Genomic DNA, 72,089 nt, shown 5'->3' on the forward strand with positions numbered 1-72,089 from the left:
AAGTCTATTTTTAGCTTACGTTAGCAGCTTACGTAAAAATCTTAAAGTAAACATTAATAATTATAATTTGTGTTTTAACAGTATGACAAGGCAGTTAACTTGTGTAACTTTTACCTTTATTTTAAATGTTGCGTAAATTTTTGTATTTTGGTTTGTGAAAAATGTTTTCAGATTGTCCAATTTTTCATTGGCGTGGAAAACTTAGTAACAAAGTGTATTATCTAAGAGGTTCTAGCTTGAACGTCAAAATGTTTATAATTGAAGTGAGCACAGTTTATAGAAATTTCAAAAACTGCTGAAAAAATAATAAACTTATCATTATAAATTATCTAAACGAACTTAATAGTAAGCAAAAAAGCATAGGTTTTGTCAAATTTTTAATGTTAAGAATGCTTAACAGATAAAACATAAAACTCGTTATAAGATCTTTACAAATAGACAATTTGAGTTTGATTTACAAAAATAAGTTTGTTAAGTTTACTTTACGGAGTTGTTATTGTTTCAATGATCTAATACTTTTTTTAAATGATATAGTGTTTAGAACTCTTATACATTATTAAATATTGCTACATGACAAAAATTTTATGATTGACTTTACACAAATTTATATGAAAAACCATATATTTGTACGGTTTTTATACATGTAGAAAGAGTATTATGTTTTGTTGGAACAAATAAATTGTAAATATAAGATACAGAAAAAAAGCTAAATACAACTTTAAATTAACGTTTCTTTTCAAACACTCTTTTAAACAGTAAAGGTTATTTTAAGTAAATCGTTTGGAAAATAAGTTTAAAAAAGTGTTTTTTGCTTGGAGAATATAAAGACACATTTTAGATTTGTGCTTGAAATTTATACAAACATCTAAATACTCATAAAATGTTGGTTTTATTAAACGATAAAAAATCAATAAATACTACACTCTTTTGAGATATATTTTTGAAAAGTTTAATTATTATACACTTGCTAAAAATTTTAGCTATGCACTTTTTGTATATAAATCATTTGAAACTTTTTTTATTACTTTTCAAAGCAGTTTGATTACTAAAAAATGTTCCATATTTGAAACAGGTTACTTTATTTATAATCATAAACTAATTCTAGATAAATCAGTTTATCATATAACAAAACTTTTAAATGTTTTTGTAATTTTTTTATTAAATTATAATCTAAAACAAAAAGTGTGCATAGTGAAATTCAACTATTAAGTCAGCATTGCGAATAAAACCAGATAAAAATGAAATGGGTCTATAATTTTCTGATTTTAATCCTGATTTAAAAATTGTTATTACTTTTGCAAGTTTTAGGCTACTTAGATAAAACCCCTTCATAAAATGCTCGGTTAATTAATTTGCCTAGTATTGGAGGTTTTTTTATTACTTAAGGATCTTTACAAATACACTATCCTCATCACTGGCTTTGTTTGGATCTAAACTCTTAATAATATAAATACTTCAGTTTCTGTAGCATCAAACCAAAAAAAAAAACTATTACTAAAATTTCTCAGATTGTCAGTAAAACCTTGGGGGTTACCTTTTTTTGTTGATCTTTGCTTTCCAATGTTAGAAAATAAATGTTATGTTTGTTTACTATATCTATTGGTTTTGTATAAGATTTTCGATCCACATTTAGTCTATGTGGAAAATTGTTGTCTTTATTAAGTCTATTAGTGATTTTATTAATTACTTTCCAAATTTTAGATGTATTTTTGTAATAATTTTCTAGAAAGTTTTCATAGTATGCTTTTTTACAATATGTTATTATTTTTTTAAGTTTATTTCTATATCTTTTTGTATTCTTGTAGTTTAACTAGGTTTTAAAGGTTGTTGTATAGTATATTTATATGAACTTCAGTACTTCTTTTGTTATCCAGGGTTTAGATTTTATTTTGCTTTGGAGATTTTTTAGTTGGAACATTTTAGTCAGTAAAATCTTTAATGTTGTCTACTAAGTAATTAAATTTAGTCTTTAATTTTTTGATATAATAGTTTTGACTGTTTCATGTTTGTTGATAACTTGAGTAACTAAGTTATAAGTTTATTTGTGTTAATTCTTGAAAAGTTTTGATGTACTTATTCTTCAGGCCATTTAATTATATTCCAACTTTTCATTTGTAAAGTGGTCTGAAAATTCCACGAAGACGATTTTGCACGAGAGTAAAATAAACAGAAAAAAAAAAGATATTTTAATAAAAATATAAGTTGTTGACCGTGGGTTAGGGGTAACAGTGATGATTTTTTTTTTTATTAATGAAAATATTCCGTGCAACTGTGTCCCCTTTAAATTAAATCTAATTTTCATCTTATCAACAACTTCTTATATGAATGAGCTGTTTAAAGTTTTGTAACGATTTTATTGTCTTACGATTGCTTATTTATCGTTTTTAATAAATAGTTTTAAAAGACATATCTTTTTAAAAGCTCAAAAAACAAAAAGTATTTATAAGTAAACCATTTTGCAAATATACAAGTTATAATCATTTTTGTCTGCAAAGTAAAACCTTTCAAAGAACAAACACATGAAACATGGTGAAACATGGTGCAGGAACTGCAGGTGCACCTTCTTTATAAAGTTCAACATTTCTATTTTCCTTTACAAAATTTGTAAGGTGGTAAATGGCAACAACACACATTCTAATTACGCTGAACATGGCTGGCTGTTTCTCTCAACTTGATTTAATGATATCGCTGTTACGCACAATCGTGGTAGATGTGAGTCAGAAATCAATGTACGGCATGTTTTTGCTACAAGCTGCTTGATTAACTGTTGAGCAAATACAAACTTCCTGTTTGCTTCATGTATACAAATATGCAGCAGTTCCTAAAGAATTACGGACAATAGGTTAATATAAAACAAGTTCTGAGCTACTTATTTATTTAGTAAACACAGCTCAATTAAACTACTACAGCTATTTTAATTACGTTTTAAATTTATCAATGTATAACATAAAAAAGTATTTCAAAATATTAAAGAATTTTTTTCTGTAGGCTTATATTTTATTCTAACTACTTTTTATTTAACATGGCTGAATATCTAAAGTTTAATAAGTTTAATTTTGCTAAAAGTAACATGATCATCAAAACTTATACTTTACATTTGCCTAAGCAAACAAAATTTACTTTTTTTGCACTTTTAGTTGCAGCATATGACATTCAGCTTGGATTAGATTAATTTTCTATCTTTAACACTTTTAGTAGTTATTTTGATTTTTTTTGGTTTGTTTTTTTGTTGTTTTTACATTTTTTTATCAACACTGTTACCCCTTACCCTTGGTCGGTAAACGATTCTTGGATTGGATTGGGTGGGAATTGTGCGAAAGGATCTCATTTTATTTGCCTTATTGTTTAATTAAGGAATAAATAAGGAAAAAATAGCAAAGTTCTTGTACAATCGGATCTTAATAAAATAAGTGTTTGTTTACTTTTAAAAGTCAAACATCACTTTAAAATAAGAACTTTTTAAAATATTATAGCTTGTTCATAATAGATGTTAATCAACAACATCAATAATTTTTTTTCGAAGGCTTATGAGCTTATTATATGTTTGTTTATAAGTGTTATAAACAAACAAAACTTTGTAGAAAATGTACTAAACAGTGATGATATTTAGGTTTTTTAAGTTGTAGATAAAATAATTACCGTAAAAATAGAAAACTAAAAATTGAGAATCTAAACTTTTTTCTTTATAAGCTTTATTATTTAACTAGATTAACCGTAAAAAGGTTTTATAAAAAATACTCTTCTTTATTTATATTAACATTTTTGTTCTACCACCTTCTTAAAGAAGGTCTTGAGATTGACGAAGGAAATTGAGTCTTAAAGAAGGAAATTGAGTCTTGTCAAGTTTGCAATTGGTGTATTTTGAAAAGGCCGTACTCTTAAAAAAAAAAAGCACTTGATACGCACAAAACAAAAATTAAACAAGTACATCAATCATTCAAATAAATAAAGATTTACAATAAAATTTCGAAGTTTACTTACCATTCTTACCTCTCAGAAAACGAACGGCCAATAAGCGAAATTATTTTGTTTTAATAAATTTGATTACTTTAAAAGTTTAATGGTTTATTTAAAAACGGAAGTAAAATAAAAATTTTAAAAAAAGTTTGGTTTCTATAACTAAAATTTAAAGTTCAGTTTTAGAAGGAAATGTTTGATTTTAAAAATATAAACCCTTAAGGTTTAAAAATTATAAGCAGCTTATAACATTAAAAAGGTTGAAATATTTTTCAACTTATACTAGGTTTAATAAAAGCTCACGTTAAAAACTTATAGTGAAACTTGCTAAATATTTTATTTTAAAAGTACTTGAACTCCTGTAGCGTTAATTTCAACAAGCGTCTTTACTCACTCAAAGCAGTTTCAATATTTTAAAACATAAGTTTAATGAAAACCCATGCAATTGAACTATAACAATTATAAAATAAAGTAAAGATAAACCATAAGTGCTGAAACTTTTACCTTCATAAATTATTTGCTAACTAATATATGATAACTGAAAGGTTTTTTCGTGCACTAGGTCTTAGAACCAAACATCTTGAACGCTTTTGTTTGTTGTTCTATAAAAAATATATACATATTTACTTAAGATTTTTACGATTTTAATTTTTATTAACATCAAAATTCATTACCTAAATAAATAAGTTTTCAACTTTAAATTTAGGTTTTTTTTTACAGCAAGCTAAAACTTTCAGAGTTTTATTTTAAAAACATTAGTCTTGATGCGCAACCAGCATTACGACTCAAACTGATGTTTTCCGTAGCAGAAGGTGACAAAGTGCGATGCTGAGATGGAATGCGCAAAACGATAGGAAATAATGAGCTCCTATAACCAATATAACCAATGCTGACGACTTCAAAATATTGAAGAGCATGGTGGACATGTTCAACCCAGAGTGCAAACTTCACTACGGCGGTTTGTACCACACAGGGCTCGATGTAAACGTGTGCGAAAAACAACCCGCTTGTTCACAAACAACGTGGATGGAAACTGAACACGGCAAGTTGGACAAGCGGGTGGGCAGCAAAACCAAAGACGTAAAAATGCCTATGTTTGCTCCGTTTTCAGAAATAATGTAAACCCTAAGCGTTTTACCAACAAAAGATTCATCTGTGTAAAAGCAAAAATTTACAACATTTAGCGCTAAAAGTTTGATAAAAGAATGATAAGATTGTGTCGGCGCATCAAAGCACCAGTTTGTTGTTTTTGATTGGCTCGATGATGATTGCTTTAACTGTTTATGTGGTGGTGTTAGCATTGGGAAATAAAAATGTAGTTGTAATGCTGAAGTTTTAAAGCTTCAAAATGAAAACATAAAGCTAAAAACAGAAAATAGGAGTCTTTTGGAAGAAAACATGTTATTTCTCCACAACACTTCTGCAAAATTTAAATTTTAAGTTTTGAAACGGTTTCAAAAGTTCATTGTTGAAAACTTTTTCACTTCAATTAATAAACTATCTTAACAATTAATTTGGTTATTATATTATCATTTGTTAACTTAATAAAATCTTTTATACATAAATAGCACACCAACTTATAAAACTTATTTTTTTTTTAACTAAGAACTTAATATAATTTTTGATAAGAACTTATTTGTCCGAGGTTTGTGAGTACCACGTTTCTATAAAACAAAACTTAATAAACTTGTTCCAAATATACTTCAGCTATCTTTTATACTATTTGTAAAACTATAATATTAAGCTTAGTACTTATGAAACAAAACATGAAAAATAAAAGGTTACGTTTAAAAGAACATTAAGAATTTTTGATTTGAAAGATGGCTTAAAATTGTTTAGGTTTTCGAATATCAAAAACTTTAAATAAGTTTCAATATTGTATTTTAACTAAACTATCACACATCATTAAACTTTCACATATCTTATCATATGGCATGTTCACAACTTTCAGAGGCGACAACGAACATAAATTATAAGCTGTTTAATTTTGTCATGCAGTTTGTTTAACTTTTGAAATGTTCACATTTAATTACAACTAAACTAAAATATATTATTTGTTTTACCAAAAACTATGCTTATTACAACTATAACTTTAACTAGCTTAAATTTTTTTTAATAAATATAGTTTATTTCTTTTTCATAATTTTCATCAATTAGTAGTCTAAATGCGTAAATTAAGCAAAATTAGTTGATTACAGCAGTTAAAAGAAATGTTAACAGTATGTATTAGTTGTATTGAGTATAAAACATATTGTTAAATAATCTCAATATTGTAGCAAATAAATTAGTATTCAAACCTGATAATCTTTTCACTTATAACACTTTTACAAGAATACGAAGAAGACATATTGTAGTATAGGTGCTTTAATATTAATATTTAACTATATTTCAATAATGTTTGGTACATATAATGCTACTAATAGTTTGCCCGAACTATAACAAGTTCATATTGATATTATTTTTTTAAGAAAGTTATCTTTTTATTTTGTTCAAATGAATTTTGGTTCAGCAAATTGCTTAAGACTGATACTGGTGTTTAAGGATGTTATAAACTAAATAGTAATAATGTAAACATATAAATGTAAGCTTAACTAGAAAAATTAAAAGTTAGTTTTTTTCAACAAGCTTTAATACGATAATCTAAGATAAAAACCGTTAAGTATTGTTGTAGAATTTAACAATAAACTATGAAATCCTTGATTTTTTTGTAATTAAGTTTAAGGGATAAAAAAGTATTTATTTTAAACTTATCACACTGTCTGTTTGCAATGACAATATAATACCAACAACTAGCCTATAAGTTAAGCAATCCCAATAATGGTTTAGCTTTAAAAGGATTGTTCTTATTAAGTAAGCAGTTTATGAGTTACATTTGAGTCAAAAAACTTAATATTTTTGGTTGAGATATAAATACGAATTAAAAATATCATTTTTTTATATAGGTGTTGGTTTATAGAGGTTTAGCAATCTCGATAGCTTTATTTAATTAGAAAAAAAAAGCTACACTAGTTTCAGTGCATAGCAACTCACTGAGCTAAAATTAATTTATACCAGGTAAAAAATAACTTTTACACAATAATAACATTAGTATGAACATAAGTTAATAAATTACAGCACTGTATACAATGTTAAATGTATCAAACATTATGTTTCAGTTTGACACTAATAATTAAAAACATGAAATCATGCCAGTCCGCATTCATACGCGAAGTTGCAATCAATCATGTGAAATGGTTTTTTGTTCGTTCTTAACTACTTAATTGTGATCAGTAGCTTCTGGTTTGAAAAATTATTAACTTGAACTTTAGAACACTGACACAAATAAACAATATATTTTAGAAAATTAAAAATAGTAGAAAATTTAAAATAATAAAAGTTTGATATTTTACAGTTATAGTTTTTATTATACTTCACACGCTCGCTTTTTTTTGTCACGGAAACTTGGTAGTGAATAGAACACTTAACTATTATATAAATAAGCTTATTTTATTCCAGTACATTGACCATATTTCTAAATTTAAACAAATAACTTTATTATAAATTATAGTGTAAATTAACGTAGACAACGAAAATATCTACTCTAATACAAACTAAATTTTAATTTTTAAGAGTGGTACTAATGGCTAGCTATGAAGAAAAATTAAAAATGTTTTGAGTTTTACCTTAGTTTTAAATAGTACAAGCAAGCATTAAATAGATTTTTTTTAATTTAATAATAGTTCTACGTACTAAGCTATTATGACTTCATATATTTACAAAATTTTGTCACATCATCTAAATTTATTTTTCTATAACAATTTTCTAACTAATTGACGCTTAAACAAGATTTTGAAAGAAAAAGTTTTTTGTGAAACTAAACTAAAACCGCTTTATACTCCTTGTAAACCATCATCAAATAGACTTTTCTGACACGATTGCATAAAAATAGCCTTCTTCTGCAATCTCATTGTCAGTAGTCAGCTTGCCACCAACTTTAAAGCCTTCCTTGTAAAATTCCACACTGTGTTCCGCGCTGTTTAAGTTTTTCATTTCGAACAGCTTCATTTGCAAGGCAGCCATTGTCACGGGTTTGGGAAGATGTATTTGAAGAATACCATCTGAACGTTTGTCATCATCTGAATCATCAGAGTCATCGGAGTCTTTATAAGTAAATGAGTACACATAAATTCTGTATAACTCCATATTTAACTTTATATAGCTGTAATTAATAAATTTTTACGGAAAAACTAATTTAATTAATATATATCACAAGTTTAGTTACACTTTACTTATTTTATGCCATGGTTTGTTTGATTGCTTTACCACTAAATATTTATTTATTTCAATTTGAATTTTTTTTGTTTACAAACAATCAAGGCTTTTATATTTATTGTATGTTGTTGAGTTACGTAATTATAATTTAAAATAAAAGCACTGAGAACAAAGTATTTAAGCTACTTAGTAACTAATTCTACTCTTCTTTATTGCTACAAGAGCTGAAACCTTATTTAACCTGCTATAATCTAAATATTCATAGTAAAAAAAGGTAATTCTTTGTAAGCTGTATAAATAAATTATTTTTTGTTGGTTTATCACATTATTATTATTATTATTAAAATTATTTAAATTATTAGTATTATCATAGTTGTTGTTTATTATACAATGTTGAACTCAGGCATCAAGAATTCAGCAGCTTAAAAAGAAGACAATGAAAAATATACAATAACTACAACAACTTAATTTAAAGATATTTCAAAGTATACTTAAAACAAAAAAAAAACATAACTATTTTAAATTTATAAATCAAACTTGTTAAGTACTTTATACATAGATTAAATTTTAGAATACAAAACGATTTAATGTTACCCAAAAAGTATTTTTTTTATAATCAACTTTTAATGGTAATAAGAACACTTTAACAATAATGAAAATAATATAGCTAAAAGTCTTTGAGTTAGCTATTTTAGATAACTCAAGTTATGAAGCTCCTACTTAGCAGGATTTTCCAGAAAATTTTTGGGAGCCATATAACATTAATAAAGAGCAACTATAAAATAAAAAAAACCCAGGTGTTGTAATCAATGTCGATTTCAACGTACCTATAGATCATATATCTTCTGGTTCATGGTCATTAATAGAATTATAGAACTTAAATACACTATTCAGTTAGATGGTAACCCAAGACATGAGATAAGTTATTTTGATGATATATGTCACAGTCTTAAAATGTTTGACCAACAAGTAAAGTATGTACCAGTTTTTCATTTCAGTCTGGCCACATAGGGACATAAGAAGTTACTATACAGCAGTTGAACATGAAAAGAGAGACTAACAAAGTCTAATAGATTATCTTTCAAACAGAGATAGTCATCTAGGAAGAGTTTTTTTTTGCCTAAATCTGATTTTAATTCTTTAAATGGCCAAAGTTTAGAACTTAAAGTTAAAAGATGGGAAGCTGAAATGAGAGACAGTGAAACTCTAAATAAATTTTTTACACATACCTTGCTCTGACCACTTGAAGGGAAAAATAAAATTAATTCTCAGTATAGATATTAATAGTTTTAAACACCGCTGCAGAGATATTTGTGATGCAAATCAACAGCACACAAAGAAAACAGCTAGAAATATGAGCTGTATTGGTTTCAGATATAATAAAACAAGATCCTTACCAAACGAATTTTATAAGAATCAAAAACATATTGGTCAAAACCTAAATATTTTTCAACATGAAAACTATAAAAAAACAGTTAAACATTGTTCGGTGGTATTCGCAAAAACTCCTTCAGTTAGTTCAAACGTTACAAAGATTTAAACCTGAAGCTCCCAGAAAAATTATAGCATATGTAGTAACAGGCCGAGTGGTTCGGTTTAATGTTCACAAAGGATATGGGTTTATTCATCGTGATGATAAGGACATAGATATATTTGTTCATCACACTAGCATTACAAACAACAACCATAATAAGTTGTTAAGGTCACTTTGGCAAAGTGAGGTTGTAAAATTTTAAGGTGTAATGAGTATAAAAATATGCCTTAAGCCGCGAACGTAACACGTACTAACAAAAAACCCGTTAAAGGTTACAAATATGCCCAAGATAGGTGGCCAAGCTACAACCAGAGGTTTAACAGGCAGCAGAGGCCTCAACAACAATTTTGTTTGGTCAATGACTATTCTAAATTAAGAGCCAAACAGCAGAGAGAAAAGCAAAACAGTTGTAAGATAAAACACAACCACCACTCGGCTCATCTTTACCCATCAGGTTAAAAAAACTAGTGTTAGAAAATTTGCAAAAGAAAACAGCCATATTTATTCTTCAAACAAGACAACAAAAACTCGTTCAACTGGCTATCAATTTATTAGCAATAAAACAGAAGAGGTTGAGCCTCAAAGAAAAATTTTGAAATTGCATTTAGAACAAGATGAATTGATAAAAGAAGGTCTAATAATTGAACGAAGTGTTGAGAGTATTAAGTCTAAGATTGAGGAATTAAAAAATAAAGTTCTAGAAAGGCCAATGTAAAATAACAGTGTTATAGAGTTTAGTTAGGCATGACAGTTGAGTAGTGTTTCTGTATAACTAAACAATTTCTTTTTTTTTGGGGAAATATTTTGATCTTAAAATCAGTTAATACTATTTGCCAAAGATTTTTTTTCTGAGTTAAATATTTTGATAAAAATTTATGTTTTTCTATAAAAAGTAATATGATTTTAATTAACTAGATAACTATACATATTTATATATATATATGTAAAATATACAATTAAAACCTTATATATTTATATATAAAATAATTGAAAATATTTGAAAATTTGAAAACCGTATACTTTATTATTGTTTCATTTTATTTTTTATGAAAATACTATTATGTTAACACCAATCTTTTACCAATTTGTCTAAAAGTGTTTTTCACAATTGACTATTCTGAGATAAATTTCTCCATGATTCTGATAAATAGTATAAAATAAGTTATTGATAGTTATTTAAAGAGTTATAATTTTTTTTCTGATTAGTATTTTAGTTAAATATAGTTTTGAAATTAGTTTCAACTTATATATGTTTTACATAGGTTTTTATTCATTTATTTTTTGTTGTTTACCAATTAGATTTAGGTAAAACAACACATTTAAATTCTGCCAGCAAGAGGGAAGCAAAGGGTAGAGTAAAGATCCTCTTCCAAAAAGGGAAAGAATAAGAAGTGTAATAAATGTTGCTAACTCCTTGCATAGTTAATTGTTGAACGCTGAATATTAAGAGAATATTTAAAGCTTGCTGTAGTTACTTACAGATGACCATATATGGAACTCTTGAAGCACCCTAATGAGCCAATGAGAATGGCTTTTTAATAATGCAAGATTGCATAAGAAACAATAAAAAAATAAACATTTTGATGTTTTGCAGTTACTGTGTATTTTTGTGCAGCTGTGTGATTAGGGTTGCCACTTGTATTTTCAAAAATGTTTCCAGATTTTCCAAATTTCTTCCAGGTTTTTAAAAGTACACACGTTTGGGTCTATTTTCAGTTTTAAGTTAATTTTTAGATACGAAACTGTGTTAAATAGTATAAAAACATTGAAATGATAATGCAAAGTTACTTTTAATGTGTTTTTTAATGAAACATTTTTTAATAATGACAAAAATTCTTATTTTTATGATAGATTTTTTGTGTTAAATTAAAATCTTACTACTGAAGATGTTAAAATTATTAAAAATTCCAGGTTTTTTGATCGAAATTCCAGGTTTTTACCGGTTAATTTTGCTTAATTGTGAATTCCAGGTTTTTCCAGGTAAAGTGGCAGCCCTATGTGATAGACTTCCTTAAAGAATTCTTAATTTACTTGTGTTCGTTTATTGTAAGTATTTTTTAGATATTAACTTAATATTTAAACTGGTGTTTAATTGCTTAAATATTTTAGCTAGATTTACATGTTTAATAGTTTATAGCTTATTAAAAGTTTGTAATTAATTTTTAGTAGTAATTTTTAGTTTTTTTGAAATAGATTTAAACAGTTGTCAGTTCTTTAAGTGTTTTATAATTTACTGCACTAAAACTTGGTTTATTATTAAGTTGCACTTTTACGAAGTGATTTAAAAAAGTTTAAAAACTAATTAGTATTTTTGAACCAAAGTGCTTGTACTTCTTTGTCTTTCTTTTGTATAATAGATACGTCACCCAAACCGTCTTGTTTTAATTATATAAAGTAGTCTTAAATACAATTTGATTTTTACTAGATTACATTTAAATAAGGTAGGATTTAGTTATAATGAGTAGTACCAATAAATTAAGTGTACCACAATCCACACTTTATAGTTTTGCTAACAACTAAAAGAAAAGTGTATATAGGTTTCCTATGATATAAAAATTAAAATAAAGAGTACAAAACGATTGTAAAGATTAGAAACCTTAATTATTTCATATAATTAGTAATATAATTTACACAATTTTTTATTTATTTATTTTTTGTGATATAAAATATTTCGATAGTAACAATTCCCACCGCGCACAATTCCTTACCAAATAAACCCGATCAATTCTCACTCAAATCATTTCCTACCCATTCAATTCCAACCTGAATAGAATTTTAACCCAATCTTTCCCACCCAAATCAATTCCCACTTGATCAATTCCCACCAGATCAATTCCCAACTAGCTAGCCGATTAGTTCCTACCTGAAACAGTTCCTAATAAGTTATTGAATTTGAATAATTTTTTGCCGTAGAAGGTAAAAAATTTTATATGAAAACAACCCACATTAAGTTTATTCTTGAAAGATTCAAAAGTTCTAATACGAAAGAAACTCACATAGAAACTGTTTTTTTTTTTATAAAGCAAATAAAAAATAAATCTAGTGATGTAAAGCATAATTCTAAAATTAAAGTTTTAGGAAATAAAATTATTTTTATCACTAGTTTTATCCTGTTTATATTCTAATGTACGTTTTTTTATTAATAAGGTAATTTTAAATAATTACAGCTCGCGAGCAGCAGAAAATTTGCCTGTTACTTGTAAAAGTAAAACTATTTGGCACGATGACTTTTTTGCACGGAACATCACTTTTGCATGCACGCCGATAAAATGGTTTTTGTTAGTACATAATCTGTAACATAAGACAACGGAAAACTAAAATTTTAGAACACACTTTACAAAGACAGAAAATAAAGTTTTGAAAGTTAATTAGTAAAAATTTATTTTAGAAACAAAAGAAAACTAAAAAGCTAAATAAAACTACTTTTAAAAGATTCATACCAGGGACAAAACTTAAACAGTAAAATATTCAATTTATTGAAAAACTAAGATTTTAAAAATACTAAAACTGTAAGTAATTTGTTCTAGTTTATTTTTAATTCTAGTTCATTAATTAACAACTACCCTTTTTATTATAACTTTTTTATCTATTTTAGTTTATTATTACAAGTTTATTTTCTATATGATAGACCTAGGCATCAAAACTTAGGCCACTTAAACTGAAATACACATAACAAAAAAAAAGCGCAATAAGTTCATTTTGCGTAAAACAAAGATAAAAAAATAATTTGATATAAAATTTATAGATTAATATAAAAAGCAAAATTTTTAATAACAAACTTATACTTATTTATGTTTTGATGCAGAACGATAAACAAACACCAAAATTGTTTTATCTAAATGCATTGAGTAACAACAAAAATAAAAACCTAAAGCTCGAATCACATTAACAACAGACTGACCAGATAAATAATCATTAAACACATTAAAAAAGACTCAGCATTAATAGAGTAAAGGGCACTGCTAATAAAATTGAACTATAAACTAAGAAAATCTTAAATTAAATCAACGGTTGATATAAGTTACTTGTTTCTTTTAGCAAGCATGTTGTTTAAATCAACCTTTTTTAATTTTAATCAAAAATCTTCAATTATTTTGAAATTATCTACAGTAACCTCTCGCTTATTTACGCACATTGTGTCCACAGAAAAGATACGTAAAGATACGAGAGATCGTAAAGATACGAGAGGTACCAAATATACTATAATGGCTGTTTTTTGATATTGCTTCTAGTTAAAAGCAGACTGGGGACTTCCTAACTTTTAACAATTTGTTTACTTTATTTATGAATATAAAAACAAAAGATGAAACTATACATATATTAAAAAAAAGGATGTAAATTTATATAAAATTATTATGCTAATTAAATTTATTAATTTTAATAATAAGTAGATTTTATCTTTATTTATATGTGACATATTTGATACTTAATGTTTATATTCTATTCTACTTAGCAATTTCAATTTATAATTAAGCATTTGCTTACAATTAAGAAATGATGAAGTGTCTATGTTAAAATTTATTTCTATAGCCTTTTACAAAATTGTGCATTTAGTGCTGTAATGGATGTCTTCTTTTCAACAAAATCTATAAGATATTAAAAAAATGTTTAGTAAAAATTGTTTATGTTACTACAACTTTTTTTAAATTGTCCTTTGCCCACATAGTATTAAAGTTGTCTTGCATTGTATCAAAGATATATTAATGGATTTTTTGAGTAGGAATGAAATTTCATTCCATAAAAATTTGAATTTTTTTTTTTTTTTATTTAAAGGTAAAAAAGGAGGAGTGTTAAGACAGCTATAAAAGTCAAAGCAATAGAGTTCAGTAGGCTCCTTGTGGAAAGCACAAACTAAAAATTTAAAAATACTAATTTCACTTAATAATATACAATAAACCTAATTTTTGCAATATTAAAAAAGTTTAAATTTTTGAATTTTCTAGAATTCTACAATGCTTAACTAAGCGAGAGTGCGTAACGTCACCAGTGCGTAAAGATTCGAGAGGTTACTGTAATTCATTTGGAAGTTTGTTCCATATTTCAACTGACCGCTAAAAAATAGAATTATGCCAAGCCTCGTTATTGAAATGATGTTTGCTTGTAATTTTTTTGCTATTTTTTCTCAGTAAGTAATTAGTTCTATAAGGTTCAAAAATTGATTGTATATTAGTTATAGTTACACCACTATTTAATTTTTCAAAAATAAATGGGGTCAAATACCTTTTAAATTTTATAAATTAACTTTGTAATTTTTGGAATTTAAATACTGTTTAGAATTGAAAAAAAAATTCTAAAGAATTACTTGATACTAATTTTAGCATCAAGAGAATATAAGTAAAAAAACAGCCCTAATAGATTTATATTTCTGTTTAAAAATTAACGAAATTCAGCTTATTTTTATCAAAAGTATTCAAAATAGATTTACTTTGAAAATAAAAAAAATACTTATTTAGTATTAATTTTAAGTTTCCTTAATTTTGTATCATAAATATGATTAAAATGAATCGTAGTACGTTGTTATATTGTTCTAGGTAAAACTTGAAATAAAAACTTTACTTTAAAGTTTCATTAAAAATCATTACATACTATTCTGAACTAATTTAATTTAAAATCAAGTTTTTGTTAAGTTTATGAAAATAAACTTCTATATATAGCTTATTTAGTTATTAATTTAGATTATAAAAATCAGAAGCGCGCAAAAGTGAAGCTCCTTCAAAATTGATCTATTGTTTAAAATTTATGCAGTGCATGAATAATTCTGTGAAAATATAACGCCGTGAAAAAGTGACTATTTGCAAAAATGTCGCCAGGCAAAAGTTTCGACAAGCAAAAATGCCGTTGTTCAAAAATCACGCAGTGCACAAATGTCCCTGTGTGCAAAAGTGACACTCCTACATAAGAGTCACCGTACAAAATTGTCCACAAAAGTGACGCCGTTTAAAAGTGTCCCTCGTGCAAAAGTGAACTGATTTGGTTGGGAGTTGATCAAGTTGAAATTGATTTGGGCGGGTATTAATCTGGTGGAAATTTATTCAAGTGGGAATTGATTGAGTGGGAATTGACTCGGATAGAAATTAATCCGGGTGAGAATTGAGCGGGTGGGAATTGATCTGGTGAGATTTGATTTAGGTGGGAATTGTTCGGGTGGGAATTGTGCACGGGTGGGAACTGAACTGTTTCCAAAATTTATTATGTATTTAGCAACGTTTACATTTTTTACTACTGAAAAAATAAAAAACAGTTAAATACGTAACTGTGTTCAAATAAAGTTAGGAACAAACCGGGTAAGTGCTAAGTATTTACGTAAAAAAATCAAAGTATTACTCAATATTATCTGCTCAATTATTTGTTAAAGAACATTACATTTATCAAGAAAAGTATTTGTATACTAAAATGGTTTAATAAAAAATTGAATAGACAAAGCGTCTTTTGCATGAGTGGATAGTTTTGCACAGCAACTCTTTTGCACGCAGGGTCACTCTTGTGCACAGCTTGAATTTTGCACTAAGTATGCTTGCACTTAAAGAAGTACGCACACGCGTTAAGTACGAAAGTACATAATCTGTTTTTCTTATTTCGATATTTAGTGCGTAACTAACGAAGGTGCGTACTTAATGTGGATGCGCACTTAACGCGGTTGCATACCTCTTTAGGTGTGTACGTTGTGCAATAGTGTCCCATCGTTCTAAAGTGACGCTTCGTTCAAAAGTGATGCTCGTGAAAAAGCGACTTGATCTCAAAATATTTATCTTACAAATTTACATACACATAAACTGTCTCATTCTGGTTCAAGCTTCAAAATGAGCAGTAGGTTACAGCCAACACCAAATACACATGTGCAACTTCAAAACAAAGAACAGAGGTCTTTAAGGTCTGAAAAATGAACAGTGGTCCAGTGCTGATTAAAAATGAATCATTGGCATACTTTTCTGACAAAGTGATCAGCAGTACTGATCAAAGTACTGACTTGAACCCATGTTAAGTTTATGAACATCATCGAAGTTAACAACCTCAAAGAATCCCTGATATAAAATTACAAGTGATTTAAAGGGTTATTGTAAGGGAAGGTCACCAAGAGTTTTGCCTGCCAGATAAAAATGTGTCTCTCGAGAAAGGAAGCACAAACTTATCAATCTAACAAAGAGGTCTTGTAGTGCAGGCTTGAGGATTTTAAATCGTCTTTTTTAATCGACGTTACGAATGTAGCTAGCTCAACTGATACTTTGTATAAAGAATTTTTTACATGCACAAGCTAGCTAGTCAAATTTTGTTTATTGCTTGTATAAGAATTTAGTAAAACAAAAAATATGGATAAAAGTGTTTTTATATGGAGTATTATTAGTTCGGCTTTTTAACACCACACATATAATAAATATTTTGGTAACGATCAATTTAAAATACATATTTGCAACTAATTTATTTATCTAAACGACCAGTTTATAAGTGTGATGAAAAGCCAAATTGTAGGTGTAATAAACAAAGCATACTTATTTGTTTAAACTTTACGTCAATACTATTCACATGACACCTGACTTGGTTTAAATCAGTTTATTTAAATGAGACTTTTATGCAGCTGCTAACAAAAACGCACATGTGTAGTTAATGTTAGATTACAGAATTCTTAGATCTTGTTTTCATGAAAAATTGGCCAGGTTTACTAAACAAATCTTCGTTATCTGTAGTATTTTTTAAAATAGTTAATTACATCAAAGCAAATGTGTAATGAAAAACGCACATGTGTAGTTAATGTTAGATTACAGAATTCTTAGATCTTGTTTTCATGAAAAATTGGCCAGGTTTACTAAACAAATCTTCGTTATCTGTAGTATTTTTTAAAATAGTTAATTACATCAAAGCAAATGTGTAATGAAAAAAGCATAAATGATAAGCAGTTTACTCTCAAACAAAAAAGATCATTTGTAAATAAAAAAAGAACTTGTTCCGTTTCATTGCTTAAAAGAAGATAGCAGACAAAAATTATTTGTTTGGTTGACCAATCTGACCCGCGGGCTGCATTTTGTCTACCCCAGCCTTAAATCATAGCTGTTTAGTCTTTACTAGTGCTATTCATTTCATCAAGATAGTTTAGCTTCATTAATACTGACAATGTCATCTAACTCTTGTAAAGATGTAGTTTAAGAATAACAAAAATGGTAAAATCTAAGATAAAGAGTATTTCTTATAAGAACTTATGTAACTAAGTATGTTTGACAAAGTGAGCAATTTCTAATTAAAAGAGTAAACTTTACTTTTAATTTTAACTGACAAATGTGGAAAACTATTGAAATATAGTTAAAAATAAAAAAAAAACACATGATTAAGTTTGAAGTTACTGAAGTTTAAAGTGCAGAATATAAAACAAAAAAAAACTGTTTGAAAGCTTTTTCTACAAATATACCACTAAATGTATTTAAACAGTGTATTCTTTTTCATAAAACAATTATAACAGTTTAATAATTTATGAAAACCTATACACAGTTTTTCAGGAGTTTGGAATCAATATCAGATTACAAAACAAGGTAGAACAGATTTGAGTATTCATTTATAAGGAGTTTTGAAACTCTCATGTAAATTTTAACTAGATAGTAGCTTGTTTTGATAAAAATTAAGAGATATATAAGTTAAAACAAAAGCATATATCTTAGATTATAAAAGTAAATGGTGTTTTGTCCTGGAAATGACGTTAAACTGTTCTGGTGTGTGACTCATTAACCGAAAAGTTTTTTGTACACCAGGTCCTTGAACCAAACTTTTTCTGGATTTTTTTTGTGTGACTAACAATACTATAACCTTAAAATAAACTATTGAGATAGCTGGTAAACAAATTAAAACGTCTGAAATATCATTTGTTTAAGTTTATTTATAACTCTTTAAGTTATTATTTATCATCTAGAAAACAACAAAACAAAGTCTTATCAAAATTACTTAAACTAACTAAACTATTTCAAACTTTATAAAATAAAAAAATAAGCAAAATAAAAGCTAAACTGTTTCTACTCACAAGAATGATAAAAAAAACTATATATGTTTAAAGCTAGAACAATTTGAACTAATAACTACTATTTGGTTTGTTCAAGCCTACCATGATAACAGTATTTTCAGATACTGAAATAATTTTCCCTATTTCGTTACCGAAAACATCTGAAACTAGCTATTCGACATCCATTGTTATGGTCAGGCATGGTAAAATTCAAAAACCACTAATTACAGCTGTTTTATTGCTATAGTAACTAGAAAGCTAAAGTATAAAAATATAGCTTTTTTTTTCTCATATTTTACATTGGATACAATTTCATAAGTTAAACTTTATTACTTTTGTTATAAACTTACCATAATTTTAAATTACATAATTTTCAATTTACAATGTCCCAAAATAATTTTAACACATTGATTGTAAAACTAAAACAGTTTATAATAATATTTTTACATATTACCTTAACATTTTTTCAATAACAAAAATGAAGTAAATTATTTTTAGCTTAAAGTTTTAAAAAAAGAATAGAAAAACTTTTAAATGTAATATATTTTTCTCATGTAACTTAATCTTTTATTCAACATTGTTATTTATTAACTATGGTTTTTTTTTGTTTAAGTTTTTTATAAAGTTAAATACACAAATTCTTCAAGGTAAATTAAACTTAAATGTTTTAATATCTTTATTAATCAATAAAAGTTAGAGACAACATTTTAAATAAATACTTTAATGTCTTATTTACAGTATACAAAAAGAGTGTTGTTTTAAGCATGCTTTGTCCACAAATGAGAGTTGTAAATTATAGTCTGAATTTTTATAAAGAAATAACTATATAGTATTAATTTGTGGCTTAATATTAATCAAACTTTTATATGAGGAAACTGAAAAGATTTAAGCTTAAATTAATTTTGATATCTTCAGAATAAGAAAACCTATTTTAAGACTAGAAATTAACTATTACAAGTATTTTTAAAAGTTTACTTACACTTGAGATTAAAAAATCCTACTGTCGGGGATTTTTTGATAGTTATATATCTAATTTGCGACGCTTGTTACCATGTCTGGTTATGGTAACAGGAATATAAGCTCTGACTAGATACTAAATTGCTTTTGAAAGCTGGTAGAAAATGACACTACGCGGTACAAATTGAATAGCTTAAATATTTACTAGAAAAATAAATTACCGTTAACTTTACTAATCTACGAACATTTGTGGCAGTTGCGTAGCTTTCGCTTGTTTCTGTTTAAGTTTCATGTTTCGAAATTCTAGTTTCTACTGTTTCTTGTATAATGCTTATTTAATGGTGTATTATTACGTAATATAATATTATTTTAGTAAATAAATTTTTTGTAATCGACTTAAAAATTGAAAGCGGTAAGTATTAAGTAGACTTAAAACAAATGCAAATTCAAGACACTTTTGTAAACGCGATAAAAACTTGTTATCAAGTTCTGTGACTAACACTTTAAAGTTTATATGGTAAATTAAAAGTATAAATCAGATTTTGATATTTTGTTTTTGAAAAGAAAAGCAGTCGACCTTTTTTTTATGATAATGTTTAATTGTTATTTTATTGTCGTCAAAAATCTTCTGATTAACTGTTATAATTTGATTTACGTTGTTAAAATAGAACATAAGTTATGAATCAGCCAAATATAGGCAAGTTCAAATTTTGTTATTAAAGAAACATATTGTTATCATATATACTTATAAGGTAAAAGATAGGTGATGTTTTTTTGTTAGAATTTTAACAAAAGAATTCAAATTACAGAAGCTTTTTAAACCTAACAAAAGAAATAAAAATTGTAATGTACTTAAGGCTATATCTAGTAACGTTTAATTTTTATCGAAAAGTTAGTTTATAGTTAGTTTATATTTACAAGTACGTAGTGTAATTAGCCTTGCAAGAAGATTATATAATAATGTGTTTAAGTAAGAAGTTATCTCTGCAGGTTTTATTAGTGTATTTAAAAATTAAAATAGTCAAATTTAAAACCGATTTAATTTTATGAAACAAAAGTATAAAGTTTTTATTTTTTCATTGTAATGGTTAATCAAAAAACAAAATTTATCGAAAGTTAAGATATGTATGTATAAAAGAATCAATACCAATCGTTTATTTTATATTCTAAAAGTGATCTTACTTTAAAAATGTGCTTATTGTATATATCTTTTGAAACAGTTAAGCTAAATTTATATACTTATAATGTTAAGATGAGAATAAATAAATTAGAATTGAACAAAATTAAATATCAGAGAAAATGAGTTTAATTTTTTTTTTTTAATGATACGTTATTAGTCTTAGAAACGAATAAATATTAGAAAACTTACTTATTCAATTAAACTTAATTAGACGTTTTTTTTAAGCTTGTATATACTTAATTATATGAATAGAGAACAAACAAAAAACCACAGAATTAAATTTCAAATTACACTCAATTCCAACTCATCAGTTTTGTACTATAAATTTGTGAGTGCGAGTTAGATTACTTATATTTTAGTTATTCGGATATCGTTATGATGCTGATTTGTTTTTAGATTAATATTTTTGTTATTTTGTAGTTAGTTAGGCTTGTTTTGAATTTCTAAAAGCACAATGATGTTAAGATGTTTTTATTACCATCGTAAAACACGTTCTAAAAATAGGTAGTCTTAATACAAGATATTCAAAACTGTATAGTGTTTTAAAAGAGTAATTTACAGAGTTTGTATTTCTTACATGAAAGTATGGAATTCACAAGGAAAAATTCAATTAAATTTGCAATGGCTCTCTGGATGTAAGTACTAACTATTTAAATTATTGTAATTCAATCCGTTTCATGTAACACTAAACAAATATATTGCATTATTAAAGTTGTAAAAACAAAAAGTTACGATTTTGTATGTTTAAAGTATTTAAAAATTGTATAATTAAGAAATATAAACTGTAACTAATACTTTTACAGGGTGGCTTTCAACGCTTATAGTAAGTATTTTGTTCTTCAACAATGCTGTTTGTTTTATTATTAATGCTTCTACAAATTAGACCATAGTTATGGTTGTATTGTGTTAAACACACATAATAAACTAAATATAAAATTAGTTCTAAATCTTCAACTCTATACACATAATTACCGACATACTTTACTTAGTTGATAAAACTACGCATAGCAATAACAGTAAATACTAAAAGATAATTTTTCAAGTAAAAAACTATTCAAGATAAATAAACTTCACAAAATAAAATTTATTATAGTGATATGGAGTGGCTTCAAAAAATCTTCAGCTGAAAAAAATGAAAAAAAGACTGGTTCTGAAGTTGGTTAGAAATTTTGTCATTTGTTATAATATTTGTAAGTAATTTTTGTCAAAAAGTTCTGCAGTTGGTTAGTTATTTTGTTAATTGACTCTATAATTTGTAAGTAAGTTGTCGACAAGTTCTGTTGTTGGTTAATAATTCTGTCAATTGATTCTTGATTTATAACTAAGTTTGTCGATAAATTCTCCGATTTGCTAATAATTTTGTCAATAGATTCTTGATTTGTATGTAAGTTTGTCAATAAATTCTGTGATTGATTAATATTTTTGTCGATTAATTGTGTAATTGGATAGTAATTTTATCAACTAATTGTGTGATTTGCTAGTAATTTTTTCAATTAATAGTTATTGGTTTGCATTCTTGTCCATTGATGTTGTGATGGGTTAGTAATTATATCAACTAATAAATTCTATCAACTTCTTTTATATAAACGAAACAGAAATAAGTATTTTCAACGGATAAACTATTTACAGCAAGAACTTTTCCGATGTTATGTTTAATATAACTCAAAAGTTTCTAAGTCTAACCTTTTAAAATAATTTTGATAGTTATAAATAAGTAATATGTATTAAAAAAAACTAAAGCATTAAGACATAGTTCATACTAAATGATATCAAATATTTCACAAGTAAAAACAAAAACTTATAAAATGTAAAACAATGCTTCAAGCCGCTTTTCAAAGTTATTTCAATGTTGTGTGAACAAGCCTAACCATTTATCAATAGTTATTGTTAGTTCTACGTGTAAGCATCGGTTAGTGTCGTTTTAAATTTACTGGCAATCATTGGCAACTTTTTACGGTTAGCGGAATGTTTAAAAGTATATAAAAATAAACCTTAATTTGATATAATTTAAAACTAGTTAAGTTGGAAGAGTGTTCTAAAAATACCACGCATTGGGTTCAAACTTCAAACAAAGTCTTATGTTGAAAATAATAAGTTTAACAATTTTATAATATTATAACAAGTTTATTTTTACTTTTTAAAGTGAAGCGTTGCTCCAATGCTCCGACCTATGCGACGCCCCTGCGTCAAACTATTTAAAAAATTTGAGTGGAAGTTAGCTTGTTGTGTTTATTAAAAACAGTTTAAAGCCATCAACAGGCGTTGTAGTTGGCGCTGTTATTGACAAGACTTTAAATTTCATTCAAGTGGTCCATGATTCGGTGAGCGAGTGGTTTTTTCGTACACCAGATCCTAGTTACAAAGTTTTTTTTTCATAAAATGAACATTGTTGTTGTACAAATAATACACACTTAATTTTTTAGTTAGCTTCAAGTACAAACTAAAAAACTTATACTTATAAACGTTTTATTAGAAAATAGCTGTTATATTGAGCACATATGCAAAGCTTTTGCTTTCTTTAAACAGTGATTTTAGTTTATAATTTTTGTTTTGTGTAATTAAATTTAATTTAATCTAAGAGAAACTTATTTTGAAATTAATAACACATATTAAAAGTTCTACACACGTTTATCACAATAAACTAAGTAAAAACGTTAAATTAAGTGAAATTAGTATTTATTTTTTGTGCTTTAAAAAATTGACTGGAATATTTATTTCTTTATAATTATATTTATTATTCAGATGGAAAGAAGGAACCATCGATTATGGAAAAAGTTGTAGCTTTTCTCATTGGCTTTATGATGGTTTTATACGTCGGTATTAGCTTGTACACTTACATCTTGGTGATAAAAAAGTAAGTTTTTATTTTCTAATCATTTTAAATCTATTCGCACATCAACAATTATTTTCTTGATTGTTTAAAAATATTTAGAAAACAAACTCGTTTTTCTTTTATTTATTGGTAAAGCTGAAAAACTATCGATTTTAAGTCAGATTAAAATAAGGCTTTTTAAAAGCAGAAAAAAAAAACTTGTTTTTCGTTTATAGTTTGAATTAAGTTGCTAAAGCTTGAATTTTCTTATTTTAGAAAGCAAACTAAACAAAAAAAAGTTGAAAGACAAGTATATAATAAACATTTTAAGCAAATAAAACCGTGAAGTAAAAATTGATTAGGTGTTTTTTTTTAAATTTAAAAGCTGAAATAATTTATTCTCAAACTAATTTTAGAATGACATGTTTCATTTTTTTTACCAAAAAAAAGAGTTTATTTACTAAATTTTAACCTGAAATATTTAAAAGGATCTTCTTATAACTTTACTTTTAAAAAACAATTTAACAATTTATATTTCAAAGATATTATTAGTTATTCTTGAAAGTTTTCAACACCATTTATTTTATAATTAAAATTAATTTATAATAACTCTTGTGCAATTAATACTTGCTTTATTTATTTTAGTAATAATTTTAGCTGGATTTGTGGTAAAACAAGTGAAAGCAGTAAGAAAAACGACCATGCAAAAGTTGAACCAAAAAAAGATAAATAGTTTAAAGATATTTTTCATGGTTTTTGCGTTACACTTGTATATTTTATCTTAGTTTGTCATTGTGTGGGTCATACTCGATACCTTATTAGCATAGCAATTGTAAGCGTTTTAAATAAAAACTTGAGTTATTTCAATAAAGTTGCTATAATCACCGGTTGAATATTTTTTTGTAATTTCTAAAGAGTAATAGAAGCTCGTGTAACTTTAATAAGTTAAATTTTAAAAGTTAAGTAGAAGAAGGCTAATAAAATTTCAACTAAATATATGAATTATGAACGTTTATAAAATAAATTTAATTACTTAGTTTGTATTTAATAACTAACTAGTAGCTAGCTCAATAACAGACTTTATTTTTTTATAAAACTTATGTTAAACGTAAGTTAATTATGTAACTTTTTTTTTTAATTAGATTTAGTTAGCTATTACAGTTTAAATATCTTTAACTAAGGTAGAAAACTGTCATCATTGATTTTAAAAATATCTTTTTTTTTTAAATTTGACCTGCAATGAAAGTCTGCCTTTTAAAAGTTTTTAACTGAGACCATAAAAATAATAAATTTGCCAAACAAAAGTTTTGTTGTTAGTTAAAAAATGCTATTGATATTTCTTCGGAATTGGTTGTAGAATATAGATAATACATTTAAAAAAATAAAAATTTAGTATTTTAAGTATGAAGAAGTGAAAATTACAAACTATTTAATTTTTGGTTACAACATAATACTTTAAATCTATAAAAACAAAAGTTTTTATTTATAAGTTACAACTAAACTTTTAATTTTTTTATTTGTAACTGATAGAGCTTTATTATTGCCTAACTTATTATTTTATAAATGCATTTTTACAGACTGAAACAATAACAAACTCGGCCCGATGAAGATTTTTTGCAACAGCTTGAGTTGCGAGTAATTTTCTTAAAAAATTAAGCCCAGCTTTACTTTCTTTTTATCAGTATGAATACTGAACAGTAAAAAATGAAAACAAAAATAATTTCCACAATTACTTTAAAAAGTTAATAGTGTTAATAAAATAAGTAATTTTATAAACAGAGAGTTTTAAATAATTTGGTGTTATAAAATAAAATAAATTATGAGTACTGAAATGCAACTGGACTTTAAAAAAATTGTCAAGCAGCTTGAATATTATTTCAGTGATTTTAATATGGTTAAAGATACATTTATGAAGGTTTAAATAGTATACTTATTAAGATTTATAGTAAAATCTTTTTAGCTAACAAACTTTATTTCTTATGCATTTTGTATGTGCATATTTTAAAGCACTGTATTGAGTTCTTATTCTAATATACTGATCATGTCATTTATTCATTAAGATTTTATTTACTAAAATCTTAATTATAAATGCATTTAATTGAAATATACTCCTGCACTCAGTCTACTTAACATTTTTATTTAACTTTGACATTTTTTTGGACACTTAGAGTAGTTGTTATATGTTTTCTTAAAACTGATCATGTGGTCTTCACTAATAATCTTTATCAGCTGTAACCTTTAAACTGTATGTAAAAAGTTATCTTTCTAACCTAAAACTTGTTTTAAGAATACTATCAATAATCAATTATAAACGGTCAAAATAGTTAAATCCTGTTAGAGTGTAATTTAAACTAATAAAAGTTGTTTGGAATAAAAAGTTGTTTGGATAAAACTGAATGGTAATAGTAAACAAGGTTGCCACTCTTTGAGTGACCAAAAACTGTTATAACAGGGTTGCAAAATACCTGGAATTTGATAATTTAGCAAAAAAACCTGGAATTTTTTCAGTTTCAAAAAAAAAAATGTAAACACCCTGAATTTTGAACAGAAACCACTAAAAACTGGAACTTATGAAAATTTTTACATATAAAGTGATGAAATGTTGATGAAACTCAAAAATTGTATATATTAAAAGAAACTATAATAATTTTTTTTCATAAAAATAAACATTTAAAGTAGCTTAACAATATATTTTCAGTGTTTTTTTACTATTTATAACAGTTTTACCTTAAATTTAATTTTTACTTGAAATGGACAGAAAACCTTATTTTTTTAAAACCTGGAAGAATTTTAGTAAACTTGAAAAAAAAAGTTCAAAAAAAAAAAATTAAGCAGTTCTGATTCTGAGTAACCTTAAACTTTCCTGAGTCAATTTTCCTTAAAAAACATTTTAACTTTTTAAAATTGATAAAAATCAAGTTCTTCAACAAAATTGGTTATAAAATAACAAATTATTAAAACTAAATCTCATTCAAAATCTATAACAAAACTTACCTGAATTCAAACTATTCTAGACTTTTTCAAAACTAAAGTATCCTTAATTTTTTTATAACAAACAAAACTATCCTGAGTCAGCCTGAAATAATTTTTTTTTAATATTCCAAATTATCCTGAGATTTTTAAAAACTTAAATTATGACTCTTCTGAGTGTGAAGCAACCCTGAATAGTTGTATCATACAACAAATTTAATCAATAAAATGATGTTAGTCATGAATTACAATGTACTTGAAATTAAACAAAGTACCAATATTGTAATAGTGATGTTAATAAAACATTAATAAAGTAAATGTCATAATTTTGTAATGACTATAAGAATAATAATTTTAAGTTTAAATTAAAAGAGTTGTCAAATGCAAATATTTTGCTTAAAAATATGTTTCAAGTTACACTAAACTTTTTCTTCCAAATTAACATAATTTCAATGAAAAGTGTTATTTAAATTATATTACTATATAATTTTATTATATTTTCATTTTGACTAAACAAAAAAAAAAGAAAATAACTAAATGCTAAAATTTAATATACTTGGTTTTGGTCATATTACATAACCTATAATTAAGTATATTTTGGTATCATAATCAGATTTTGACCTTACCATAAAAAACTAAAGTTCTTGCTCAGGAAAATGTATTCTACCATTGATCAAGATTAAAAGCAAGAAAAAAAAACTTGAAAAAACATACTTTTGCTCAAGTACTGCTTCAAAAGCATTATTTAGTAGCCATTATACCTGGAATATTCTGAATAAAAAAATATTGGCCAGAAAATATCAGGAATTTGATATTGTTTGCGTTTGGTACTAGAGTTTGGTACAAAAGTCATCTAAAAGTATGGAGTTTAAAAAATTTTTATATTAGAAAAAATATAATTTGGATAATATATATTAACTAACATTGTTTTTTTTTATTCAGTGAATTTTTAAATATAAAACATATTTTAAGTAGCATTACAGTATCTTTTCTGTTATTTGCACTTTTGAAAGCATCTTCTGACTTAAGTTAGTTTTAAACCAAAATTAGTTCTTTAAAAAGTCTATAAAAAAACCTTTAAGCATTTTGTTAAAACATAATTGCCATCCTGATTATTGAATGCCAAAAGAAATTTTCTAACTAGTTTCAGGCACATTTGCCTGAATTAAGGCAAAATTAATTTTAAGAATAACCAAGAGCTAAGTATTTGCTGAAAGTATAATATATATTGTTTCTGTATAAGCAGTACTCTGCTATTGAACAAATAAACACTTTCTCCTATAATACCTCTATTTTATCCTTAGTATTAGGGGTTTAAGAAAGATCATCAACAAAGAAAAGTTAAGATCACTACGTACTTTACCACTCGCAAACTTTGCTGGTTTGTTCTGGGGATGGCTGACCAGCAATTCTCAAATTCTCTGTGTACAAGGTGGTAGTTTGCAGACACATCTATTGTAGTCCATAATATTTTTTACTAGGTCTGCAAGCACAATTAAAGAACTGAAATGTTGGCACTGATAAGCTTGCTAAAAATACTACCAGGACAAATGGTAATCTTTTATCTACAAAAGATTTAAGGAAAGATAAAAGTAGATAATGAAACCAGAATGAATCATGTATATTATTGATTTATTTATCATTTTGTTTCATCACTGTGTTTGTCTTTGTTTTTAGTGTTCTATATGTTGTACATGAAAAAGTTTTGAAAACTGCTATAACCCAACTTTGACTGATAGCAGGTCTTTTATGATTGGAAGATGAAACAATATAACTTTTCAATTAGAATGGCAAGTTTTATTTGTGAAAAAAAAAAATCAAATATCCAGTAAGTAAGACACATTATGGTTGCCACACTCAAACTAACTCAGGCTAGTTTGAAAACCTAAAAGTTATCAAGCCTGTTTTATTTTTTTGATATTTTGAAATTTCAGGTAAAATTGTGTTTTTTTTTGAGAAACTCAAGCTAGTTTTTTAGGTTTTAAATTAGTTTTAGCTGGTTTAGGATAAATATTTTGATATTTTACAGCAAACTTATGGTCTACTTTTTTGTTTTAGTTAATTTTACAGTGTTCATTTTGAATTTTTGATAAAACTATCTGTCTTGTTGCTAGTTTTATTAAACATAAGAAATATATCCTTCATAGCTTTCTGTAAACAAAAAGTGTGATAGCATTTTATATCTATAGTCTATAGTCATACTGTTAGTGATTTAAGATAAAGATAAGCTTTAAATGTATGAAACAATCCTTCCATAGAATCAAACCACTAAGGTTAACCCTGAAGTTAATACATTAGATGACATGATCAGTTTGTTATGAATATACAAGAATAAGAACTTTATATGTAAAATTAAAACAATTTTCAAGGATATAACAACATGCTGAAAAGAACGCAGGAATCTGTTTTAATATATAACCTTAAATTTTTATTGATTTATGTTAGTAGTATACATAGAAGAATTCAGATTTTTATACACTCTATACCAAAAAATAATATTTTTTTATGTCTATGATAACGTAAAAGTTATATTTTAAGTTTTGTTTGTATGTTAAATTAATTTTTTACATTAGATAGTTTAACAAAGTTTAATTAAGTAGTTAATATTAATTGAAATCATTAGTAATAATTTAAAAGCTAAAAAAGTACTTATCCATTGATATTTAAATCATTGTTTATTTTTAAACTAAGCTAAATCTAGCATAACTATTTTAATTTTTATTTAAGGGTATAGGGGGGGGGGGTTCACCTTGATTTTTACAAGTTGGTTTTATTTTATAAAGTTTTATCTGAGCTATCAGACATTTTTACGGCTTGAAAAAATTCAAAAAATTTTTGAGATATGAGCAATCAAAGTTGGTGACCTCAATAGGTTCCTTTTGAAAGGCACAAACTAAAACACAAAAAAAGACCATTTCACTAAAAATCTATCTCTTTCTTCATTTTTCATTCAATCTTCTTCAAGTTTTAGGTAATTGAAAGTTTAAGGTAATTATTTCAAACTAAAGAGGAGATAGATTTTTAGTGAAATAGTCTTTTTTTGTGTTTTTAGTTTGCACCTCCCGTAAGCAACCTATTGTAGTCTCCAATTTAAACAGGCTGTATCTCAAAAGCAATTTTTAGCTCAATTAAAACTCAATAAAATAATATCAAACTGTAAAAAAAGTGGTTTACTCCCCTATGTCTTAAAGTCAACACATTAAAAAAAAAACTGTTCTGATTTTTCTGCTTTTATAAAATTTATTTAATTTAATTGCTCTGTATTTAAATATCAGGGTATCTTCTCAAAGAGGTAATCGGGTTTTCAATCAGAGTTTCATTTAAGCTTTACAATATAATAGTTATGTTTAAAAACTTACAGTGCAAATATTATATATGATTTTTTATAGATGTGAAAAATACAATTTTTTTTTTCATTAAGCCAGATTTTTCAAGTTTTCATAAATTATTCTTTAGGCAATTTTTATACTTTAACAACAAATGATAAAAATTTATTAGAAATAAAACTTCAAAAAAGTACTTATTTTTGAAAATTAAAAAAGTCTAATATTCAAAACACAATCTTACTAGTAATTTTTAACCTGAAAAATTTAAAGAAGACCTTATTTTTTGTTAAGTGGAATATATCATTAATTTGTTTATATTTATTTATTTATGATTATTCGTTTTTGATACCAAAAATTTTACTCATATCTATTTAGAACTACTTGACTTTGTAATATATAATATTTTTATTATGTTCATTTACTAAATTGTTTCATATTCTTCAAATTGAAATCTGTAATTAGACACATTCTAAAATCTGTAATTAATATTGATGGCAATTTGTTGTTGTAAAGTATCTGTGTACGACTAGTTCAGGGTTTCCTAAAGTGGGAAATACCATTCCTTTAGGGGTGGTTTTAGCTATCCTAGGGCATTAGTAACAGAATTGAAAAGAAAATGGGTATTTAACTGGGGCGACATCTATTAAATGGCTATAGTTGTTTTTAAATTTCTGCCAAGGGATGTTAATAAAAATGATTCTTCAAAACCCTGAACTAAATGGTGATTTTTTATTCTTCAAAATACACTGTGCACTGAACAGATAGATGCATAATATAAAAAGTACTGAACTGTAACATATGAGTTTTTTTTAATAAATAAATTTTATTGCTTTCTTATAAACATGTAGTTTTACGTTTAAAATTACTATATGAAAAAAGCAAACTATACAAACAGGACCATGCAGCAGCTAATAATGGCTGGTTTACATTTGCAACCATGCTTAATTTCAAGCAACTTGGCAAAATGTGCCACCAAAAACCAGAAAACTTGCTTCAAGCCCTGAACCAGCATTCAGTTGATGCCGACCTTCTTGAGGTTGATTTGGAAGAAATGAAAGTGAGAAGGAGTCCGAGCAAACCACTGCCTGAAAACAATGAAGAGTATCAACTTGACCAGAAGTTAAGAACTGTCATGGTCAGTGGCTTTCCAGGTATGTCAGTTTGAGTTAAATTTAAGTTTTAAGTTTAAATAGAATAAGTGTTTTTTATTTTATTTTTTGTTTATAAATAATGATTTAATTTTAACTTAATATTATTCAATTATTTCTTATTACGGATTGTCTTTTTCTTATTTTGTAATATAAAAAAAAATTGATTTCTCTAAATTTACAAGCTACAATTTAAAGTATAATTTGAATTGTCTTAATTTTTTTTATCTTGATTGAATTTGAATGAAAGTATATCTTCATTTTATGTAAATAGTTGAGGTATGCAGAACCAAATCCCTAACTAACAATAAACATTCAATATTTTAAATTACATAATGAACTTTTTTTAAATTTCTAGACAGAATAATGTTTAGCATTTTCTATGTTAGCTCAATTTTGATAGTAACTAGGAATTTAATTTTTTGTGTTGTTTTCTTATATGATTAGTCGAGCTGAAAAAGTTTTTACTGCAAAGTTAACCTTTACACACAAACTTTGCCACTACAAAGTTTTATTTTCGTGGGGAACAGAATGCACCCTAAACTAGAATAGTATAAAAACTATGTGCAACCCAGGCTCAAATAAGTACAAGTTTGAAAACTCCCCTAAAATGCCTAAGACTTTTTTTGCTTTTTATAATCAACTCTGGAATACTAAAGTGAGTTTCAATTAGAGTTTCATGCACTCTAGAATTCTTATGCACCCCAAAATAAATTTTGAGCGCCCTGTGAAGACCACTGCTATAGAATTTTTTAAGCAATATAGTATTAAACTTGAATATAAAATCTTGAAAGAGCTGAAACAAATAAAGTAATTTTGGTCATCTACTGGGTCTATTACATTAGGATCCAGCCCAATCCTGATCCAGATGTTAGTTTTAAAATAGGACCCGGCCAGATAAGGATATAAAAAAATTCAGAACCTAAACTAAAACTTTAACATAGTAATTAAAAAAAATATGAATTTAAGTACAATAAACTCAATTGTTTTTTCAAGGTACGGAAACAATTGAAGAGATAACTTCATTTTTAGAAGAGTACGGGCCAGTAGACGGGTTGAAACTCAACAGATTTCAAGACGTACACAAGGGAGAGCTGCACAAGGGATCAGGTTTCGTCACTTACAAGGAGAGAGAAGCCGCGGACAAATTTCTCAGTACACCCATGGTCACATACAAGGACAGACAACTGAATAGAGTTTCTAAGACTGATTATTGCAAGTTTGAAAAAGTTTTTTGTTTTTAGAAAAAAAAATAAAACATTATTGTAAAAAATTATTTAAGAGTAATTCAACAAATCAATACTTTTTGAAATAATCTTTTTAACTTGACGTATTTAATTTAGTTCTATATATAAGTTTATTAAAAACATTAATTAGAACAAGTTCATGTACATTATTATTTTTTTGTTAATTTAATAAAAAAATATAAATAATTATTTAATTAAACCTATATGTATACAGTGTGAGTATTTCGATAAAATAAAGCTAAGGTTTTAACTTTTAAATAATTTCAGAGTCAGAAATCAAAAAAGCTTAGCTAGAAAAAAGAAAAAAGAAAAAAAGAATAAGAAAGTGAACAAAGTTGAAACAACTGAAGTTGGTACTTGTTGTGATTTGTAGACAAAGTTGATTATTTAAGTAAAAATATAACAAGCTGTGTTTAAATACAGTTAGTTAAAAAAAATCACATTAAAAAATTTAATAGTCTTGCTAAATATTAGATATAAAAGCTATTTTATTTTTAGTAGGATAGTTCTATACTTAAATACACATACATTAAATTTTCAACATTTTAATAAAAGTTTCTTGTACCTAACAAAACTTAATTGACTGTGGCTTACAATATTATTCTAACACTAGGTGCCAGAAGAAGTTGTTGACACGACCGCATATTTGTACTTGACCGGAATAGATGACGAAAGTATCAACCACAATGACATGAAAGCCCTCTTTCAAGTTATTGAAGCCCCCAAGTTCAAAGCTTTCAGCAGAATACAAGATACTTCTACTGGTAAGATGTTTGTAGTACATAGTGGACACCCCTCAAAGTTTTTTTATTAAAAAAAGCTTCCAAAAATATTTTTTTAATTATTTTCTCTATAGTTTTTATAAGACTATCTGACAATATTTTTAATTGAAAGACAAAAATCACTTAAAAAAAATAATTTTTTACAAATCTTCTACTTCTAAAAATTATAATAGGAATTCAAACTTATAAAAAAAGCTAGATTTCTTTTGCTAAATTGATAAATATATAGTTGTTTTTAAAATGAACGAATAAATAGCTCAATCTAAAAAGTTGTTGAGCTCGATTTCAAGCAAATATATGCAATAAATTGCCATAAATAATAGGATGGATTGCTATGTTGACAAAGGATTTAGCTGAGAAAGCGGTTGAAATCATGCAGTCGAACTTCGGTGACGAACTCGCTCTGAAGGATTCGAATAAGGTGAAGATCACGATGGCGTTGGATGAGCAGGTTCCCACCCTGAAGGAACTCCACAACAATTTCAAAGCCAGGTTCGCACCAAAGTTTCAAAGCAAAATCAAGAAGCGGAAGAATGGTGGCGGTGATGGCAATTTCAATAACAAAAAACACAAAAAGTTTTGAACTAATTTATTTCATTCATTTAGGTTATTAGATACTCATAACAAATGCTTGGGTTTGAAAAACATTTACCTAAAATTGGTTGTTTAAAACTGACAGTTTTGAACTTTTATTTATTAATTTTTATACTTTTTAAATTCTTTATTAAGTTTAGTTTCTTTTATCTTAGTAAATTCTTATTTGTTTTTTGATTGTTAGAATTATACAAGCTTAAAAAGGCTTAATGTATCTTTTTGTGTTAAGCAGTTCAATTTAAGGTTTTATTTTCTAAAAAAATTCTTTACATTGTCTAATAATAAATTTAATATACCTAGCTCTTCTATATGAAAAATATCAATTGTAGAGTGTTTTATAATTTGTAAAATTAATAACTTAAATTAAAAAATAACTGCAAAGTTTTGTGTGTTTTGTTAAGTAGGTAATCTTTTTTTGTGAGTTTATAAAATTGTTATAAATAGAAAAACAAAGTATTTTGGGTAAGATTTTAATAACAGAAAGCTTCTAATACTTTTTACATTTTATACAATATGTAGCAATTCAAATTTTGTATATGTTCAGTTAAACTTTGTTCTTCTTAAAAATGTTTTATTTTGATTCTTAAGTATTTTTTCAAAGTCTTTAATAAAGAAGTTGATATTATGAATGCGATATGTATTTATGTGTACTTAAAGTATGTTTATAAGGCAGCTATGTAATATAATTTATTGAAGTACTCTTAAACAAATAAGTTGATTTTACAAATTTTAAACAAACAGAGTTTTACCAAGTTTAGAGTTGCCACACAATCAGGCTAATTTAGTATTTTACAAACAGAGTTGCTAAAAAACCTGGTATCCTGGAAAATCCTAGAATTTGGAAAAATCAGTGGGGTATTTCACTTTTTTCACAATTTAATCTTATTTTATAGAGTTTTAACCAAGCTACAAGATTCTTCTTACAGATTTTAAAATCTCAAAATAATTTTTGAGATGCAGTCGGTCAAAGTCGGAGGCAACAATAGTTTCCTTTGAGGGCGCAAACTAAAACGGCGAAAAAGCTATATCTAATTAAAAATCGAAAACATTATATTCAAAAGTTCAATTATTAGTAGGCTACATAGTTACAACTAATCTATTAGGTTATGTCGTTTTATCAAGTTCTATTGAGCTAAAATGAGCACTAACCAAGAAAGGTCGAGATAATGTCAGCCTAAATTTTAGCTTACGAACGCTGTAGAGTAGTTTTAATCACTTATTCAGGGTTGCCAAAAAAACTGGAATTTGACAAACTAGACTAAAAAACCTGGAATTTGAGAAACTTTGAAAAGAAAAAGAAAAACCTGGAATTTTGAACAATTTTTACATGTTAAGTAGTAAAATTTCTATTTGACATGAAAATTCTATCGTATAGATAATTTTTTTCATCATCAAAAATATTTTTTATTATAAATACATTTGGAAGAAGCTTTACAGTATATTTTCAATTTTTTTACTATTTAACACAGTTTTTTACCTTAAAGTTAAGTTAAACTAAAAAGTGACCCAAAAACAAATACTTTTAAAAACCTGGAGAAAGTTTGCCAAAAGTGAGTGGCAACCCTGTAAAAATAAACCCTAAAATATGTAATTTTAAAATCCTAAACGAAATTTTAAAAACCTGGAGAAAACTTGCATGACTTTAACATGAATTCGCTTATTAGTTTAAAGATTGTAAATCTTCTAAATTTCTAACAAGTTTTTTTTGCTTGTTTTTACACCCAATTGCTAGTTTTATTTCAAGTTTTGACTAAAGTTTTCCTTAAAATTTATTTTTATTATTAAACTTTTTATAATCAACTAGAGACCTCGTTTAAATTGATTAAACTAAGTGAAACATTGTTTTAGTAAAAATAAAAACAATTGAATGTAAGTAATTACTGACTTGGTAAAAAATGTACTTAAAACAGTAAATCTGGCTTTTTAAGCAAGTAAAATTAAATAAATAATCTAACCAAGTTTTTTTATAAATATATATTGTACAAAAATTTTTGTTACTTGGTTTAGATTTGGAAAACTAAGATATTTGTTTTATCAAAAACATTATTTTAGAGTACTCAATAATTAACGATATTTTAGTAATTGTAAACTTTAGTTAACAATTCGTGAACTATAAAACAACTTCTATGAGTAAAAATATCCAATACACTTGAAAGTATTTACACAGAAAAAAAAAAAAGTATTTTAGTATTTATCAATTAATATTACTTAGGTTTTCTAAAAAAGTCATTATAAAACGTTTGGAATACATAATATTATCTAAAAAAAGCGAATAAAATTACAAAAAATTGAAAATTAAATATAGCTTGGCTCCTACGCTTGATATTTTACAGAAAAACTTGTATAAGTACATATTTTAAACAGCGTAGTACTCCGTATGTCACAAAATACAAATCAAAAACCGAAAATCTTAAACTAGATTTTCAATGCAAACTACAGTAAAGAAAAATTTAAAACAACTGTTAATTCAAACTGTAAATATATACTTAATAATTCAGTTAAATTATTTTATTTGTAGTTAGTTGAATTTATTTGTTGACTGAAAGTTTAATGAATCATATAATGAGAGCAGTCCAACAAATTATGTATCACATCAAAATATTCATGTTTCTACTCATAACCAATGAAATTCTTTAACAAATTGTACCTGTGTTTCTTACATACTCATAAATTAAACAACAGGAAACAAGTAGGTATCAAGCACGAAGACACTTTTGCACGGGTTGAAATTTATTTTTTCTTCTCGTGCAAAAATGACCCTTCGTGCAAAATTGTCTTCGTGCATATTTGACTCGTTCCTATAAAAACTAGTCTTAAAAATATTTAAAGCTTATAAACCCCTTCATTACTTTCTAAGTTCAATTATATTACGTTATATATTTTTTAGGCTTTAAGACTTTACAGGTTGATAAATGTTACACTTGGAAGTGTTGTTGAAAACTCACAAAGGCTATGAAAACTTTGAACATTTGAATTATTAATAGATTTAGATTTTTCCTAGTTTAAAAACTGGTGTAATTTGTAGAAATAATTATTGGATATTTTGAATATCTTAAAAGGGTAGCCAAAATAACTAGAATCCTTGAAAAACCTGGAAATCGACAGTTTAGGTAAAAAAACTGAAAGTACCTGGAAATTTAGAAACTTTGAAAAAAAAAACTTGAACTTGAACAAAAATCACTAATAAACCTAGAAAAACCTGGAATTTTAAACTAAGTTTACATGTTAAGTAACAAAACTTCGATTAGAAGATACTAAATTCTATCAAAAAGATTAAAAAAAATATATTATTAAAAAAAAATTCTATAAATGACACATTTAAAGTAGCTTTACAGTATCTTTTCATTGCTTTTATACTATTTAAGACAATTTTTTAACTTAAGTTTAATTTTATACTGAAAGGTGACCGGAAAACTTGTTTTTTAAAAACCTTGAAAAAATTAATAATTACCTTTGGCAACACTGTTTTATCTTCGTCAATAAAACACTAACAATTTTCAATAAAATAATGATCACTATATGTACTGAATATTTTTTGAGACCCAACATTTTCTAGTTGTCTGGACAGCACACATCCTCGTCTATGTATGAATACAGAATATTAAAATTTCCTATTTATAAAACTAAACGGTAAACATTCATGCAAGTGATTGAAAATAACAAAATAGCACTTAGCTTGTCTAGTTTTTTGCAACTCATTGAAACATTTGATGTCTATCCTACGAAGCAGATGCTCTAGCCTCACTGCAACGGTGACTTACTAAATAAACTTACAAAAACAGTTTCTACAAGTTTATACATATTGTTTTAGCTAAATTATTTTAAATTAGATTGTTACAAGGTAAGCTACCTGGAAAGGTTCTTTGTTAGGCTGTTAGAAAAGCATACCGTCACTTTAGCACGGGTCATCACTTTAGCACTGAGTTAAACTTTAACACAGTGTGACACTTTAACACGGTGTCACTTAGCAGGGAGTTGCACTTTAGCACGAAGTGTAACTTGAGCACGGCGTCACTTTTGCACGAAGTGACAATTTAGCACAGACGGTAATCTTTGCATGTAGCTTCACTTAGAAAAGATCGATTCTTTTTAATCAAAAAATAAAAAAACAGTTCAGTTAATAACTGAATTGTTTAAATCTGAACTGTATTCACTCAGAATCCTGTTGAATACGCATTTTAGTCACTTCAAAATGTTAATTCAGGGGAAATAGTACTTACCTAACAGTTCTTTTAGAAACTTTGTAAATAGTTATAAGTATAATATTGTGTAATCTAATAATATAAAGTTTTGTTTTTTTAATTTTTTTGTGTTTAGCAAACCTTCTTAAGTCATAAAATCATTTGAAATGTCTGTAATTGTACAATATTATATTTTTTAAAAGTTTTAAAGCTTAACAAACTGATAAATGCAAAATATGATTCTTAGTATCGTTTTAAAAATATTCTTTGTAATGTCTTTACTAATAGGACATTAAATTAAGTAGTTTCTTCAAGTTTTATAATATCACAAAAAATCTAAACATATAGAAAAAAACAACAACTTATTAACCATTGTAGTAGACTCAATATAAATTTTAAAAGACTTAGAAATCTAAGGAGCTTAAGATTTTTTTTGTATTACGGTATTTAAAGCTATATACGTTTTAAAAGTGGAATAAGTAAGTTTAATAGCCATCAAGTTATCAGAGCTTTAAAAGAACTAAGGCAAATTTTTATCAATATACATATTTCATACCTTTTGTTCTAAATTTAAGCTTAAACTTCAAGCTTGTTAAAATAAAAAAATCTTTATATCTTATATGTTGCTAAGTTTACAAAAATAGTTTTATATATTAAAAAAAGTTTCAAAATATCTTCGTCAAAGTTTTACAGTAAAATGAGTTATTAAAATTTGTAAATTTACTTTTATTTTATAAGTTTAAAGTTAATGTTTTTTTGTACTATATTAAAGTTAAAGTAACTTGTAACACATTAAAAGCTTGTTAATTTTTAGTTTGCATCTTGCATAATTAGTTTTTAGATTATAAAACATAATAGTACAAAAGTTATAATAAAAGAATCGTGCAAAATAACTTCCGTGCTAAAGTTTCATTCTGTGCTGAAATGTAACACCATGCAGTGTCACTTAACTGTCCTGGAAAAGACGTTAAAAGGTATCTGTGGTGTGCGATTCGATAACCGAAAGGTTCTTCGTGCACCAGGTCCTAGAACCAGATATTTTAAACGTCTTTTTTTGGTGTTCAATAAACTAAAATTATAATAAACTATAATACTCCATGTTAAATGACGCCGTGATTTTCTGACCCGTTCCGCTGTTAAACCTATATGTTCTTTTGGGGTATAAATTAATTAAAAATTAAATAGGTTTTAGATCAATGGTGTTTTTTAGATAATTTAGTTTTAAATAAAATCAACAGATCAGTTTAGTAGTAAGATAAACATTAAAAAGTCTACTTGAAGACATGTAGCATTTCTTAGCTTTCTTAAAACAAAGTTAGTAAAGTGTGGTGTACGACTTGATAACCGAAAAGGTTTTTCGTGTACCATGTCCTTAGACCAAACTTTTTAAGCGCTTTTTTACTGTTCAATAAACAATATATCATAAGAAAGCGCTATTTTATGCTTAATTATAACTTATGTAATAAAAAAAAAACAGTTTTCTCCCTTAATGCTCACAGTTTTGACAAGCTAACTATTTTTTTCGGTAAATTTCTATTTATATACTTCATAAGCTGGCATAATCAAAAAAAAAATGAACAGTTATAAATTGATAATTTTGAAAATAATTAGTAAACAGTTATATGATGCTTATTACACAACATTTATAAATACACATAAGTTAATATAATTAATGTCTCTAGTTATGAATTATATTATTTTTATACATCAAATAATTTAAACATAGAAACGAAAAACAGTTTCTTTATAACATTCTAAATAGTGAAATAATATCTGTAAGTTGTACAACAATAAGTTTGTATGCGTAATGGTTTAAGCAATAGTCAATAATTGAAAAAAAAAACAAACAATATAATCTAAATTTGTTATCAAACAAATACTTACATTTATTGTTATTGTTTTTATGTAGAAAAAATCTTAACTTATAGAGCAAACATTTAACTTATAAAATATTTTGTAAACGTTGCTCGTGATAACTTTTACTTCTGATAAAAGATACTAAAAATAAAAATAAAATGTTTGTTCAAAATAAATTTATTAATTATTATTAGTTATAACTCTAAACTTAAAAGTAAAGTAATATTTACAAGATAAATAAACATTACTTCAGTTAGCGTCTAAGGTATAACAGCTCATAGTTCAAGTTCATATTTTTGCATAACACTATTTGTACAAAATTATTGAACAAAACTTCAACTTGTGCATGCTCTTCAAAAATAATATTAAAAAGTATTACAGGTTTTTATTTAAGTGCTAAAAAAAAGTTTGAGTTTATTAACAAGTTTTTCTGATCTTATTTATTAAGACAGTTTGATTAACTTCAATTACACTTTTAAATAACATAAAATAAAAACAACTACTTTTAACAATTTAAATATAACTATTGAAACTTGTTTTATAGTATTATCCGAATTAGCTTTTCACTTGTCTTTTTTTTCCTTTTTATTATTTTAAAAATTATAGTTTGTAAATTTAATTTAGGTTTACTGTCTTCATACACGTTTGTATTATTTTTTTAAGAAATTGATAATAATTCAAGAGCACTACAGGGCGAAATATTGTCTTAGTATTTTTTTGATTTAAAAAACTTGCACTTTGTAATAATAAATATATTGTAAAGTTTATATGTTTTTGTTTTCAGTGTCTGATATTTTTTATTCAAAAAAAAAGTGAAACTTTTGTAAATTAACCTAAGTTATTTGAAGTATGGAATTGTTTAATAGTTTTAAAATAAGTCGTAAACAGTACTATATCTTTAAAAAAAGCTCGATATGAATTTACGTTTGAAGGAGTTTGAATAATAACTAAGAAACTTTTAAAAGTATAAAACCATTTTGATTTTGATAGAACAAAATTTTTGTATACTTCAAATAAATTCTACTTAACTTTTCTGATAATAATTTTCAAGGCCAACTATATAATTCTATAAACTATTCTTATAAATGTGTTAAAATAAAACTGTATTTTATAACTTTGCTTTGTCATATTATGTCATACTCTAAATATACTTACTTAATGACTATAAATACTTTTTAATTTATATTACTGAAAGTTTTATAGAATAACCAAAATAAAAAACTTTAAGCAGTTTTAAATACTTTATGTCAATAAATACTTATAGCTGCAGTTTTTTTTACAGAAATATATCATTTAAATTTACTATTTTTTGTTACAAAAAAACTGAACTAAGTTGTAAATTGTTACAAAATTTTATGTTTATAAATGTTTGGTTATTCATCTATTTAGAGTTTTGAGAATTTCAGAAAAACAGTAAAACCAACTTGTTAACTTGAGATATTTTAATTTAAACTTGGATAACAGTAATCATACTCTTTTTAAAACTTTGAAACTAAATTAGAAAAAAAAAGTTAATACAAAAAAAAATTATTGGTAATTTATATTTGTCAAGTTTTTGTTACAATATTTTTTTTATTAAATTTATTAATGTACGACACAAATTTTTTAGCAAAACTTAAAAAAAAATCAAAAGTTTTGTTAGAAATTGAAACGTGATCTAAAGCTTTAAGTAACAGTAATTTTATGCTTTAGACAACAGAAAGAAAAAAAGCCAACCACATTTTGAAATTGCATTTGTGACATGTTTAAGTGTTTAAGAGCTTAACTAATTAAGTTAAAAGTTATTAAACTTAAAAAATATAAAATACTTTTGTCAAAACGCTAAAATTTTTTTTTAAATATTCAGACTAGTTTATTTTTTTATGCAGTAAATCGCAGTAGATTAGTTAAATATAAAATATCTAAGGTAAGAAAACTAAAGTATTATTATTATTTTTTTATTATTTTGTTGAAAAAGTAATCTTTAAGTTTATCAAATGCATGTTTGTATATTACAGTTATAAGTAATATTGTTAATTTATTTATAGATTTCTTTTAAATTTTTACGTGTTTGAAGTGTTTCAAAATAGAAAACCTTTGATATCATTCGATAACTTTTATTTTAGATACGTTTATAATAGTCAAGCAATGAAAATTGTCGACATGTTAAAAAAAAAAACACGATCATTTGTTTTATAATCGTTTTAGTCAAAAAAATGAAGGCTTGCATATACTTGTTTAAAAAATGTTTATTTTACGATACATAATTTTGTTCAAAAAGTTAAGCAAAATAATTAAATTTTTCATAACTTGTCTCAATTAAAAATAAAATCTTAATTAAACAACTAATGATACTCTTCTAAATAACTTGACAAGATACAAATGCTTGATTATTTTTTAAACTTAAATAGTTTTAAACAAGATTTAGTAAGTTAACACATAGTTTGGCTAAAATTCTAAAATTTTATTCTATAATCAATCTTTTAAACAGTTTTTAAAAAAACTTCTTAGACCAAAATTGCTTGAGTTGTTTTAAAATTTAAAGTTCAACAGTTAAGTTTAAACAAAAGTACATTTTTATTTTATAAATTTTTCATTATGTGAATGAGATATTTGAGTAAAAGTAAGTTACAAAAGAAAAATAAAGTTTTTTAAATATTATAGAACTTTTAAAATGCATTTTTTTACTAGAAAAAAAATTGTCCAATATCGATTTTTGTTTAGCTAGTTTTAATTTCTTAAATAGTAAATTTAAAATCTGTATAGATCTTTTTTAAAAAAAGTACTGAAGTAGAGTAGTTACTTTACAACGTAATTGTTTATATTAATAAGCTTTTTGTATAGCTTCTTTTTACTGATTTACCAATATTTTTTTATGGGAGACCTTAGTAATCAATCAATATTATGTTTTCTTAATAGCTAACTAGAATATACAAAATACGAAGAGTAATGATATATTTTGCATGGTTAGGATTAATAGAAACATTTCGCAAATTTAATCACTTTTTCGGTTACAAATAAACTAATACAAGGTTTTAAACATTACGATTTTATTTTTTGAAAGCTTTGTTTTTATGAAACTATGACTGAAGCGGATCAGAAGGCGAAAGTGATAATAATTGGAGCGGGAGTCAGCGGGCTTTCGTGCGCGGTAAATTTGTCAGTTTATTGTGACGTCACAATACTTGAAGCACGTGGCAGAGTCGGTGGCAGAATTAATACCTGCAGATTTGAAGGTTAAAATAATCAAACTAGGTTCTTAAAAATATTGTACCATAAATTAGTTTTACATTACTAAAACTAGTTCGATAGGAAGACGTTTTATAAAAATTTTAAAACTGGTAAACTTATTTTTCTTAATAATCTAACTTTTGTTGTCAAGTAGAAATCAATTTTTGACTTTATTGATTGTTCTATAACAAGTACATAGAATGGTTTAAAAAATATTTAAAAGCAAAATTTGGAAAGACAGCTACTTTAAAACTTTTAAAAATATTATCGACTAAATATCAAATTTCAATAAAATCAGTTTAATATCCAGACAGCTTCTATTATGAAAACGGAGCTCAGTGGATTCACGGTTCAGAACAAAATAATCTGAAATCATTTGTAGACAGGAGTAAGATCTCTACTAACCCGTATAATGAGTAAATATATTGTTGTAAGAATTATTAACAGTTATAACGTATAACACCAAGTTTTCAACAGAAAAGTCCGGTATCTTTTTGAAGACCACGAGGCGAAAGGTGACGAATATCGAACACTAGATGACGCTTTTCGAAGTTTTAAATCCGTTTTAAACAATGCCGAGAAAGGAATAAACATAAAAAATTCAAAAAACTTGCTGGAATATATCAACCAAAATTGGTCCGTAAGTAACAAGGGTGAGTTTTCTCCGCTGCACAGATCGCTGATGCATTACCAAAACATTGAAGAAGGTTGCGATAGTTTGGAAAACGTGAATATAAACGACTACGGCAGCTACAGTGGCTTTGCAGACGATAATACCACTGTAGACTGCGGACTGGACAAAATAACAAACAAACTTGACGAAATGTTACCAAAAGAAACTGTGCATTTCAACAAAAAAGTAACAAAAATTAATTGGAATGGTAGCCCTGTTCGAATAACATTCAAAGATTTAAAAACTAGTGAAGTAAGAACAGTTGATGCTGACTTTGTGGTCTGCACTCTTCCGCTTGGAGTTTTAAAATGTGGTCATGAAAAAATGTTCAAACCGAGTTTACCAGTGAGAAAAACAAGTGCAATTAAAAGGTAAATTAAATATTAATATAACATAAAAACTGTTGTGTTGAAATTGTTAATTTTAGGTTGGGTTTTGGAAGCGTGGCAAAAGTAATTCTCAGGTTTAAAAGTGAAAAAATATTTGAATGCGATCAGGACACCATGTTGTTTCTTTTGAGAAAACATGAATTTAAATATGGAAATTACTACGTGAAAGTCTCAAGGTGTCCGAGAAACAACGAAAGTTTTATGACGGTATTTTATTTTTGAACAAAATTTTTTTAATTATTGAAATAATATTTTTGAAGTTTTTCATAATAAACTATTAAGGTTTGGTTATCTGGAGAAGAAGCTGAAGCAGCAGAACAAACAGAAACCGAGGTTCTCATTGAAGTGTTCTGGACAGATCTAAAAAAATGTCGTTAATTTTTTTTTGTAATTATGATAAAAATAAAATAAAGTTAAACTTTATTTTAATATTTATCTTTGCCTTAGCACAGAGGTCGGCAGCCTTATGTAACTCGTGGGCAAACTTTCCTAGAAAAAAAATGCTCGCGGGCCGCTTTTATTTAAAAAAAAGTTCTAATAGTCGGAAGAAAAATATTAACTATGATCAAAAATGTGATAAATTAAGTAGTTTTAGAGCACTAATGAAGAGTATTTATTAAATTAAGAGCTTAACTGTAAGTTTTTATTACAAAACCTTTAATTTTTATTGGTTAAAAAAAAAATGTTTTTAGCTAAAAGCACTTCATGGGCCGCAGATTTTGACTTTGAGGTCCGCATTTAGTCCGTGCGCCGCAGTTTGCCGATCCCTACCTTTGAACGACCCTAAACTGTTTTCATATGTTATATAAATTTTAATGAAACTGATAAAAATATTAAAAGCATATTAGATGGGTTTAAAAAAAAGTTAGCTAAAGTATTTTTTATGTTCAAAAGAATGATAAAATCTTTATAGAAGTTTTATTTATAGTTTATTACAAATGTAGTATAATATTAAGTGTGGAACTAACTTACATTAAACAGTTTAGTTAAAATAAGGATACTATTTTAACCACCCGTGTTTTCTAACAAAATAGGTTTTATAAAATGATCGTTCACTTTTAAATTTCAAACTTATAATTATTAAATTTAAGCAGCTTCTGTCAAAACTTAAAAACTTACAAAACCAAAAGTTAATAGTACGAGTTGAAAAATTTAAAATCTAATAAATATAAGCACTTAGTTAATTTTTATTTTGAAGTTTCAATAAAAAGAAAAAAGATAATTTTATATGTTTTAGATAAAGTACTTAAGCTTTTGTTTACACATTATTTACAACAAGCTTGTTAAAATAAATTACTTGATATAGATAAATTATTTTATAAAATATAATTTAAACTTTTAACAGTCATACCTTCCTTACCTTGTCCTGTTTCCGCTCACGTGAGCAACTGGACACGTGACCAATTCACAAAGGGCTGCTACACCTACATATCAAATCAGGGCTCGATAAAGGACGTGATCAGTCTTGCGGAACCGCTGTACCGGACGTCGGCGAATCCGATAGTTTTGTTCGCGGGCGAAGCAACAAGCGTCACCCAATATTCAACGATGAATGGAGCATTTGAGAGCGGAGTGAGAGAAGCTGAAAGAATTGTAAAAATTATTAAAAAGTTTTGATTTTTATTTGCTTGTTAGTTTTTAATAAAAAAATCGTAATCATATAAGCTATTCTGCATTCCAATAAAGCTTTAAACTTTTGATTGACAAAACTTTTCTCGTGTCTACAAAATGAATAATGTGTTAATTTTTGAAAATAATAAGAAAGTATTATTATAACGAACAGTTTTATTAGTTTTATAACCTTAAAAATAAACTTTGATTTCCTATACAGCTTTTAGTTTGATTCAACAGCGTATAAATTAAATTTCAATAGGAACTAAATACTTCTTAGTCGACAAAATCACTGTGACGCAACTTGCAAAGCACAATCGATTGAAATTATTTAACAATTCCGGGTTTAAATAATTACTTTTAAAAGCATTTAAGGTCTAAAAGCATTGCTTCAATTTAAAAAGTTCATTTTATGAAGTTTTTTACGAAATAAATTAAAACAAAAATTTATAGTTATATGCTTAACACTAAAACACTTTAAAAAGTTTTTATGATTATATTTTATTTAAAAACTCGATTTATGCTGTTGCATAAAAAAATAATTGTTTATTTTATTATTATTTTGTGTTTTGTATTTAGATTTGTAGATAAATTTAATTTAAGCTTAAATAAAGTTTCAAAGAATATGCGTTACAATATATAGTTTTATAATTTTATAAACATATTATTTTTTTCAGCTTTTATTCCTAGCTTTTCATTGCATTATTTATGTTCTATCAGACACAAAAAGTTTTAAGAACATCGTAGTTTTTTTTCAGCTTGCTATATTATATGTTTATGTATTTTTTTACTAATAAAACTGCAGTATTTTTGAAAGATTAATTAAGAAAAGTATGTAAGTGTAAGCGTTTGTGTGCAAAAATATATAAACGTTGTTTACGAAAATAAATCTACTTCAATAGTAAAACATACATGTTTAGTTTATGTTGTATGTTAGAATTAAATATTTTTTCATACATAATATTATTAATGAAAAGAACAGAAACTTTTATTATCTTAGAAAATACAAATTAGTTTTATAAAACAACTTTATTAGTTTATCAAACTGCGTAAGTTGTACAGGTACGTAAAGTACAACATTAACAATAGTGATTATAGTTGTGTTTTTTAAAAAAAGACTTAAGTTTGTAAGAATTTTCCAAAAGCGATACAAAAACTAACAAAGCGTGTTTGTGTATAAAAAAAAGCTTTATTAAAAACTGTTTTAGATAAACTACCCTTTGAGAAAAAATTAAAGTTTAGGAATCAGTTACGAAAAAAAGAACATCATTTTTAAACATAATATTTTTAATATATTCATACAGAGTACTTAAAGCTTGTGGTAAATTTAATTAAGAAACTAAATTGTTATTGTTTAAACATGCGAGTTGTTTTAGTTTAAAAAGCTATACTAAATGTTTATATAAGAGGCTGAAATGTAACTAATTCGATATGCTTCGGGATAAGTTCAAACCATTAGAAAATAATGAAAAATTAACTTATCTACTCACTTATTTAATATATTTAACGTATCATAAGTAATTAGCTTATTGAAAAATAAATACATACTAACTAATTAAAGTACTTCTGAATAATCATAAAAGCTAAATAATAAACAAACAGCTTAAACTTCATTCATATCAAACATTTTTTACGACAATTTTTATATCTTTTATTTTTACGAATTCCGCCAAATTACTGCTAATTTAAAATAAAGATTCTTTTATTGTACTTTTAACTTAAACAAACTTTTTCCTCTTTTACGGGAAGCTAAAGTATTTTTGAAACACTGATGTATTATTTTATTATGAATTTCTATTTTTGCAATATGATAAAAATCTAATTGTTAAATAGATTTTTTTTACCAAATCAATTTTTTGGTTCGTTGTTGCTTATGAAAGTAAAACTGACTTTAGTTGTAGTTTGAACAGGTTAACTCATTTTTATTTGCTTCATAGTTTTATTTAATAATGCTATACTTCTGCTGTTATCTAAATTAGGATAAGTTTACTTTTTTAAAGGTCATTTAATTTAAAATAAATATAAAAACATATTAAAGATGTGTTTAACTTTGTAAAGTTTCCTTTAAATGAATTTTTAAACTTAGATAAATACTCTAGTTATTTTGGAAGAACATTTGTACTTCTATTTCTTAGTTATGGACAAACAAGTTTTATTCACGATCAAAATGTTTAAGTAAGATCGTTTTAAAAGTTTAATAAAAATACTTTAGAGATTGCATAATAGGACTTTAAATCCTATACATCTTTAGCCATTCAGGTATTAAATTAGATTTTTAACTTGTGAAATCATTATTTTAACAGTATTTTTTTTTTCAATTAAAAACGAACAGTCCTACGAAGTCAGCAAAAATTGTAAAAAAACTTAGAAAATAATATTCAGAATACAAATGCCATTGTAATTGAAGAAACATCTGTACAGAACTAAGTGGCAACTAAACAGGTTCTAAAACATGCATTACAAGTATGTACATCACCTTCAGTCAGAGCAACCATATTTTGACGGCGTATTACAAACGCTCAGCTGTAAGCTGGTGGTCAGAAAATTTAACAGCAGTCAAATTAGTTACAAAAAAAGTTAAAAAACGTGACCTGAAGAGCTAATGTTTAATTCAATAAGTTTTCTGATTGCCGCAATTGTTTCTCTCATGAGTCAGTCTCTACCTAAAATCGAGAAACATGTTTTAGAAGACTTTAAAAAATTGATGAGAATATTAGAAGACTTAATATTTGCTGCGGTTTTTATTGTGTATTAATACTGCTTACAATCAGGCACTTCATGCATGACTTATTTTGGCTGATATTCATTCCATTATATATTTTAAGGACAGTGTCATATAGTTATCCTTTTTGTCAAGTATAAAATGAATATCAACTTTCATTTTTGCCGCCTTTTTAAAATATTTTATTTTTTCCATAACTACTTGATTAAATTATAGAAAGGCCAGTTCTCTCGAATCATTTCCGCATATAAGCACTAGCTTTCCTTCTGGAGGGGGCTTTTTGTATAATAAGAGTCAAAGTTTTTTTAATATCGTAAAAGTTAAGATAACGAGTTACCAAGATACAGAGTTTTGGGTTGCTTCTTGATAGGGTTACAAAGTTTGTCATTTTGTACGTCATTCAACTCGAAGTTAGGTCATTTTGTGGTTCTCATCAAGTTAGGAGCTCAGTCAAGAGAAGCCATAAAAGTCGGACAGTCGCCTCAATTTATTTCCCGGTTTAATTTGTTCGAGTTGTCACGGAACTTTCCCGGAGTATCCAATCGTTTTTGAAAGTGTGTTAGTGTCGTTTTGTGTATTTTATGTAGTATTGTTACGAAGTAGTACTAAATATTTTACGTTTTTACTATTTGTTTAGACTTAACTATAATGTAAACACTTTATTTAAGGTAAAACTAGTTTATCTCATCAAGATCGAAAACTAACTTTGTTAGTTTTTAAGTTTTTTAGTACTTAAGATTATTTTGGTTTTATACATAACTCGTAAAGGAGCTTATAAAATATCAACTAAACTTGTAACCAATAAGTCGGGTATAGAAGTATTATACAACTATTCCCTCAATTATTAGTACATCAATAGTATTATAATATTTAACCTTTCTCAAATCGTCACAGATATATGTCCTTTACCAATCATAAGCACCTTAGTACCCATAGTATCCTCATAGCGCTCATAACATAAACTTTGTGACATCTCAATATAGGGTTCTTGAGGGTAATATATGATAGTAAAGTATAGAAGAATTATGCAACAAGCGAAACAAAACTTATCTTTTACTTAGTTGAACTAAAATAGCACAAAAATAAATTATGACTACATCACACCACACTAAAACTACAGTTAAACACAACTAATCAAAGTAACAAGTATCTTGAAACTTAAGTAAAAGAAGCATTAGTTCTTAAATTTAACGTTTTTATAGCACAAAATAACAGCACAGAAATTACTGCCAAATACAAAAACTTTCAAAATTTTGTCTATTTTATATTCAAAGCAAAGAATTTTTTTTTTTCATACTTATATATTGGAAAGAAATCAACTCTTTGGAATACACAATGTTGTTTTGGAAATTAGGAAAATTGTTTTGAGAAAGCTTAGAGAATGTTTGCAAAAAATCCCATATTTACTCACATGCTTTAAAACTATAAAATGAAATGTTAATTTCATTACAATGAAAACAAATAGAAATATAAGTAAAGTGAAAAAAAGTAAGTTCTTTGAAAACAAACCAACATTTGCAAGAAGAAAAAATATTGTTAAAAAAATCAATAAATAGATGAAAGACTTTTAAGTCATCAGTTAAGCAAAGATTAATTACAGTTGTTTTATAAAACTAATTAGGTATCATAATTGATCCAACAAAAATTGAATCAGAACATATTTTTATTTTTTTGAGTCCGAAAATGTTCTATAAAAAACAGGAATAAGGCTCCAATTGCAAATTGACTGAACAAAGATTTGAGTAAAAGCGCTACTGAAAAATAAAAGATGAAGTAAACAGATACGACGTTTAAAACAAAAGCATCATTGCGGAAATGTCTAAGCTCCGAATTCGAAATTAAATGCAGTTAAAAGCAACATCAATTAGGAAGTTTTGAGCGTAGAAAAAAAGATGTCAATAAATTAGAAAAAAAGTTGACTTTGAAAGTAGAAGAACTCACAAATAAAAATAACTCCCTTTTTACAAAGTTTGCAGAACAAGATCTCCAAAAAAAAAAAGTAATTGTGAAACTCAAGAGAAAAAAAAATCCTTAAAAAAAGAGATAACTTAACTCTCATATTATTGCATTGTCTAAAAAGCTCTTCCGAAGCTATAGCAAGCAAAACATCCTTAACGGTATAGAAAAAAAGACTTAAATCAGCAAGATAAGGTAATAAAAAGCTCAATGAGGAAATGAAAAACAATTTAGAATAAGTTAAAAATAAAAAAGCAGTTATGCTTCAAGATTTAGTCGAAGAGATGAAACCAAATTTATTAAGTTTTCAAACTGAAAAAAAAAACAGCTAGTAGATGAAAATAAAAGCTGCCAAAATAAAGTTGAAAAGTTACAGATTAATTTGTTCGACACAAAAGAAGAACAGAAAAACGCTAAAAATGTTAAACGTAAACATGATAAAAAGCTCACTATCACTAGTAAAATTGTAAAAACATTGATACTTTACAAAACTTTTTACTATAGCTCACTTTTAGGTAGAAACAACTTTTTTAATAAATAGGTCTACTAAAAACTAATTTAATATACAGAGTATTAAACAAGTACAAAGAGAAAGGATCTTTGAAAAAGGGAGAGCTAAAAGGGCTTTCAGGGTTATTCTCCTTTAGGGTTGCTAAGAGTAAACATAACAAGATGGTCAAAAAAGATTTTTTTTTTTTTATTGTTTAAAATAAAAAAGAGCATTCAAGTGTACTAAAACTTGCTTCAACCAGGTTGAAACGAGAGCTATCCGTATGAAGAGGTTTAGACCATCAGGTATAAGGAAAGGATTGAAGTGTCTTCTTCGCAATATCCATTGCAGTTATAATGATCTGGAGTGTGAGCTTGAAGACAATTCGGTATAAGATTTAGATCATTACAGAGTAGATGATTTAGAAAAACTGGAAAAAATTCAAAATAAAACTCTTTGTTTAAGTACTTAATTCTGACGATGAGCTAAATGAAATTAATCAATAAACTTCTGAACTTTTAAAAATGAGTGATTTGTGTGTAAACTTTTAAAAGTAGAACTCTGTTAGTGCGTATTCATGTCTTCCGAAGGAAATAATCATTTCAAACTACTTCAAATCAAACAAGTCTGCATGTTTTAATGTGCCTATATAAGGCTTATATTCAATACTTAAACTTACTAAAAAATTTAAGCAGCAACTAAAAATACATATTTCAAAATAAATTAAAATTTGAAGTTATTATCAGTAAAAGAAACAGCACATTATATCAAACTTAAAAGATTAAACATGTTTTTGCAACATACTATCAAAATAAATGTAACATTACAACCAAATTCATAATATGTTTTTCATTAATCTTAACTTAGCTGCAAAGATTGTTTTAGTTCTCATAGACTATTGAAAATTTATTAAATAAGGGTTTTGAACCTGAAACCGTTTTATACTTATATATAAATGCATTAAAACTTTGTAGATTTTTCTAAACAATCTTTTGAGTTTTTTTATATGTTACTTAAATAACTAAAGGTAATCTCAAGTCTTGTTTTACGTTGTTTGTTAATTCGTACCAAAGTTTAGATATTGATAAAAATACATTGAATCAGTTATTAAAAAAAAGTTCAAGTCTCTTTTAATGTTGAGTTTTGTTTTTTTTATTACCAATTGAGTTATAAAAATCAGTAGAACTGTGTTATTAGTTTAACATAGAGAAACAACGTAAGTTTTCAATAAATTCAGTACTTAACAAATTGCTGGCATTATATTTAAACGAGCTTGTTTCGTTAGGATCTTTATTACAAGAAATTAAAAACAACTAATAATGTTTGAATGTGAACATTTGACTACTTAAAATTTATAGAGCTACAATAAATGTTTTAACTTTCTGTTCTTGTTTAGGAACAAACGCTCTGAAAAGTTAAAGAGCTCAATTAAGTTTTAGATACTTCCATTTGGAAAAAGGCATTTTTTTTATCAAGCATAATCCAACTTAATTGAAAATTAGAAAGTCTCTGTTAATTAGTGATAACACAATCTAGATGGCTTTTCTAATTTATGAAAGTTTAACTATTTTGCCATTTAACCTTTTAAGTTATCAATTTATAAAATTACTGTTGGCTGACAGTTGTAACAAAAACAATTTACAAGACTATTGCGGAAATAACTACGTAGGTCGAACATCTCAACGTTTCCACGTCAGGCGAGAGCAGCATGTCACGAAAAAGCTTAAAAGGTTTATTTCTAATGACGATGTGAAGCCTAAAGGTGAACAGTCATCTATTCATCAGTACCTCCTCAACAACCCTGTTTGCGCCGAGAACTACCTGGATAATAGGTTCGAAATCCTATCCCGAGCTAGAAACACCTACCATCTTTCAGTTCTAGAATCTTTGTTTATTAGAACTCGCGAGCCAAAAATTTGCAAACAAAGAGATTTTTACAATTTAAAACTTTACAAATAAGGTCTTTAGTAGTATTATTGTTGTCGTCATTGTCGTATTTTTAAAGTGCTTTTTATTTAATTTAGTTTCAGGTATAAATTTCTACTATTTTAAATGTTTTTGCTTTAGCAATTTTGTATTATAAATTACTTCAAGTTAGTTCAGTACAACTCTATTCTATTTTTCAAACTTTTTCTAAACAGAATTTTATACTTTATGACGTAACTATTTTTTGTTAGACTTTTCAAATTCATTATATATAACTAAAATTAATCTATAATATTGATAGTTTTTAGCAATTTTATTCCGAAGAGAGCTAAACGAAATTAATCAATAAACTTTTTTCGAAAATGAGGCAGTAATGTTTAATCTTTTTAATTAAAACCAGTACCAAAACCAAACTATTAAGAATATATTATAAGCTATTTTTTTTTAAATAACTAATTATTATTTCTTAAACTTATACTTTTAAATATGTTTTGTTATGCCACAGAATCAAAAAAAGTTGTATTAAATTAAAGAAAAGTATTTTCACTAATTTCAGTTAAGATTCTACTATGTAGTTAGATATACACTGCACTTTAAGTTAATCAAAGAAAACATCAGCAAAAGTCATCATAGTTAAAGCTTAGACTTCATATGACATGAGACAAGCTCACGTTAACAATAAGTCTTAATTATATTATACTACATCCACATAAAGCTTGTGGTCTGATAATTTAAGTAATATGATCAAAACCTTGTGTTATTATTTAACTTTTTTAGATTAACTTTCAAAAAAAATTCAGTTTTTAGTTTTATAAAGAAAAAAAAATGCATTTTATAGTTTGATTTTTTAATGAGTAGTTTTACCTTCAAAGCTTTGGATAAAAAAGTGTGTTTTAACAGAGCATTTTGTAATACAAAAACTATGTTAAAATAATTGTAATTAAGTTTTGTTTTAAACATAGGCTGACTGTTTTTGTTATATCTTGACTAAATCAAAAACAAACTCGCTTGTTTTTCACTCAAAAAGTTTTAAATTTATCATTTCTTTAAGTTTAGTTTATTTTCTTAACGCGTTTACAAATTCAGATTGATAATAGTTTTTTTTTTAATTATATTATAAACTTTCTAGTTTTTTAGCAAAGAGCGCATCTTAGTATACTCTTCACTATTTTCTCCAGTTTAATGATAACAATACAGGTACATTATCTTCAAAATACACATACATATTTACACACTATATTTCTAAAAAAACTATTATATATCATAAAATTAAACCTTTTTAAGAAACAAAAAAGATAGAAATACTAGGTTTTCTCTAAGATTTTGAAGGTTTATTGAAAATTGTTAAACTAACACAAAAAACTAAATTAATTCATGTACTTAATGTTGGTAAAGTTAGCAAGTATAATTTAATTCATATAAACTTGTTTGTGTACTTGTTACTTTAAATATAACAATCGAAGTTATCAGCTAAATTGTAAGGAGAATGATTAATACTTCAAGGAAAATGATTCTACTTAAATAAGATTTTATTCAACTGATGATCTCGTTTGACTAGGTTCAAGCGAGTGAAACATTGTTTTGGTAATAAAATTAAAAATTTTAAATTAAACTTGTTTGTTAAAAAAATACTTTAAAATAAAATATATAGTTCAAACTAATTTATGTTAGACTGAAATCATAATAAATATGAACAAGACCGAACTTTTTATATGATATTTTATTTGTTTAAGCTATACTGTTTTCTTCCTTTTTAAACATTAATTTCATTCTTTCGTCTTTATATTTTAATTTTCCAGGAAGATACAAATGATTTAAGATCATTCAAGATTAGTTGCTGGCGATATTGATAGTCATAATAAGTCCATGAGTCAGTATTGCTTTTAAAGTATCATCGTTAAGAACGACGTTGATGTTGAAACACATCGGATTTTTAGCAACATCACCGCAAGCAGTAGAGCTCTTTTCGCTTTTCAATGTTGTGTTTTGATTATCAGTCAGCAATATTTTGAAGTTTAAAGGTTCAAGACTCTTGAGAGCGATTTTATTCGTCAGTTGTGGGGGAGCTTTTGAGACGCATTTTTCTGAATTATCTTCTTCAGATTCACTCCTAATGAATAAAAACTTACATATTTTAACATGTTTTTATATCTAAATTATACAACTTTTTTTTAAGAACTTTTATTAAAATATTTGTTTTAAATTCAAAACAATTTTATTAGTGTTACAATTTATTGTACCTTATAAATTCATGAACATAGAATCAACATGACATCTAAAATTAAAAGTCAATGGTTAAAGTTGTTTCAGTTATAAATAAAAACTAACTTAGTAATTGTTCTATTATTTTTCTATATGAATATTTTTTTATAATTTATAATAGTTAATTGAACATTTTACAGTTTGTAGTATATAAAACATTGAGACACGAGAAAGTCATTGCACAAAATTATATTTTTTATAGAATCCTAAATTCTTATTTGTAAAAATCGAATAAAACATATTTTATGTCCTAACAAAAGTTTAAAATAAAGAATTTTTAATTTTTGTTTCTTACTTTTTTGTTGAAGCAGGTAAGTTATTGGGAGCAACATTTACATTGTTTCCAGAAAAGTCAGGCAGCTTTTTAGAACTAATATTTAGACTTTCTAAATGATTTTTCTTACATTTTTGGGAAAATTCTTTAGCTGAAGTCCTTTGAAAATACTTTTTTAATAATAATTGGTCTAACATTTTTGTTTTCTAGACTAGAGTCTTTTCCAAAGTTAATTTTTTACAACTAAAGTTAAGTATGTGATCAATACAAGGTCTTAAAGTAAATTCTCATAATAAAACAACAAAAAAGCAGTGAAGTTCAAATTATATCTTAAATCTGTAACTTTTACTTATTTTTTACAACTAAAATTTGTCGGTAAAACTAAAAATGTTAAACTATTAAAAATAAAAATAAACTGAGTTACAGGTTTATGAAGTGAATTAGATTAAAAAGTTTTATATTTCAATATTATCAAAAAACTATTTTAAAGAAAGATATCAGCTTATTAATTTAAAAAATTAGCTGAACTTTGAAAAACTCAAAACTATACTTTGTAATCTCTTACTTAGTTATTAATGGTGGCAAGCTTTTTGGAGCAGCTATGGTGACTTCAGGTTTAGTTTTCTTTGTTGTCATTTTAGACTTGGAAAAATTGCTCTCACTGATTGACCTGACAAATTTTTATTTATTCATGAAATCAATTTTTTTATAATATTTTATGACTATTATATGATTTTTTTTATAAATCAGCAAAACAATATATTCTAGTGTTAAAACATTTATAATTTTATTTAAAAAAAGTATATACAGAACTATGTGTTTTTATTTTTCTTATTTGATATTATTTTCTTATTTTATATTGAAAAAAGTTTTAAAGTAAAAGGTTCTTAAAAATTAAAAATTAATTGTCAAATTATATATATCATACTTGGTTTGTGTGGCTGGTAAATTTTTACGTTCGACCTTTAGATCTTCTTTAGTAAATTTTTTAGTGTCACTTTTTTGATTTAAAGAACAAGCTTCAGGTTCGTTGTCTAACCTTTAGAATAATGTGTTTATTTGTTAAACCTAACAAAAGTTTAAAACAAAGAATTTTTAATTTTTGTTTCTTACTTTTTTGTTGAAGCAGGTAAGTTATTGGGAGCAACAAGTACATCATTTCCAGAAAAGTCTGGCAGCTTTTCAGAACTAATATGAAGACTTTCATGATGATTTTGCTTAGATTTTGGGGAATATTCTTCAGCTGAAGTCCTTTAAAATTAAATCTTTAGTAAATAGTGACTTTGTACATTTAAAATATTTATGTATAAAAAACTTAAGGTTGAAACATGTAATATAAGAATTTATTAAATGAAAGTACTTATATGTTTATAAATTATACTATTTTCTTAATTAAAAATCAAAAAAAGTTTTAAATAAAGACATTAGTTTGTTTTTTTGAAAAAGTGGGTTTGGACTTACAAAAACTCAAAACTATATTTAGCAAACTCTTACTTAGTTATTAACGGTGGCAATTTTTTTGGATCAGCTATGGTGACTTCAGGTTCAGTTTTCTTTGTTGTCATTTTAGACTTGAAAGAATTGCTCTTAGTGGTTGACCTAACAAATTTTTGTTAAGTTAAGTTATTAACCATATTTATTAAACTTAATGATTCCTGTTTTTTACTTTAAATCAACATAAACAATAATTAATAGTTTTTAAAAAAATTATAAAGATGATATTTTTAGTTGTACTATATATATTAAATTTAAAAACACTTTTAAGATGGCTTAATGATATTAAAACAAATTTAAAAATGTCTTTATCGTACTTAGTTGGTGTAGCTGGTAAAATTTTACATTTTGATTTAGAATCTTCTTTTGTATGTTTTTTAGTGTCATCTTTTGGTTTTGAAGAAACAGCTGTAGCTCCGATGTCAAACCTTAAGATTAATAATACCATTTTATAATGTTAAAAATGTACTTTTTATTTCAACAATATTTATAAAAAAGGGTATTTTAAGATCAATTCCCAGTTAAAAAATATATAAAGTTTTGCTTAAAGTGTATTTGAGCAAACCGTAACAACTATAATTAATAAAATTTTTATAATTGAGATGTAGTATAAGAAAAAGTTTAATGTTTTCTTGTTATATTAAGTTAACAAAATTTTAAAACATGGAATTTTTCTTAATCATTTATTTATACAAAACAAACTCTTCATTTCTAATCTTTTCAAGGTTGATGCGTCTTTTCTCCCTTCTTGTTTTTTCTTCGCGTGCTTTTTTTACGCGGTAATCCTCAATTTCGCACTCCAGATAATCATAATTGTAACTGATGCTGTTAAGAAGGAACTTTAACCCCTTTCTTATGCTGGACGGTCTAAATTTTCTAAAGCTCATAGCTCTCGTTTCAATCTGGTTGAAGCAAGTTTTGTTTGCCCTGTTCTATTTTAAACATATAAATGTACAAAAGTTAATTATTTACTAATTTGACCGTCCCGTTCCATTTATTCTTTAGTGACCTGAATCCTATTAACCCTTTAAGCTCTCCTTTCTTGAAAGATCCTTTCTTGTCAAATTTGTTATGTATTCTGTGTGATAAGTTAACTATTATGAAAGCTGAAATAACTGAAAAGCAAACTACAATAAAGCATATGTAGTAACTTACTTATCAAGAATGTTTGTTATAGATTAATAATAAAAACTAAGTGTTGAACACTACATTTATTGATAAACTATTTTTGTTTTTACATCTTACATCTTAATTGGTAATAAAACTATTTATGATCGAAATAAAACTCACATCAATAGTGGTCTATGTTTAATTCCTTCCAATTCGGCCAGGTTCGAAAGGTTTTCTCTGTCTTTTTCGAATTCGGAAGTCCCTTTTGAGCCAACGACGTAAATTAATCCGTGTGACTCTTGGACAAAATTGCCCCAATTTAATTTACGGTCCTTATTTCCGAACTCAGTAAGATTAAGCTTGTAGCGTCCTGCAATTTATTTCAGTATAATTATTTAATTAGGTTAATAAAATGTCATTGTAAAAAATAAACTGAATTTATATATACAGTTAAACTTTTTAACTATTTTAAAACTACCACTTTTAACTCTTGTTTATTTAAGTATGGTTTCCTACTTTACTTTCAAGACATAAGCTAAAACCTTTAAAAAAACAAAGTTACATTTTGTTGTAGATAAGAAAAGTCAACATGAGATGAGCCTAGTTTAAATATATTTCAATTTTAATCAGTTATTTTATAATTTTAAAAATTTAGTTACATTTGATTAGTAAAAAATGGCTCTTATATATTAACATAACAAAACATTTGTAGTTATTGACATAAGACATTTTTTATAAGTGAATAATAACTTAACTTAGTATGAATGAGTACTAAAGTAATTGAAAACAAACAAAGTTAGTTCCACTTTTTTTTTAATTATACTGTTACTATAACAAACTTAATTACAGACCTTTTTCAAAGAACCAGTTTTGAATTCCATTTGTGGGAATTGGGTCAGAATCAGGTTTAATTTCAGCGAGGGTTGAAGCCACCGATGAGACCCCTGATCCTTTTTGACCACTGATGAATATGTCAACATTTCTCTGTTCTTTTATTCTGCGAAAAATATTAATGAACTTATCCATTTTGCAATAGTAATCCTTGTGATACTACTCAGATTTATAAAGAAACTAAAACTTTAAAAATCAGAGCTTTGTAACGTAATTACGTAATAAATATCTTAATTTTAGTTGGCTAGCAATTTATCCTTTAATAAATTTTCATTTAAAAATGCATAACAAAGTCCATAAATAAATATATACTGTTTTATAATATTGTGATACTAGATACTAATAAATATAAGCGAATGTACTAAACACATAAAAGATTCATACCAAAGCTTATTCAGTAAAATTCAATAAAGTTATATTCAAGAGTTGTTTTAGATTTTTGAAATTTCATTAAAACTAGAAATGAAGGATCTGATAAAAGTATTTTGATAAAACTTTTCTAATATCCGAAACTCGATGATTCGGTTATAAAAGTTTTGTCGGCAAGACATATAAAAATTTGAAAAGTATAAGTTATCATCATGTACCGAACCACACATTTTAATGAATGAAAAATCTCTCTGATAAATCAATAGATGACTTGTATTGTGCATGAATCAGTAAAATTACAAGATTTTAAGTTTGTAACACATTAAAACTATTAAAACGTGGTAATCTTCAACTTAAAACCTTGTAAACATTCAAAAGATTATTCAGATTTGTAAGTGTTTTATGTTATCGTAAACTGTTTGTTGAACAAACATATAGTTAATTATACAGAATATAAAATAACTCATAGCAATACAACAGTAATTGCTTAAGATAATTTAAAGGTTCATCAAATATTTGTAATTTTTGTTTCCATGCTCGTTATAATTTATTTGCTTAAGGAAGATTTAAAGCTAAGAAAGGATAGTAGACTAAAAGTTTCTTTACAAGCTTAATTTTTTACTCACAAAAAGAGTCTTAAGTACTTAATTAATTTTTTTAACAAGTCTTTATTATAATAGAAATAAACTAATTTATTTAAAAGGTCTACGATTATGTGCTTACCGTGCTCTAAATTTATTTTTGACATCCCAGTCTAAAAGTTTAAGTTAGTAGATAATTAATCTTAATCGTTTTACTTAGCAGTTTGTTATTCAAACTTAACTTTATGAAAATAATAAAATGTACTTTTATTGTAGTATGACTAAAACCTGTTGCAAAAAAAATTGACTCAATTTTTGTCGATTCCTATTTTTCATATTGAAAATTAAAACAGTATAAAAATAAAGTAATGAGAACTTTGTTTTCAATAACATTTTATGCAAATTGTAAAGCTCATTTCTAACTTAAACTCAAAGTTTATTTATGACTATAAAGCAGAGCTTTGCAGAATTTTGAGTAATTGGAAAAATTTTCTAAAACAATTTTTTCAAGCAAATGATTTATAGGAAGAAATCTTTAAAGGCCGAAGTTAAAAAATGTAGTTAAATATAGTAAAACTTTTAAACCATAAATGGAACAAGATCACCAATAATAAAGCACTAGAAACCAATATATTTTGAGTTCAAATTTTAAGCTTTTAAAACAAGCTCTTTTCAGCAAATAAAAGTTGTGTAATCGATCCTTGGTGGAAATTTACTTGTTTTCCAACATACATCTCCATGTATCGTCATGTTAAAATTATCGACGTCGGACTTGAATGTTTAGTTTACTTGAATGATATGAATAAATTGAAACTACAGTTTCAAAAGCCATTAACATCATATGTATATTTCTAGATCCTAAGAAAATTAAATACCTTTATCGATTAATTTAAATGCTTATTTTAACTATCATTTAAAAATGCTGTACATAATTTTGAAACTTTGAACTGACGAAAAAAATAAATTATAGATACAAAAAAGTAATGCATCTAAAAGTTTTCTAAACAAAACTTTCATTAACGTTAATTAAACTAAAATAATTTATAACTTAGTTTAAAAAATATTTTTTAGTATAAAGTAATTGACTTTATGACATAACAAATAAAAACTTTTTTGAATATTTTTTTTGTAGGGTTCTCACTGAGGAGATATTTCAAGCTGGTATTTTTGCTCCCCTTCTTCTTTGATGCAATAACGAAAAACGAATTAGAAATAAGAGGAACTATTTTTGAAGATTTAAAATGAAACATTTAATTAAGTCTTCGGTTAAGCTGTAGTGTAATTATGTCTTTTATAAAGAAATTAAAAACAGTTAATAGATCTTATATAAAACAGTTAAAACTTAGTGTTATATATATTTTCTTAAATGTATTTATTTACTGTGAATAAATCTTGTACAAAATAAATTTACAACTAGTTCGATTAATTTTAATGGTAATTTGTATTTTTTTAGTTGAATTTCTTAGTTTCTTTTTGTAGTTTTATTTAAAATTCATAAAACTTTATAAAATATACTGAAATTGTCTAAAGTTTATCGAGACTGCTTTTATTTTGTTTTAGACTAAAGTTATATTTGTATGAAGGCTATTCTTTTTCATGAACTATATTAATTGAAAATCTAACCATGTAATACATATGATTAGTAAAATATAAATTTACTTTTAAAGTTTTTTATCAAGCTTTCATCCGTAAACAGTAGTTTAAAATAATTGTAAACAGCAAATTTTAATAAAAGTAAAATATTATAAACTTTTAACTGATTACGTGTTTAGAAAACGTATTAAAAAGAATATTGCAAGGAAAAGTTTAAAACGAGTTATTGTGTACGTAAGTACAACGCTAGACTAAATTATTATAACTAAACAATTATAAAATAATCAAAATTAATACAATTTACGATACGTTTATATTTGATATAAAAATACTTTAAGCAATTTGATTTTTTAGCTTAAACTAAACAATTTAATATAAACTACAAATACTGTTTAATAAAAAATGTTAAAAGACTAGTATCATATATCATCTATAGCTTAAAATTTCGTTCACATTATACTCTTTAGCATACAATTGAAAATTTTCAAAATTTTTACAAATGTTCTTGTTTTCTTTTCACCAACTGATTTAAAATATCAGACATGTTTATAAAAGTAAAAAAGAAGTTATGGTAGTAAAGTTATAGTAACTCAAAATATTGGTCTTTTAGAAACTCATACTAAACTAATGTTTTAGCATCAGTTCTTTTTGATATGATTATTTGTTTTCTTAATGTCAAATTATGAATTATTTTAATTAAATTTATGTGAGTAATAATAAAAAGACGTTATAAACTATTGCACTATTTTAGTATTTATTTTACAATAATTTTTTTTATAGTATGTTTAACACTATATTAGCTTAAGTTTAAGACATAAGAAAAATAATAACACATACTATATAAAAAGTCATAAACTATTTAAAAACTTTATACTTTTTCATCCAGTTTTTGTCAAAACAGTTTTTTTATTATACATAAACATTTAAAGCATATTAGTGCTACTATATCTTTTAAAAATAGTATAACTATTAAGTTTTTATTAAATAGAATAAAATTATCTTTTTTAACTTTGGTAAGAGTGTTTAGAAGTAATTTTTAGACTTTTATTATTGATAAACTATCATTCAATAGGCCTATTGTGAATTTTATCCTTAAAAACAAGAATAAATTTGTTAACAAGAATTTTCTTCTTATAAAATTCAAACTAAACTAAACTTTACTCATTTTGAATAAACAATAATTATGTTACCTGTATACTCTAAGCTTTTATATTTAATCTTAAACTTTAAACTAAAAGTTTATACTTTAATTTGTTAGTAACTTCAAACAAACGTTTCTAGTTGTAACAACTTCTCTTGAGTTATATAACTAATTGGACAACTTTTGTGCTTAACTATTGTGAATTATTAAAGACGTCATAGCTTGAAAAATTTATAACGCATCAAAACCAGATATATTTATTGAAAAAGGTCTAATTTAAATGCCTCAATGTATTTTTTATTAATTTGTCTAAAAGAAATAATTTAAATACATATACTTTTGAGATGCGTTTAAAAGTTACTCTTGTGAAGACTAGGTATGTTTGAACTTAATCACCTTTGTCTCTTATATATATAAGTTTACGTTAACGTATTTAAACATCAGAACACTATAAAACTTTGCTGTTTTGAATAAATGCTTTTTTAAACAAATATAATTTTTTCATGACTTTTACTTTTGCTTGTTTCTAAAACCTTAATGGTGAAATACTTGTACATTTACTTTACTTTGTTTGCAAATTATGTGTTATTTATAATAATCATTTAATTTTATTTTACAATTTTCTATATTGAACTATTTTTTCTTAAAGTTTGAAATAGTATTATTATTTAAGTGTATATAACTCGTTTGTCTTTATAACTTTGTTTTGACAAACTTTTAATGTTTACCAAATATCTTTGTACTTTTTGTTATTTAAACGTATACTTGTTTGCAAAGTACATAATATTTTTCAAATAGTTTTAATTTTTAATCACTGATGTTAAATATTTTTGACTGACTTATATAATTAAGTCGCCAAATACTTACTCTAGTATAACTTAAAAATTAATCATTTATGCAACCCTTATTTACTAAGTTAATAATTGGGCAACTCTTATGTTGAGTTTAATAATAATTTGAATGAAATAAGAAAACTTTATTTTCAGTCCGACTGCAGATATTGAGAAGTCTAATGAGTTTTTAACTTTAAAATAAAGATCCAAAAAAGTTAATGTTTAAAAGTAAATATTTTTGTCAATTAATAAAACTAGACGGATAGTTTTAAAAGCTATGTTATTAGCTACATTAAATTCAAACCTAAAAACAAACTTTGGTATGTCGATATTTTACTAATGGAGGTAATTAACTATTTATAGTTTTTATATGTATAGTTTACTTCTTTACAGCTAATTAGTCACATGTGTCTATAGAGTTTTCAGTTTTGATGATAATATTTTTATGTTAATAAATTTAACCAACGAATATTTTTTTTCTGATTGTAAAACTAACTAAAAGTGTTTAATATACTCGTAGTTTTTTACTACCGTACTTATATAATAGTAATTATGGTCGAAAACCAAACACAAAAAGGTGTATATTATCTGTTAAATTACCCAGAACTTCTTTAAAAATGTTTGTAAATTTTTAGAGATTAATGTTTATTTAGCTGTAAACGTAACTAACCGACTTCGAGCCCTGATAATATTGAAGTTCAAAAAGTTCCTGTAAAAGTATTATTATAAAATTGACAAAATAACAAATATTCTGTTGATTTAATTTTTGATCAAAATATAATTTTTTAGAAAAAGTTGGGTTTTCTTTCAATATTGATTATTCTAGTTAAACTACTTTTTAAATTCTGTTTACAGCTCATAAATAGTTATTTGACTTTTTTTAATGTTAAAGCTGATCTTAACAAAGTAAAAGTTTCAGTTCTACTAAGTTTTAGTTTAAAGAGGAACTGAATATTTATTTTGTATTGTCAATGAAAAATCTTTCTATTATTGTAACCCAGATAGCTCTTTAGATAAATTACTACTTGTTTCTTGTTTAAATTATTGCTAAGTTTAATTTTTTAATCAAAAACTAAGACCTTTGTTTTGAATTGTTTTGTCTTTTTTTTCAGTTCAATTATATTTAAAACTTTATTAATTCACAAAGATCGTTATATATAAAAATGAAAACAGTATTCACATGATTGAATGGTTATATTTTGATTCTAATAAAGCATTAATTAATTTTATGGCAGAGTGACTTAAAATAATTTTAAAATTTTTAAAGAATAAATAAACATAAAGTACTTAGATATATAAAATCTAACAAAGTAATTAAGGTTGAAATGTACAGGATTCAACTATAATGTAACCGGTATAACTTAGTTTGTACCAATACTATTGTTTTATAATGTTTGGAAAACTCTTTTGTATCTACTTGAGTGTTTGTTGTTTAGTCAAAGTCAAATCATTGTTACATTTAAATATCTATTAGTAAACTCTTTTTCTCTTGACAAATATCGTCCATAAATTCTATTTTAACAAAGATACTGTATTAGTTAATATAAAGTACATAAATAGGATGCAAGACTAGTTAAGTTCTGACATTTCAAACTCTTATATATTTTTTAATGATCACCAAAATTCAAAAAGTAATACATGTTTGAAAAAAAAATGCGTCTGTAGATCTAATTAATCCCTCCAAACTTTTTAAGTTGCTAATTTTTTAAAGATTGTAAAGTATGCTTTAAAATATAGTTATGATAAGTACAATAGAAAAAAATTGAATTATTTAATTTTCTATTTTATACTATCATATCATGATTTATACCTGCCTACGTACTTTATTTTTTTCAAATATATATAGAATATTTTTTTATACATGACCTTTTATACATTTTTTAAGAATTTGAATTGTCGGAATAACAAGTGTTATGTAACCACAAAAAATAAGTCTCTCAAATTAGTTTATTCTTTAAGAAAAATATAAAACATAGTTAAGTCAGACCACGTTAGTTAAGAAAAAGCTATAGAAAAATTACTAAAATGCAAAAACAGATTAGCAGAAAAACTTTAATTTCTGAAAATTATGGGTAAAAATTATTTAATAAAAAAATATATTGTTAATATTTTATAAAACATTTTCCTATTGAAAGAAAACAAAGCCAAAATACGAAATCCATTACTTTTTTTTTTCAAATAAATTTTTTTTGCACTTTTATAGACTTTAAATCATGGCATACTTTAAAGGACGAAACACTTATATATAGAAACATAAGTATACAAAAAAGCTAAACCTTAGTTGGTTATTTAAATACTTTACATATATATTCAGCTTCTCTATTATACCTTTTTAAAAAGCAATAGTCTGCCATGCAAGACGAAGATTATCATAAGAAAACTGAATTTGATAATAAAAACATTGAAAATACTCATGACAAAAGACTTGAAACTTTTAAATTTTCAAATGCAGCTGGTTTTTTAGAACTATGCCACCAAAACTTTATTAAACAGCTAAAAGAAAATAATCTACAATAATCTAGCCCATTTATCAAGCCAAGTAAGATCTTTAACTTATTACTTTATTGTATACGATTCTTATGTAAAAATCTCGTTAATTATTTTTTTGGTCTAACAATAGTAATTTTTTATTTACACTTTCAATAACCAATACTTTTATTTCTATTTGTAAAAAAAAACAATATATCTTATGTATAATTTAAGTTATATACTTCTTAAGTTGTTATTTTATTTCGTAAGTTTTTATTATATAACATATAGTAAATTTAAATACTTTTTAGAAAACTTCATCGAAGAAAGAAATGATTTTATTTCAAATCTCAAAACATGCCGTCTCTTCTTACACACAGAAATAGATGAGAACAGTTTCAACTACATAAAAGATATGATGACTGAGAAAAATGTTTTAATATTTTATGCTATTGCTATGATTTTTAATTTAGCAAATCTTGCTCAATTTTGTATGAATTATACCGAACGTTGCTTTACAATGATTGCAGAAAATGATAACTTTTTACAGTTAGACTTTTCCCTTGTTAAAAAGATTCTCCAGTCCTCCAAGCTGCATATTACTTCAGAAATAAAAGTATTCAATGCAGCAAACGACTGGATCAGCTACAACATTGAAGAAAGAAGCAAGTTTGCAAAAGATGTCCTTCTAACTGTTAGACTTACTTTGTTGTCAGATCCTGCTTTGATATATCTTTTGAGTGAAACTCCAAAAATACTCCAAACAAATGAATGCAAAACTGTAATTAAAAGTGTTATAGAAAAAAATGACATTTTTTTTGACAAACTTTCAAGTAATAGTTTACAAACCAGATACTGTGACCAAAACCTATTTAAAATTTTACTTTGTGAGTATTATCAACAGCTCCTAAGACTAAAACAAATTAATGGAAAAGATCTTTTAGAAGAAAAGTCAATGGCAGTCAATTATTTTGTTTCAAAAAAAAACATCGTTTGTAGGGCAGTTTGTGTTAACAATAATATATATTTATTTGTTACTGACCAAACAGAAAACAATTTGTCAGTAATAAAACGTTCAAGTGTAACTGAAGTTTGGGAACATTTAGCTGATTTCAATTTTCGAAGGAATTTTTGTGTATGTGTCCTCGTTGGTATAATTTATATTATTGGTGGTGAAGACAGTTGTGAAAACTTAAACTCTTGTATGCAGTATGATATAAAAAACGGTGAAACTAAAAATGTTTTTTATATGAACATGCCAAGAGTTATTGCTGCTGGTACAGTCTTTAAAGAAAAAATTGTAGTTTCTGGTGGTTTGGTGCAAGATGGTCAACCTACAAATACTGTTGAAGTTTATGATCATATCGATGATGCTTGGTCTTTCATGCCTACTACAGTAAATGAAAAATGGAATCACAGTTTAGTTGCTTTAAGAAGCAAACTGTTTGTAATCGGACACAGTAATTACCCATACGAGGTTTATGATAGTATTACAAACAAGTTTTCTACTATTAGGTCACAAATAACCTTGATAGTATCGGTCTTTGACAGAATAGGAGCTGTTTCTATAGGAAATAAAATTGTCATATTTGGAAGAAAAGAGTCAGCAGTTATAATTTATGATACGGAGAGGGATGAATGGTATGAAAAGTCATGTGATTTATTTAAAGGACTTTGTTACACTTCCTGTATAAGAATGCCTCAAGTATAATTTTGTTAGTTTATATTCAAAAAAAAAAGCTTTAATTTATATTGTTCATATTAAGATAAAAAGAACATAGTATTTGTATTTTTTTCTTTATAATAGTTGATTAAGTTTGTGTTTTTTATTTTGTATTCTCAAGGATAGTTAGTACTATACATTTTGTTTAATTTAGTTTTCACAGTTTCTATTATTACTATACTTTACGTTTCGGCTTTTGTAAAAAAAGTAGTATCAATTAAATACTTATAATATGTAAAACTTGGTGACTGTTAGTTAGTTTATTTTTTACTAGATTTGTGTACTATGATTACCTTTGTATATCTATCAGTATGCAACTTGTTTACCCTATAAGTTCTATGAGTAGTTTTTTCCTGTTACTTCTTTATTTACTTTATTTATAAATACGGATTGTTTGTATTTAAAAGTTGAAAAATGTTAAATAGTATTGTTTATTTTGAAGCTTTTTTTAATAAAATTTTCTATTTTTAGAAAGTAAATATCAAGTATAAATATTTATACAATGTATTACTTATCAAAATGTAGCCTTAATAAAAAGTTCTATACGTTAACGCTCTGCTTTACTTTGTGATTTCTTTTGAACGTAATAAACAATTATATAGAAAATACATTTATATTCAAATTAAACATAGTGCTGTTTGAATATACAAAGAAATGTTTAAAAATCTTCTACTTACATTTAAACTATTTATTTTATTAAAAGACAAAAAGATTGCTTAAAATACTTGGTCATAGAACCTGGTGTACAAATGAGCCTTTCAGTTATCAAATAAGCATTCTAAAATTAAGGTAAGCGACCTACGGGACTGATTAGCAAAAAATTCTGGCCAGCAGTGTATGTCAACTTAAAAACATTTCAAAAATTTTTCATTACAAATAGGTTGTTTGTTAAGCGGTTATTTCACCAACAACTTGCTTCCAATACTGTTTGACGGAACACTTTTTGGCAAAAACATAGAAATTTACTGATATAGATGCCGTTTAATCAATCGTACACTGGTTCCAAATAACAACAATTTTTCAAAGCTATCAATTTTTAACATTTATAGTTCTTGACAAGATGTTAAAAAGTAATCGTTTTTTGCAACTCAACAAACAAAAGGTTCTTCGTGCACCAGGTCCTATAACCAAGTATTTTAAGTGTCTTTTTTTGTTCGTAAATAAACTATAGTTGATTATACAAGCTATCCAAAAAAGTATACAAAACACAGTTAATTATGTTTTTTTCATACTTAGCATTAAGAAAACTAAGTACTAAATCTGCTTCGAATAACCTCCTAAACATAAAATTAAAACATTAAAATCGAACAAGACAAAAATTGTGCAACTAATAAGTAAAGCATTCAAGAAGCTTTCAAACAAGAAATAAAATAATTTATATTATTTTCTTGGTCATATCGCTTAAAGTAAAAAAAAAAAAAACTAACAAAACACGAAAAGAAGTACAAAATAGTTATTAAAATATAATAAAAAACAAATAATCTTAAAAAACAAAAATTGTAAAAATTTATATATAGTATACAAAGTTTGGTTCGTAGTTTCAAAGAACGATATTTTCTTTTAATTGTTAACAAACAATTTATAATATAAGCAGTTTTAACTGAACTATTAAATTACTTATTGCTTGGTTTTTTAGTCTATTCAAAAATAAACTGTGTATATTGGATAAACGAAAGACTAATTAGGATTATAGGCAAGGATGATAACAAACTTATTCGTTAATATATGTTAGAATACTTAAAAATAAAATTTTTTGTGTGTGACGTTGGCCTAGAAATCAAATTAAAAAATTGGCCGTTATTCTAGCTTTGTTAATAACGACCAGTGTAAATACTACTAGTTAAAATTGATCAAATAAGCGTAGAAACATGTAAAACAAGTTTAATATTTGTTGGGCAAGGAAGAAATCAGATAAAAATAAGAGATTTATTGAGTTGAAATAAAACTTTATGCCATAAATATTAGAGAAATGAACATAGTACCTTGTTTTGTGTCAAGGTATGAAGGGGGGCTAAACGTCTAAACATAAAGATCAAAGCAATAGAGTTTATTAATTTCTTTATGGAAGACATAAACTAATAGGCAATAATCTAAATATTATTAAAACGGGCCGTACAATGCCCACCTCCATTCTATACCAATAACAACAACTTAAACCTAAATTACAACAAATTACAGTTCGTCACAACAGCTACTGATCCACGATATCGACCTTCCGCTTTCCCTTCTTACCTCAAAAATAATGTTAAAGAGCAGCTAAAATTAAATGTTATAAAGCATATATGTTTTGGAGCTGATCAAAGTGGTTATTCTTCTATATTGCCACCAAAGAAACCAAAACCATAATCATCAGTAAGTTTTTATTCAAATAAAGTTAAACTTACTATTCTTTGTTTAAAATAGAATCAAACACAGCTACACAGGAGGAAGAGCAACATGATTCTGTTGATAAAGAAATTGAAGCAGAAATAAACGGCTTATTTGTCACAGAAAATTTTAATTCAGAAACTGAAGAAGAGGATAAAGCCTTGAACTGGTGATACTTGATTAAGACAAAGTATGTGCCATACACATAAGTTAATATAGTTTATGTCTCTAATATGAATTATATAATTTTTATAAATCAAATAATTTAAACATAGAAACGAAAAACAGTTTCTTTATAATACTCTAAATTGTGAAATAATATCTGTAAGTTGTACAAAAATAAGTTTTTATGCGTAATGGTTTAAGCCAGGGGTCGGCAAACTGCGGCCCGCGGGCCAATTGCGGCCCGCGAAAGGTAAATCTGCGGCCCGCGAGCACGTTATGTTTTTGAATGGAATGCGGCCTGCGAAAAAAAAAATTGTGGCCCGCGAGCATGTAAATGTGGCCCGCTGAGCAAAAACATATTTCAGTTAATTTTTTTTCGGTAATTCGATTTAATTTTATTAGTTTGGTTTTAAATCTCTGTATAACATTTAAAAATAATTAGAAGAAACTTGAGTTTAAAAATGTGAAAAAGACAGATTAGCATTCTAACAGGATATTTTTCTCTGTTTCATAATAACTTCTTATTTACAACAGCATGAAAATACCTGAATATATAGTGTCATTAGTGCTTTGATTTAATGTTAGTTATATAGTAGCTATTTATTAAATAACTAAATGCAAATGTTTTCCATTTTGTGCAAAAGTACTGCACAGTAATTAACTAAAGTATCATTTCTTTATGGCTTAGGTATTCTTTTTCAATATTTTTTATACCTTAGTCTTTTATAGATTTTTTATTTGTAAATGTTATATTTTAGTGTAAAAATATTTAAAATAACATAGTAGTAAGAAATAAGGTTTATTTGATTTTTATTTTGACACATTTTAATTTTTTAGAAGTTTTGTTTGCAATTTGAATTAATTTCTATGCACACCAACTTAAAAAGATGCTCATGTTTTAAACCACTTTTTTTTAAATAATTTAGCTAGTTTAAGTTTAGTTTATGCATAATTTTCTAAAAATGTTGTTTCTACATGTAATACCTAAATTTGTACAAACACATTTAAAACAATATATATGACATTAATTATTATGGTTTTTGTTAGGTATAAATTTTCATTTTTCAAACTATTTTTGTCAAACTAAGTTAATTTTAATGCCTTGCATATCAATACACACAATTGCTGTTTTTTGGAGTTACCCAGCAAATATAAACTAGACTTAGGGATGGTAAATTTATTAAGTTTGTACATTGTTAATCAAAATAGTTCAAATTCAAGCAAATAAACAACTAAACATTACCACACACTCAAACTATCGCTATTTGAAGACTTCAAATCTCAGGGAAACTAAGTAATTTTTTAAGTTTTTGGCTAGAATTGCTTTTTGTATACAAAATATCAGGAATGTTTTGTTGACTCAGACTGGCGTTTTTGCTTGAAAGAGTGGCAAATTAAACTTATAATGTATGTTTTGCTCAATCCACAGTGTTAGTTTGAGTTATAAAAATTGTTAAATTTTAAGTTTTGCAGCTGATATAGTTCAAAATATTATTTATATTATTGTGTACATTTAAGTGTGAACAATCAGTGTTGCCAAAAAACTTAAATGCCGGAAAAGCTTTGAATTTTAAAATTTATGCTTATTAATTCTGGAAAAAAACTTGAATTTGAGAACTTTTGATAAACCTGGAATTTCAAACAATTTTTACATGTAAAGTAATGAAGCTTCAATTTGACACAAAAAATTCACGAAATAAATATTTTTTCATTAAAAAATATGTTGAAGTAGCTTAACAGTATTTTTTAAGACATTTTTTTAACTTTATTTAAACTTTATACTAAAAGTAGAAAAAGGAATTGTACTTCCAAAAACTTTGTATTGGTGCATTGCACCTTTACTTGTAAAATTTATCCGATTGTTGTGCTTCGCGTTGGAACTAAACCAAGAAATTCTACTAAAATGTCAAAGTTAGTAAAAACATCTCTAATAAAAATTCTCAGATGAGCAAAAGTTTTTCTATCAGTGCTCTCATGTTAACAGATTGATTAAAGTCTTAATTTAATTTATTCGACTTTATAACATTAATGCATTTCCTAAACACGACTTCTTGTTGTCATTGA

The 72,089-nt window shown here is 25.6% G+C and overlaps 2 protein-coding genes across 2 annotated transcripts; both read left to right on the forward strand.

The window, feature by feature from the left end:
- The first annotated feature begins 25,453 nt into the window (after positions 1-25,453).
- Positions 25,454-34,038, forward strand: LOC145844164 (lupus La protein homolog B-like). Its single transcript, XM_082951532.1, has 6 exons — positions 25,454-25,586; positions 30,863-31,118; positions 32,112-32,334; positions 32,630-32,711; positions 32,976-33,126; positions 33,468-34,038. Exons 1-6 carry the CDS (start codon positions 25,491-25,493, stop codon positions 33,725-33,727), a joined length of 1,068 nt encoding a protein of 355 aa, XP_082807658.1. The 5' UTR covers positions 25,454-25,490; the 3' UTR covers positions 33,728-34,038.
- Positions 34,039-42,837: 8,799 nt separating this feature from the next.
- LOC145844777 (protein anon-37Cs-like) lies at positions 42,838-45,665 on the forward strand. The gene is made up of 6 exons (XM_082952200.1): positions 42,838-42,991; positions 43,297-43,402; positions 43,464-44,030; positions 44,087-44,255; positions 44,331-44,421; positions 45,394-45,665. Exons 1-6 carry the CDS (start codon positions 42,838-42,840, stop codon positions 45,663-45,665), a joined length of 1,359 nt encoding a protein of 452 aa, XP_082808326.1.
- The last annotated feature ends 26,424 nt before the right edge of the window (positions 45,666-72,089 follow it).

Source organism: Thalia democratica, chromosome 9 (assembly GCF_965202585.1).
Source record: "Thalia democratica chromosome 9, ktThaDemo2.hap1.1, whole genome shotgun sequence".
In the NCBI taxonomy this organism is placed as follows: domain Eukaryota; kingdom Metazoa; phylum Chordata; class Thaliacea; order Salpida; family Salpidae; genus Thalia; species Thalia democratica.

Bases quoted from the DNA above. Each gene is read 5' to 3' on its own strand.
- LOC145844164 (XM_082951532.1), top strand. From the start codon at position 25,491: ATGAGTACTGAAATGCAACTGGACTTTAAAAAAATTGTCAAGCAGCTT. The intron at 25,587-30,862 runs GTTTAAATAGTA...CTATACAAACAG, and splicing joins TTAAAGATACATTTATGAAG to GACCATGCAGCAGCTAATAA. The intron at 31,119-32,111 runs GTATGTCAGTTT...TGTTTTTTCAAG, and splicing joins CATGGTCAGTGGCTTTCCAG to GTACGGAAACAATTGAAGAG.
- LOC145844777 (XM_082952200.1), top strand. From the start codon at position 42,838: ATGACTGAAGCGGATCAGAAGGCGAAAGTGATAATAATTGGAGCGGGA. The intron at 43,403-43,463 runs GTAAATATATTG...AGTTTTCAACAG, and splicing joins TCTACTAACCCGTATAATGA to AAAAGTCCGGTATCTTTTTG. The intron at 44,031-44,086 runs GTAAATTAAATA...TGTTAATTTTAG, and splicing joins AAAACAAGTGCAATTAAAAG to GTTGGGTTTTGGAAGCGTGG.